We start from the raw sequence: 53,518 nt of genomic DNA, 5'->3' as shown, positions 1-53,518 counted from the left end.
TATATGCGAGCACATGATCAGATCATCCTTTTGTCATATGACTGATATGTCACTGCACCCACGCATTTTTTTTATCGTTTGGCTGATCTCACCTGTTTTTACAGGTGTGTTGTGTGTGAGATAACAGTATGCCGTTATGTAAAGTGTCTCTGTAAGCAGCCATGTTTTAAAACAGATCTAATACTCACTGTTTTATATCAATCTATAATAATCTGTTGCTAGTACTATTTTCTGTTATCTTGGCAAACCCCTTCTACAGTTTCTAATTTACTGTGTAGTTTACTTCTTGTGTGACACCTCAGTCTTTAAATCAATGTATTGAGAGAGAACATAGGTGAATTCCAAATTATATCTGTTTTTGTAATCATAATACAATAAAGAAAGTCTTATTATTGCTCATTATAATAGACTGACTTGGATGACAAAAACATTCAAAAGTACTCAGATTACTGTGAAACTAAAACCTCTGACTCCAAATGTGCTTTTTTTATCTTAGCAATAATGTATTACACCAGTATTAAAGTCACTTCATTGGCTCTGTTAATATTAAAATTCATTGTAAATTTTTCTGCAGGTGTAGGCTACACATGTTGACATCTGTTCCTCAGAAAGTCCCTTCAGCATTTTAACAGTTTTCTCTGCTGTTCACATGATCTCTGATTCTTATAATCAGACAATGAAACCAGGCAATGATGACCAAAGCAAGATTTTTTTTAACAACTTTATGTTGACATTATACATTATACATTAATACATACATACATTATTTGTCATTATAACATTTGACCAAAATCAAGCTCAAATGGAGTTACAAAGTTTTTGACCAGAGAATTTTGGACAATTTCATGCTCCCAACTTTGTGGGAACAGTTTGGGGATGGCCCCTTCCTGTTCTAACATGACTGTGCACCAGTGCACTAAGCAAGGCCCAATAGAACACCTTTGGGATGAATTAGAGCGGAGACTCCGAGCCAGGCCTTCTTCGTCCAACATCAATGACTGATGTTTGTCACAAATGCGCTTCTAGAAGAATGGTAAAAAATTCCCAATTCCCACAAAACCTTTACCCTAAACCTTGTGGAAAGCCTTCCCAGAAGAGTTGAAGCTGTTATAGCTGCAAAGGGTCTGCCAACTCCATAAACCCTACGGATTAAGAATTGGGATGTCATTAAAGTTCATGTGCAAAACTTTTTCCAATATAGTGTATGTTGGCGCTCAGTTTTTTCTGTCATTTGGCCAAAATCTCATGTTATTAAAGACGAAGTGCTACACAGAAGCTATAAGACAGTATTGGCTATGACTGTACGACAATGCTAGGCTAAGACATACACTCTTCTCCGCTCCTCAACATACACATCAGTGTAGGCTGAGCAAATATGGGCAGAACTCTTTACTGCCCTAGTACTTCAAAAAGCCTTTTAAAGAAGGTATACATGTGAATTAAACGTGGCACAATGGCCTTCATCATCACAGTATGCTAATGCCTGTCTAGTGCAGGGATTTCATCAATATGCTGATTGAGGACTGTTGGGACACTCCAGGCACAGGATGGTTCTGTCGGGAGAGACAGAGTCGTTTGCACCTCAATGACACGTCTGTACCATTTGCTTCACAGGACATATGCTTTCAACTACATACTGTTTATTTACAAGTGTGTTCTAATATGTAACTATGCCATGTTTGGTCTCATCTGACAGCCTCTAAACTGAAATGGATGGTGGTGAACTTAATAGAGATATTAAAGTATCCTAATGTACAATCTAGGTACTATTGGTTAAACATGCATTGAGGAGAATATGTTAATGTTCTTCTCCCCCTCTTGATCACTACCCATTTGCTTAACAATGCTTTGCTCAGGGTATAAGAAGGAAAGGTTGATCTAGGAGGTTGAGGTTGAACTGTTGATCTAGGAGAAAGGCTTTAACCCCGCCACTCCCGCACACCGGGACGTAACCTCATACTACAAGAAAGGCTTGTACGGCCTCTTCTGCACGACAGTGCATTATTTGTTACAACTAAGTTTCTATACAGTATGTTGTTCCATTCTACTGTCTGTATATTTAAACATGTAACTTAATAAATAACTTTGCCTGCTTTAAAGGCTTTGAGAATCTTTCCTTTTATCACTGATTATGTTGAAAGCTAAAGTGATTATAACGTTCGTTATCTAAACGTTCAGGTTAAATCCTACGTTTTCCTATTAGTTCTAAGAAAGACCTTTATCTTTAAAAGAATGGCACTGCATGAGGTGGGGTGGAGTCATGAGGTTTTACTTACAGTTTGAGAAGCCAATGGAGTTACGAGATTTAGTCACAAGCACTTTTTAATACTTTTTTTGGCTAAAAATTCGCAATTTCCACAGACAGACATAAAGGGTGACCAATAGTAATGATGTATGAAAAAGTAAAATAAAATGATGCAATATGGAGATATGAGGTTTTGCCCAACAGTGACAATAATGAATTAAAGTTTCATGACTTTCATAATAAATAAACAAAATTATCGAATATCTATTTACTAATGAACTTTTTAAATACCGTTTATACAGCTTCCATATGAACTGTTACGATATCAAATAAAGTAAACATAAATATCAAGAAAACTATGTCAGGACATGTTTATAGTTTATAATATTTTAACAATTATTACGGTCTTATAACACAAAATCAATGTGAAATTACCTTAAAATATAAAAGCAGACTGGTTACGCAGGATTCACACACTGTGACTAACATTTTCCCAAAAGCTCTTTTAGAATTTTTTAAATCTTAAGATATGGGTTTTATTTATTTACTGCTTTTCTTTAACCTAACGCCATTGTACCGATATACAGATTATGCCAGTGATCACAGCCAAAGCAATGCATAACTGCACTTTATTTATATATATAAAAAAACATTACTGATTGGCAAACGTAGCCATATGTGGTCCAGTCACTGGAATCGTCTCATGATGGCTATTTTATTGGCCCGGAAATTTCGTCCTAAGATCACATGAATATGAGTTCATGCCCCAGATACACCATGCACTTCATTCCATCCTTCTCATAAAAGAATATCATCAGTCACTCAGGTACAGGACATATTTATGCATTGTCTTTATTTGTCCTGTAAATGAAAAACAATATAACAAAATGTAAATACAATAATAAATATTCAAAGCCAAATCTTTATACAGACACATTTATATATTCATACATAACTACATGTGGTTAAAAACCACTTCTGTCCTCAAGCTAAAGAAAAAAGTCAAAATGGCAGAAAAGAATGTGTCGATTTCGCATTTCGCATTCCAAAGGCAACGGTAACCATGGCGATTTAAACCGTGGAGGAATAAATAATGTGTGATCTTAGAAAGTAGTGCACAGCTGCAAATCAAAAACAAAAATAAAACAAATAGTGCAAGTTAAAGTTTCTCATAACACCTGTCTCTCAAATGGATCCTCAACAAAATAAATGAGGATAAAAAAATAAGGATGACATAAGAGAGCTCTGTACTGGAAGCACCTGCTTCCGTTTTATCATCATCATCATCATCCTCACCGCAATCTTCTGTCTTTCTTGGCAGCTAGTAAAACAGTCTGTCACATGATTCACTGCATGTCCAGGGCAGCACTGTGCACCTGACTTATTTTGGCAGAAAATACAAAATGAAACTTGATTATAACTGTAATAAAAAAAAAAGCTGCTTTCTCTGCGTGTACATCAAGCTTGGCTTTAGTGTTCCCTGTGAGTTTGCATGTGTTTACAGACAACTGATGAGATGCATAGAAACCAAGAAACAGAATGAGACCGCAGCTGCTCATAAAGGAGAGAAAAAGAGAGAGAAGAGTTTACAGGAGCTGATCTCTCATGCAGCATATCCGAGGAACACAGAGCAAGGCAGCTTTCTGTCCAGATCCGAGCAAGTGTGCTTCTTACAGCGTGTGAGTGTGTACGTTCTCCATTTGCACGATTCCCTGGATTCCTGCGCCCGATCAGCAGCTGGAAGTGAGTGTGGCCTCATTCTTCCTCTGGACTGACATTAGATGAGTGTGTCCTCACACCTCTGCCCCCAGTTCAATCACTCCCGTCTCTATGATGGGAACCAGTTTATCATCCACCTGGAGCAGCAGGATGGTCTTATCAATGTGAGACCGACTAACCGGATCACGACTGCAAGGCACCCAACGATGAACCACCTATGGAGAGAGAGAGAGAGAGTAGCGGGAAATTAGGATAGTAGAAGCCTTTTTTTCTTTTGTCTCAAAATTACAAAAAAACTTTTCTTTTTTTTTGCACAAGATAACTAAGAATTCTAGGGAAAATGTGCTTAATTGTCATCAAAATAATCTATATATAACTCTCTCTTTTAATTAAAGCATATTCGAAGGCATTGTCTGGAGTCTGTCTAGTTAATGCTGCGCACCAGGTTAGTGGAACACTAGAGATCTTAATCCCAAGTGATAGTGTTCATAAGGGACAAGACGTCGTCCGACTCAATAGTAGTAGCTACACTTAGGCGACAACCAATGCGGTCAGAGTGGGTGTCGGAGACACCTAGTTTAACTTTAGTCAGGTGCGTAGGGGAATTTCTACTACTGTACATAACTCCGTTTTGGGGTCACGGTTCGGTACAACAGGAAGAAGCAACAAATCCCCAGAGCTAGGTTTCTTTTCATTTACTTTGAACAGACAGTAGTGCAAATTACAGTTTGATCCACCTAGCAGAATTTAGTCCCCCCTAAATAGTTGGCACAGTACAGCCACCTTTAGTGTATTACCTTTAAGTTGTTTAAAACCTGTATGAATTTTTTCTTTTTCTGCTGAACACAAAAGATGATGTTTTGAAGAATGTCGGTAACCAAATAGTTAATGGACCTCATTGACTTCCATAGTATTTTTTTTCCTACTATTGAAGTCAATGAAGTACATCAAACTATCTGGCTACCGACATTCTTCAAAATATCTTCCTTTGTGTTCAGCAGAAGAAAGAAATTCAAACAGGTTTGAAACAACTTGAGGGTGAGTAAATGATGACAGAATTTTATTTTTGAATAGTTTCATTTTAAAATAAAAACACTGGTGTGTGTGATGTACGCACATGACCCTCCATGCCTTCTAGGGGACTCCACTCTCTCCAGAAGTTACGCCCAGATCTCAGTCTCATGCTCTCATCTGGCCACACCAGCTCCTTCCTCTTGGGATGATTCATCACGTCCAACACCTGACTCACATCAACAATCTACACACAAAATGCATACATTTCATGATAACAAATTTCACAAAGGGCCAAATGCAAGAAAGCCAGACGCTCACCTGCACCCTGTAAGAGATGTCGTCCCTCCTCAGACAGGACAGCGAGGGATTGTGATGATGATGGTGGATGTAGTGAAGATGATGATGGGGGTGAGGATGAATGTCCGTCCCCAGCCCTAAGGCTTCGTTTCCCAGCAGGCCTGCGAGCGTGTGGGCGTGTCGTTTGCAGGGCGGGATGGAGTGGGCGGAGAGAGAGCTGGATGGGCCGGGCGGGTCGGGGTTGGCGGCTGAAGCGTTGCCCAGGCGGAGTTGCAGGGAGGTGGGCAGCGTACGGAGAGATAGCTGGCTGCTGGAGGAACGTCTGCAGGGCTCCAGACCCGTGACAGATGTGCGGAGTGAAGACTGGCGGCTGCTGCTGTGGCGATACGAGGACGACTGACTCACGACAGATGCACGAGCGGGAGACTGACGCACCAAACCAGACTGAACAGACTGAGAACTCTGACTTGTACCTGAAGAGAGAGAGACTGTTACTTTCTTTATTATTTGACAATATTTATCCATCCATCCCTCTGATTCTGTCTGTCTGTCCATCTATCCAACAAGATTGAAATTGCACAATCTTTTAACTTTCACAAAACGTTTTGTCACAACAACATGCAATGTTTGTTTAGATGACCTTTCCTTTTCTAATTTTGTTCGACTGTTGCAAATGCTTCAGCAATAAACATACACTCACTAGCCACTTTATTATGTACACCTTGCTAGTATTGGGTTGGACCCCCTTTTGACTTCAGTACTGCCTTAATTCTTCATGGCATAGATTCAACAAGGTGCTGGAAACATTCCTCAGAGGTTTATGGTCCATATTGACATGATAGCATCACACAGTTTTTGTTTGCCGCACATCCATGGCTCCCGTTCCACCACATCCCAAAGGCGTTCTATTGGATTGAGGTCTAGTAACTGTGAAGGCCATTTTGAGTGAACTCATTGTCATGTCTAAGAAACCAGTTTGAGATGGTTTGAGCATTGTGACATGACGCATTATCTTGCTGGAAGTAGCCATCAGAAGATGGGTGTGTTGTGATCATAAAGGGATGGACATGGTCAGCAACAATAGTCAGGTAGGCTGTGACGTTGCAATGCTCAATTGGTACTAAGGGGCCCAAAGTGTGCTAAGAAAATATCCCTCACACCATTACACCACCAGCAGCAACCTGAACTACAAGGCAGAATGGATCCGTACTTTCATGTAATTTACGCCAAATTCTGACTGTACCATCTGAATGTCGCAGCAGAAATCGAGTCTCATCAGACCAGGCAACGTTTTTCAATCTTCTAGTGCCCAATTTTGGTGAGCCTGTGTGAATTGTAGCCTCAGTTTCCTGTTCTCAGCTGACAGGAGTGGCACCCGGTGTGTTCTTCTGCTGCTGTAGCCCATCTGCTTCATGGTTCAACATGTTGTGCATTCAGAGATGCTCTTCTGCAGACCTTGGTTGTAACGAGTGGTTATTTGAGTTACTGTTGCCTTTCTATCAGCTGTAACCAGTCTGTCCATTCTATTTCGCCCACAGAACTGCCACTCACTGGATATTTTTATCTCTTTTGGACCATTCTCTGTAAACCCTAGAGATGCCATCCCAGTAGATCAGCAGTTTCTGAAATACTCAGACCAGCCCGTCTGGCACCATAACCATGTCACATTCATGCTGTCGGTCCAAATCTGATTATTTGTATATCTGATCTAAATTATTGACTGTACACACAGTGTATCGCAACTGTACGGATCCGATTTGTATGTCCCGTGGCGCTCTTTCGTTTTCCGGAATATCTTCATTGGTTTCTATGGCAATGACTTTGCGTTATGTATACGCCAAAAACAACAGCAGTTGAGGGGTTAGTAATACAGATGTCGTCTTATTTACAACATGACCATGTGTAGCCGCCGCGCTGGACTACTGTGTTTTATGAGACAGAGGCAGAAATGTACCAGACTGGTATGCGCCACTTTATTCAGTGCTGTCATCTCCGCCAGTCTTAAAATTAAATCTTTATACTCTATTGTCTCCATTATATGGTAATTTTGTGCTCGACCAGCACTTTGCAACAACACAACCTTGTTTCTGCAGTGACTTTCAGGAAGTTTCCTATAACAACGTCTGACATGTTTATTTTACGTGCCGTGTGAAAGTGACAAACCACGCGAAATCCGATTGGAGGGGTCAGACTAAAACAGATTTCCAGAAATGTTATTTGAATAGATTTTTTAACCACATTTCTAGGAATAACTATGAACCACTATGAATGTAGCTCGAAACGGATTTGTAAAAAGCGCATTTCATGTGATTTATTGTCGTTTACTCTTGCTAAATATGATCAGATTCCAATCGGACATGCACAAAAATCGGATTTGGACTGACAGTCTGAACGAGGCTTAAAATCACATTTCTTTCACATTCTGATGCTCAGTTTGAACTTCAGCAGATTGTCTTGACCATGTCTACATGCCTAAATACATTGAGTTGCTGTAAAGTGATTGGCTAATTAGATATTTGTGTTAACGAGCAGGTGTACTTAATAAAGTGGCCGGTGAGTGTATATTATACCTATAAAGGTGTCAGATGCATCACGGTAAACCTAAAAACTCAGATAGAGGATTTGCAAATATTAACTGGGTGAGGCCTCATTAGAATACAAATTCATCATAATTATATGTGTTTAACCAGTAAATGATGTCTACGCATCGACTGTGTGTTTACCCAGAGAATGAGGCGTGTAAGCGTGCAGTGCTGTAGGTCCTGAGCTGTGCTGGGAATCACTTGCTCCTGTCCCAGAATTCCCAGAATTCCCACTGCCACACGACAAGCCACCTGCATCACAATCTTCAACATTCCCGCCACTATTACAGCCAGCACCGCAACCCTTACGCAGTCTGCAGTGAGAGAGATAGGCGCCGTTATTGTGACATCACTCAAAACACATTCATTCTTTCTCATTCAACCACACACACACACCTGTGCCATGTGTTGACGATAAAGTTTCGTATATTGGCGATGCTGATTGGTCCTCCCAGTATGTGTCCCAGCTGGGGGTGTGTATTACAGTAAGATGTTGTCAGGGGCGACACATATATTGGGTATCCGATTGGCTGGTCGCACGAAGAGTTGATCATGTTGCGTAGCGCTTGCTTGGCATTCTGGATGCTCCCGCGCTCCGGGTTTCGGTTCCGCAAAAACACCAATTCCTGCTGCTGCCCCGCCCACAGACCACGCACACACTCCTTATTCACCTAAGAACACACATGCAAAAACAGAAAATTACTTATGTCCTAATAAAGTTGTCTTTTCCGCGTCAGTCTATTTTCCTTTATTTTATCCTTTTTGCCCTCACCTTTATGACCCTGAAGCTGAGGTAGCGTCTATTAAGCATGATGATCTTGTATTCGTTGGTCCCTTCGTCCAACACGTGTCTGAGGGCGAGCAGAGAGGGAGAGTTGGACAGGACGGCACTGCGCCAGGCCGGGTCGCCCTCATGAGCGATCACTAGCGTCTGCTCGTGTGAAGAAATCGCCTCAAACAACACAGATGATTCCTCATACTCATCAGGGGAGGTGAAGTGATCCTGCAGAGAGAGATTAACTCTGGTTAAAATGTATCCCAAACGCATAAAATAATACAAATCACATTTGATATGACACAGAGAACAGATGACATAGAAATTCATCTCACAGGCATCTCACCTGGTGCAGTTTGAGTGACATTCGAATTCCAGGCACAACCACCTTCCTCAGCAGTTCCATGTCAGTAAATATCCATTCATCTCTCACAGATGAGATCCGGAAATCTCCCTTAAACAAGGAATGCAGTCCATAGAGGAACGACTCTAGATTACTGTAAGAGCCCAAACACACACCATCAGAATAAACGTGCACAAACTAACCGCAAACAGTGTCTTCATAACAAGCTTTTTGGAAAATCTCCAGCACAGTAAAGGATTTTTGCACCCTTACCTGGACATATGGTGAGATGCAGTTCCCAGAGCTCTCCTTCCCAAAACACACAGACCATAACACAACAAAACCAATGTAGAGTCTTTCTCACTGTCTAGCGGCTGAAAGAAAGAGAGTGAGAGAGACAGTAGCAATTTAAAATTGTGTTTACAAACTTCTATTAAAAAGTTTGGGGTCAGTAAGATTGATATTTTGATTTTTTTAAACAATTTAATACATTTATTCAGCAAGGATGCATTAAATTGATTACAAGCATGTGTTTACCTTCTCTCTCCGTGAGTTGCAGTACTGGATCCAGCTGAGGTAGACGGAGCAGAAACTGTCTCTGGAGATTCCAGCCAGTCTGTGATCATAGTCTTCATCAATATTGGGGTTAAAGGTTGGATCCAGGTCAACATAGTTTCTCTCTCCACAGCTCTTCAAGCCCTCCAATAAGGCTTCATTCGCCAGCCACTCCTCCAGTTTAGGAGACGCGATGACATAGTAAATGATGCCCTACACACATACAATAAATAAATTATTTATCAGAACGTTAAACCTCACCTAGCCAGTTTTCAACAGAGCAGTTAGGTACAGGATGGCAATACTTGTGTGCTGACCTTAACGTAGTAGGTGGTGAGGATTCGCCGCAGATCAAACACCTGCAGCATAGACGCGGCACTGTTATCGGTGATGCTGTAGCCCTCCAGGGCGTATTTAGTGACCAGAACCTCCCAGGCCAACCAGCGCTGTCCAAACGCAGCATTAAAGGACAGCAGATGGGGAAGGTGACCAGGCTCACAGCAACAACAGCTTTCATCTTCTTCAACTCCCTCTGTTATCGCCTCCACCTCCCTCTGCTGGCAATACGTCCCTAGGATAGAAATAGGAAAAGAAATGTGACAGAATATTTTAACTAGAATTATATAATCATTTCAACTCCTTTAAAATGTTATACTTTTTCCACTTGAAGTCAACTTGAAATCCATTCGAACCATGCACCAAAGCCATGGTCAGTTATGTTGATGTGCTCATGGTTGTGACATTACTAATGTAATGATTCCTGAATGACCTGTTTTTGTGGCTTAATTTCTACAAATGGTCAGGGTGGATTGGGGAGAGAGCTTTCATTGCTAAATTTAGAGTACATTGAGCAATTAATAGCAAGCAAAATCCTGTTTTTACATAATATATTACATTTCCAAAAACTATAACTTTTAAAAATGTACTCTACTGTTCAAAGGTTTGGGGTCGATGTGATTTTTTTATGTTTTTGAAAGAAGTCTCATATGCTCACCAAGCTGATTTATTTGAACAAAAATACAGTAAAAACAGCTATACTGTGAAATATCATTACAATTTAAATTGTCATTTCTATTTGAACATATCTTAAAATGTAATTTATTCCCTTTCAGCACCATTATTTCAGTCTTCAGTGTCACATGATCCTTCAGAAATCATTCTTATATGCTGCTTTGATGCTCAAGAAACATTTCTTATAATCTCATAATCTCTCTTTTTGTCTTTCCCTCTCCTCACCCCTGAACTCAAGTCCTCTGAGCTGGAAGGTGATGAGGCCGTTGCCGATCTCGACGAGGTGAACGAGAGCATTGAGGTAATCAGATGCCAGGATGAAGCAGTCTCCAGTGCTGTAGTTTCCCCAGCGGCCCAGTTGCAGATCTCCACACAGAGAATGCTGCAGGGAACGCGTCAAATGCTCATAGAAGATGGAGTTCAGGTTATTATCATCTGAACCTGTCAACATCAGAGATGGGATGAGACGACACAGGTTTAGAGATGTCACACAAATCTAGACCTCAAAGGGCAAGAAACTAAATTAAGAATGAGTATACATTTATATAGATACTCTATGTAGACCAGTACCTGGGTTTCTGTCAAGCTGCGACGCAAGTCTAGTGTTGGAGTGATCGACTCGCTTGGTACTGAAACACAAATTAAAATCAACAAAGCTTTATGAGCTGGGCTAAAATGGCAAAAGAAAACGGAGACACTGATGTACACTGAGTGTCTTACTTGTATTCTCTCTCCCAGAATCGCACAGGTCTTACATAGGAGCTGATAAAGATGGCACTGCCAAGAAAAGGGTTTAATGGAGTGGAGAACACAGCAGACACAATGGCCTGCACTAACAACATGGCAGAGTCTGGAGGGGGGCGGAGTCAAGGAAGAACACAAAGAATCACAAAGACGCCAGGGTTTGACAAAGCCTGTAAAATATGTAAAATCTGAAACACAATGTGTGATAAGGATACGTGGCACTGCAAACGGTTGTGCGAAGGCATGGAAGGCAGAGCCCCAGGTAATCTGCCATGGCGCGATGTAGGTATAAACAAACTTCAGCTTATAAAAGAGCTCCCATAACTACAAAACAAAATAAATCACACAATTATACAATACGGACTTTGCAAAGTATCTAAAAAAACAACAAAAAAACTGGCAATTCGTGAAGGATAATGTAAGAGAAGCAGTGAGTGTTGTATCATCTTAAGGGGTCTGTGGTATTGACTGACTTTACATTATGCTGCTTAATATGGCTTTTTCAAATAAATTAAAATAATAAATTATTGATTTGAGTTATAGGGAATAAAGAGAACTTTACATTATGCTACTTAATATGGCTTTTAAAAATAAAATATTGATTTGAGTTACAGAGAATAAGGAGAACTTTACATTATGCTGCTTAATATGGCTTTTAAAAATAAAATAATAAAGAGAACATAGAGCGATATAAGAGACATGAAATTAACAATTTGGCTGCCTGGGACAAGCTACCTGGTTAAACAGTCATCATTCACAAATATTTGATCAATCAAAATCAAGTATTCCAGAGATCTTTCTTATCTGATATCTGTTGGTTAGTAATCAATCTACCAATTAATCTAAAATGTTAGGATTCAATAACTAACAGAATCTTACAAGTGTTTTTAAATTGTGTCTGGAATGACTTGGACATGTTGGACAACTCTTCAACTCTGTACGTCATCAGAGGGCATATCCTATATCAAACTCCCGAAAGAATAAAAAGTCAAGACAAAAAACGATTCTATAGGAACGAGGACTGACCTTGCTGAAAATGATGGACATAATGAAAAGGTCCAGCAGCAATGTCTCGGAGAACTGCTGGTAATCAAACGTGAAGAACAGAACCGTGAAGAGGACAGTGACATACTGATAAGTTGGACTACTGAAGGATGAACGCAGCAGCTTCAGCCCAGCGACAGTTATCACTAGAGCTCCGACCCTGAGAGAGAGAGAGAGAGAGAGAGAGAGAGAGAGAGAGAGAGAGAGAGAGAGAGAGAGAGAGAGAGAGAGAGAATTAATTGATTTCTTGTAAATGATAGTGCAGAGCAATGTTTGGCTAATACATGACAATCAGATGCAGACAGTCAATAAAAAAAGAACAACAACCTTAACACTGAATACAAAAGGACACAAGGCAGGAGGTTAGACAGAAGAGGGAATACTGACTCTGTGTTGAGTTTCTTGGGGCTGGCGAGCTCCTGTGCGCTGCCACTCAGCTCATTAAGCACAATGAGTGGATAGAGGATGTTTTTCTCCACGAACAGCAGCCACACATGTGCACGCTCAAACCACATGACATGGGCAGCACCTGCACACAGAAAACACGTACTTCAGTACGTCCCATTTAAATAGCAGTAAACAGAATTTTCAACGTCTGTAGTGTGACTCACCCCTGATTTCAAACTGATAGTACTCCCTGGTTTTGAGCAGAGGGTGCGAGAAGCAGTACCAGGGTAACTGCTTCCTCATTTGGGGCAGCAGGTAGTGAGTTAACAGCCCAACTGCCCCAACCAGACCGTACAGAACATAGCTCAAAAATGGCTAGAAGAGAAGACAGAGGGACAAGAACAGTCAAGAACTCTCTATTTATTCTACTTTTAATATTTATTTGTAGTTTGATTATGATGCGATATGTATTCTTGGAGTTTGATTTACCTGCAGCTGAACTATGAAGTGCAGTATGATCATATTTAGGGATACACAACATACTGCTAAAGATTACTAGCCGATATTAGAGGGTTTTTTTTTAAATAATTTATTGGCATATTTTGGAAAGACACTATCGTTCAATCGTTTGGGGTTGGTTTTTTATGCTTTTAAGAGAAGCCTCTTATGTTCACCAAGGCTGCATTTATTTGATAAAAAATACAGTAAAACAGTAATAAGGTGAAATATTATTACAACTTTAAAAAGTGTTTTCTATTTGAATATATTATAAAATTCAATTTATTCCTGTGATGGCAAAGCTGAATTTTCAGCATCTTTACTCCAGTCTTCAGTGTCACATGATCATTCAGAAATCATTCTAATATGCTGATTTGGTACACAAAATACATTTATTATTATTACAAACAGTGTTGATTGAGCATTTGTGCTGCTTAATAGGAAACCATGAAATGATTTTTGAATAGAAAGTAAAAAAACAGCATTTATTTGAAATAGAAATCTTTTGTAACATTATTAATTTCTTTACTGTCACTTTTGATGAATTTAACGCATCCTTGCTGAATAAAAATATTGATTTCTTTAAAAAAAAAGAAAAAAAAGTACTGACCCCAAACTTTTGAATGGTAGTGTATGAGCCAATTTTGGGTATTTTATTGTGCATTCTTATTTCCCTTTTAATTTTGCCTTTGCTGTCATTTAACATTAGTTAAAGTAAATCTTTAAAAACATGAATCATTTAAAAACTCTGTTAAATGTAATATTTAGCTAATCTCAAAATAAATATTATATTTTACTTTTTAGTGGTTTATTTTTAATATGTAAAATATGTTTAATATTTCCATGTATCAGTTTTTGTCCACAACGTGCAAATAATTATTGCCATATCAGTATCGGCCATCATTTTATAAGTACTGTATTTGTATTCATAGTGTTTTACCTGTAAGGCGATGAAAACTGTGCTGACATGAATGGCGAAATACAGGACAGCAATGACGACACACACAATCACATCTGACTGTAGTCTCTCATTCTGTAGCCAGAGAGAAAGAGAGAGAGACACAGACGCATCATTCAAGACAGAAGAGTCCATGTGTGTCTGTCTATGTTTGTGAGATTTATGCATGTATTGCTCACCACAGAGCTGCGGAGTTTCTCTGGTAATGGATCCTGCACTTCAGAAAGGGGATCCTCCGGATTTTTCTCTTTTACATTAGGGAAGACCTTTGACTGCACTAATGAACTACACATACAGAAGACAGAATTAAAATCGACAAAAAACTAACCAACCACCGGACTAAAAGTTCCTAAAACAAATAATAAATACTCAAAGAGCTCAATTCAAAGTACTTATAGCCGGAAAAATCCAAGAATTATTTATCAAAAGCACAAACCCACACACTCGCAGAAAGACTTACATGAGAACTGAGGGGTCACTGCTTTGGCGGCTGAGATGATATGAAACAGCAACCAACAGCCCACAAAACACAGAGAAAAGCACAGGAATGTGCTGAGGATCCCAGGAGTCCTGAAAACAAACATAACATACAGAGGAATATTCAGTGTGCTTCAACACAGGACAATCCAACATCCACACAAATACAACTGAAATCCAGAAAGTGATTCATCACCTTTAGGGCGCCATAGCAGAACCCATAGAGCATCGCTATGGTGACGACGCTGCGCAGAACACTATAGAGAGCTGAGAGCAGACTGGTGCATGCTGGGAGTGAAGACAGACATTACAATGAGTCTCTAAAACACCAATCTCATCACAAACACAACAGTTTTTACAATGGGCACATGTGTTACCGTTTCCTCCGAAGGCGTGAATGTCAAGTTGCTCAAGCAGGTACATGACAAAAGTGTTAATCTGAGGGAGCAGCCCAATGAAGAAGATGATGGGAAAGCACAGGGTAAAAACTAGAGTGAGAGAGACGAAAGAGAGAGATAATGTGAAGCCGGAGTACTTGAGTCCCGTCCCATCAGCAGGATTTTCTCTGTACTCAGCTCTGGAATATTTTTCTACTTTCACAGGAATGCTGAGGAAAAAGCTTATGGCTTGCAGATTTAAATAAAAGAGCAAAACAAAAACCACTACATATTCATCCGCTGGGAATTTACGCTCAGTGCTCACCAATGAGGAGATCCCGCGCTTGAGACAACAGGATGGAGCTGGTGAGAGCGACTCCATATAGAGACACTGCACTGGAGCTGCTGTTTACACTCCCATAGTGCAACAGCCAGATCAGCCCACAGCACAGACAGAAATACACAGGCCTGCTGTAGGCGATGATACGATTATGACCCTAAACACACACAGGAGGGAAAGAAAATCATTGCATCTCTGAATTTAGACCACAAATTTCTGTTTGCAAATGTTAAAAAGGTTAGATGATATTAATTAATTAATATATATATATATACTGTATATATATTCATGAATATACACAACCATTAAAAGGTTTGGAGTCATTTTTTTTTATTCTCTATGCTCATCAAGACTGCATTTATTTGATAAAAAATACAGTAAAAACAGTAATATTGTGAAATATTATTTTTATTTTAAAAGAATTCTTCAGTGTCACATGATCCTTCAGAAATCATAATCTAACATGTTGATTTGGTGAAACATTTTATATATCATCAATGTTGAAGAAAGTTGTGCTACTTTATATTTTTGTGGAAACAATGTTTTTTCAGGATTCTTTGATGAATAGAACTGCATTCCTTTAAAAATACAGTTCTTTTGTAACATTATAAATGTCTTTACTGTCAGATTTGATCAATTTAAGTTGTCCTTGCTAAATAAAAGTATAATTTTTTTTTTTATCACAATTTGAAATTCCAAATTAATGTAGAATCTAGAATATTTTTAATACTTTTTGTTTAATTGCATCTCTCTTAACATAATCTTGAGATTATTCTTATAAATGCACAAGTCCCATTAATCACAGAAATGAACGCATTTATTTTCCCTACACTAATTTATAAGCTTTTGGCTCACAGTAATGGAGTGTGTGTGTTACTGTATTAGAGAGAGTGTGTGTGTGTGTGTGTGTGTGTGTGTGTGTGTGTGTGTTACTCACATGTCTGGGTGATGAAGAGTCAGGTTGTACACTCTGATTAAGGGATCAAAAGACAAATTTTCATTAAAAAAGATTTATTAGATCAGTGTGTATTTAAAAAGTGTGATTCTCTCACCTTCAGCAATGAGTACTGGCAACTGGCGATAACGAGGCAGAACTGAAAAACCCAAATGTCAGTAAAGAACCCATGAACTAGCAGCACAGAACCTAGGAAGGCCACGAGAACCGCAAGAGCCACCGAGAGCATGTTCTCCAGAACTTCCCGGTTCCTGATAAACACACACACACACAGCACCATCAGGATATGAGATAAAACATATCAGTACTACACATTCATGTGTGTGTGTGCGTGTACCTGTCGAAGAGGGCCAGAAGTGTGAGTCTGTCAAAGTGCAGCCCGACCCACAGGTATGGCAGCAACCAGAAGCGGTAGTACTGCTTGGTTTTGAGCGCGTGCGTGTGTGAGTGTGTGTGATTGTGTGTGGAGCCCTGTGTGGAGTGCGGCGCCTCCTGCAGGTCAGGACTGCCGTCCACATCGTGCTGTTCCAACAGCTCTGGGTCCATAGACAGCAACCGATTCAGACGCATCTGAGGAAACGAGAACTAAGCCGGGGTGAGTTTACACACACACACACACACACACACAGACTGAGCTCATCATCTCAACTAGGGGTGGGTGATGTGACCAAAATCACAATGTGAGAAATGTTATTTCACGATAACATTATATATCATAATCTAGTAATTTTTTGTAATTATAAAATAAGAACAAAGAAGCAAATCACAAACAATAGGACAAATACAATAGAACAAAGATAAAAATTGAATAAAGTTTTTTAGGTTCAGTAGGTACAGTATTTAATGTAGTAAAAAAAATACTACAGAAATTGAATAATTAAATAAAAAAAAATAAAACATTGCATAATCTTCCCTGTATTAATTAAATATAAAAACAAAAGTTAATTATGGAAGCTTGATTCCGCCACTAAATAAAAAATAAAAACTTTTTTCTCAGAACTATGAGATATAAACTTGCAATTGCAAGTTATAGTCCGCAATTCTGAAATATAAAGTAGCAATTTATATTTCCAAAACTCGCAACTGTAAAAAAAAAAAAAAAAAAAGGTCAAAATTGTGAGATAAAAAGTTTCGAGAGAGAGAGAGAGAGTTTGTGAAAAGTTTTTTCACAATTTCCTTCTATATTCTTTTAAGCCGTGGTGGAAATAAGCTACCATACCTAATGAACTGATCTAATACACTGACACATGTTCAGTTTTTACCCAACTGTTTACATTCACTTAAGATAATAACCGGCTGTGTTTACGTCCACACAATGGACAACTGTGGTTCGGGTGCAAGTCAATCAGTGCAAGTACCGCATTGAGGTGGTGTTTTTATTTGTATTTTTCACTTAACTCTTTTTAACCTCATGCACATCCTGCTCTTTATTTTCTAATTCATGCATGTTTCTTTATCACACTAAAATGCCAACAACTTAAAGTAGAACTGTGCAATGCAGATATATTTACATACCGTGATTAAATTATATAGCAGAATTTCTAACTAAAGACACCTTACAGAATATTGTTGACATGATGTATATTGTCGTATTGCTCGGCCCTAGTCTCAACTGTGCTGCTCTCTCACACAAGCACTTTTTGTGCACAATGCATAATCTCATACTGTATGTCACTACAGGGCCGTGCACAGACCTTTTGAGGGGCATGTGCTGAAACTGAAAAAGGGCACCCCCCTCCCTTTTTTTATCAAAATTATTTAGTAAGCCTACATAAAAGGAAGAAATGGTCACGTCTTCATGACAAATTCAATAACACAAAATAATAGTCTCAAAAGCTTTAGATTTATTCACGATTAATAACAACCATAATAATAATATAGATAAACAGGGTTTTAAGGGCCTCTTAACCTAAATACAACAGCAACCTTCTGTTGCTCTTGTGTACTCCCTCTTTTTTAAATTGCATTTATAGAAATATATGTCAAAAATACTTGACTCATACATAAACATGTTAACCAAATAATACAAATTAGCTTACAAAACCAAACAGAATAGCTAAAAAATTCTGTTTTTTTTTATTGAACTTTATGCACTTTTTTATGAACTTTGCAGAGAAATATATATATATATATATATATATATATATATATATATATATAGAGAGAGAGAGAGAGAGAGAGAGAGAGAGAGAGAGAGAGAGAGAGAGAGAGAGAGAGAGAGAGAGAGAGAGAGAGAGAGAGAGAGAGAGAGAGAGAGAGAGAGAGAGAGAGAGAGAGAGAGAGAGAGAGAGAGAGTTCAGATGCAAAAGCCTCTAAGTGCCCTCTGAAAATTTCTTCTAGAATGATCATTTTTATCAAGCTCATATATTTAAGTTCAGTAATTTCACTTAAATGACAATTAATAGCTAATTTTCATTGCCATTTAAGTGAAATTACTGAACTTAAATATATGAGCTTGATAAAAATTATCATTCTAGAAGAAATTTTCAGATGGCACTTAGAGGCTTTTGCATCTGAACTCTTCATATTCTCTTTTTTAGCTATTCTGTTTGGTTTTATAAGCTAATTTGTATTATTTGGTTACCATGATTATGTATGACATTGAGAAGAGGGGAAGGTAGAGCAATGAGTCAAGTATTTTTGACAAACTATTTTGAAATATAATTTGAGTAATTATGTCCAAATCAATTCCAGATTATAAGAAACTATAGCCATACCTTTACTATATCCAACATGTATCCGCCTACCTGGCAAAAATTTGATACTGTGCTGTGGAGGACAAGGGATGTTGGTCTCTTGAAGGTCTCTTATTCACTAAAAATATTTCACAATATTACTGTTTTTGCTGTATGTTGGATCAAATAAATGAAGCCTTGGAATGAATTACATCATGAATTACATTCTGCATGATACAATATAATGATTTCACAGTGATCTTCTGTAGGCCTAATGTTTTTTTTTGTTTGTTTTTTTTTTAGTTACTACTACAACATTACTGTAGTAAAACCATGTTTTACTACATTTTATACATGTGAGGATGAGCGGAGAGTATAGAATAATATAGATTAAAAATTAGCTAGATAGCGAATACATGCATATTAACAGCCTTGAATTAACCATAATTGAATATTATTACCATAACATGATTAGCCTAAATGTTAATAAATTAAGTGTATCGCTTTGTGTAAGCTCCAGTACGAAACACGGCGGGGGCGCACCTGTTATGATTTTCCGATGGTAAAAACAAATTATATGTTGTTGTATTACTTATCAATATATAGTTTTTGACCAGCGAATGTGTGCAAATGTGCATTTTTTTGTCCGTCATTAAAACGGCGCAGGCGGTATCACATTACATTTTCATCAACAGGTTACAAACTAGTTTGTTTTTCCTGTTGTAAAATACATTTGGCCAAAATCGCATTTTATAAAAGATGAAATACTACTGTATGCACAGGATATTTAAGTTATTTGCGTTAGGCTATGTATTGGCTATGACTATGGCAAATGCTAGCCTAGACCTCTCTCTCAGGCGACGTCCCACATGTCTCAGTCAGTGAGTCATCAAATAAATAAAATATGAGCCTTTATAGACATAGTGTTTAGTAGTACTTATTCAAACAACAAGATATTTATTTACCCTTCGCAAAACTTCGTTCAGCTGCTGTCTACTGTGCGGCTGCTTGTGGAACTTCAGTTTATTCAGTGAATATAGAGGAGGCGGAGTTATCAGCTTACTGACAGCTTGAGGATCGAATAAGATTTACACAAGCTCGGTTTAAGAACTTTCATTGGCTAAATATTTGTAAAACAGACAGACAGACGTAAAGGGTGACCAATAGCATTGAAAAAAAAAAAAAAAAAAAAAAAAAAAAAAACACCAAAAAAAGGGCATTTCGGAGTGTGAGGGCAAAAAGGGCATGTGCTCTGCACAGGTTGAGCCCTACCTGTGCACGTGCCTGTGTCACTATATTGTCTCACAGTCTTTATATTCTGTGTGTGTGTGTGTGTGTGTGTGTGTGTGTGTGTGTGTGTGTGTGTGTGTGTGTGTGTGTGTGTGTTCAGTAGCACTCACCAGGTCATGAGGGTAAAAACGAACTGAGGTAGAACTGGAGAGGTGAGAGTCTGTTTCCCTGCAGATAGAGAAAGATGTTAATTGTTGGATATTCAACAAGGGATTCTGGGTTCTGGTCGTACGTGCGCTGTAACTCACCAGAGGTTGTTGGAGGCTCGTCTGGTTGCAGGTTCAAAGTTCACCAGGGACATGTCACATCCTCCGACCTCATAGAGAGGCGGGGTCAGCTTCCCTGAGTCACACAAACACACCAGAGGTCAGGGGTCACATAACAGACATCGCAGGGTCTCGAGCCTTTTACCACAGATAGGACACTGCCCCCATAATACCTGCTGGTCTGCACTAAGTTTTCAGAACAATAAAACCTCAATCTAGCAAGACCGATGCCAACAAAATTAAATCACTCCCATTATAATCAGGAAAGCCTTTCCTGATAGAATACTGGAAATGCCTAACTCTTTTTGATTCCTTTCCTGTGTAAAGATTTTAGTTACACAGTGGTTCTAAAAAGCTTTATTTTGCCCATCTATCTACAATAAAACAATTTAATATTATATGATAATTGATTGCTATGAAGTTTATTTGTTATACATTTAAATAACTTACATTACCGTTCACAAGTTCTTACAAAACGGTAAGAATGTTTTGATGAATAGAAAATTCAAAAGAACAGGATTTTTTATAGAAATCTTCTGTAACATTATAAATGTCTTTACTGTCACTTTTGATCAATTGAATGCACCCTTGCTGAGTCGACCTCGGGCACCAGAGGTGCAGTTGCACTGTATGTCGGAGCGCTGCCCACAAGGCTATTGGCTCCAAAGTTGTTTTGTTCAGTGTTAAAATGTTCTTAAAACTAGGAGTATGACATTTCAGTTGAAAAGGGTTAGACGAGAACCACTGAACATGCAACACAATAGCATAAGAAACTCTTAATATAATATGATTGCAAAAATAAAATTCTAGAGAAAATTAACACACACACACACACACACACACACACAAAAAAAAACTCTTGACAGCCTGTAACAACAGTCATTTGGTTATAATTGTTTCATTTCAAGTGATCCAATCACCAGTGGACAGCACTAAATACAGGTATAAACGGGGTCCAGTGTTGGGACCAATAAAACCCATTCAGACAAATCAGAAAATGCAAGCCCCTAAATACATGCGCATGAGTTCATGGAACGTCTTCAGTGAAATTAATACCAATGCTAATACCAGGTGTAAACAAGACAAAGAATCCTTTCTCTATCCTTCCTGACTGTATGAGCTTTTCAAGCTGATAACATTTTATTGTGTTTCTCCATTCAAAAACAAGAGATATTTATAGATATATAGATGCGCTATTGATCCCGAGGGAAATAAGCCAGCATGTTCCCTGACCGGAAGCAAACCTTAACCACAGCAGTGAGAGTGCTGCATCAATACCTCTAGACCCCCAGGGAAGAGTTTGACTGACCAAAGAAAGTCCATTCCACAAAAACATGCATACAAAATGTGAAGTAAAGTCATGATGTTAGCCGTATAATCAGTGTGATCCCAAACATCCTAATGTTAACAAAAATAAAATCCCACATACACATGCAGAAAAATGAGTAAACTGATATAGATAAAGATTAACTCCCACTGCCCCCTGTCAATCTGTCGAAAACCTGCTACAGATGCACACTGACTGAATATTGATTCCAGGAAATGACATGCAAATGGAATTAACAGACATGTTAAGAAACAGCATGCAGATCTGACAAATAGTACTTGGTGTGACAGACAGCATGCATGTGTGAGACACACGGGATGCAAATTTAACAGGCAGGTGTGACGGATGACAAGATGATGTGACAGACAGCAGGCAATTTTACGGTGCATACCAAAGTCATCCTGCAGACTGGTCACGCCCACAGTGGACGCCTTATCCGGACAGCCCTCCAGCTGCGCACTTCCATTCCTGACCAGCAGGGAGGCGCTAGTGCTCAATACCGTCACCTGAGACGGCGTGCGGGATGGCTGACCTCTGACCTGTGACCCTGAAGCTTGAGATACCTGACTCAGAGCCTCCTGCAGACTGGAGGAGTAGAAATATGCATGATTCGTGATGAGTAAGAGACTGCGCATGTGTGACACAGGGATGGACATTTTGGTCACTTTGTGCACTCGACAAAGTCAACCGAGTACTCAGGGAGAACCTGAGTTCATTGCGGTTGACTATGTTGCACACTGTTCTTTCAGTGCATTGTGTCCAGTGTTGTTATTGTTAACTACTAATAGTTAACTAAAACTATTAAAGTGTTTTTTGGTGATTGAAAAAGCTTAAATAAATTAAATATTCAATTAAAAAAAAACTTAAAACTCAATTGTGTCAACTTCCCAAAATGAGTCACTGAATGTTTATGAATGTTTAAAAAAGTGTTAGTCATTTGAATATTCAAGTCCCTAGAGTGAGAGTTAGTGTGTGCGTGTTCGTGTATTTAAAAGATAAGGGAGACAAAAACAGAACAAGATGCTGGAAGAATGTGCAAGGTCACATTTATAGAGAAAAACAGGCAGATGGTAGTGAGAGACGGTAGAATGAGGGCTCTGGAGGTGTTATGGGAGCTGACAGGAAGTGTAAAATGAGAGGAGTGCTGAACGGGAAGAGAAGAGGATGAGTATTCCGATTTCACCACCAGAAAAAGCAAGAGAGATTTTGAGGTTTATGTGTGTGTGTGTGTGTGTGTGTGTGTGTGTGTGTGTGTGTGTGTGTGTGTGTGCGCAAACAGAACATTACTAGGTAAAAACAGAGAGAAAGGGGAAATAGATGCCTCTGTTCACACTGCACAAAAATCCAATTTGTTTTTTTTAATCTAATTAATCGAGATGACTACAGAGAAGTTTATATTTTGAAAGTGACAAAATCATATACGTTTATTTGTTGTTGATTAGTTGACCATTCACTGATGCAACCGTTTAGAAATGTTGTTTTGCACATTCCTAATTTCTACATTAGCTGCCACAAAAGCCCCAGCAAAATAAGTGGCATAAGAGAGTTGCTGACTGTCATTTTGGAAAGAGATGACGGAAAACTGGAAAACTGCTGAACTCATCAGTGCGTCATAAGCATTAAAGGGCATCACTGTGTTTAATAACACATTCATGTGGATGATGTGTCTGTAAAGTACACTTGCTTGATCATTCACTGTTCAATAGTAAACACCACATGTGACTGTAAATGAGGGATTTCAGACAAAGACAGTCTACTGTGCATTGTGTATGACGTTACAGTCATACATCCTGAAATATATATATATATTTGAAATCAGATCTGACCATATATAACACTTCTCAAGCAAATATTCTGAATTGAACATTCAGACTGAAACATTTCTGAAATTCCATTTCAACCAGAATTCAAATTTAGAATTCAAATCACAAACACCACCGTTCAAAAGATTGGGGTCGGCAATATGTTCTTGAAAGAAGTCTCTTTCAAAGATCAAAAATACAATAGAAGGTTATATTAAGTTGTATTACAATTTAAAATAACTGTTTTATATTTTAATTTATTTTAAAATGTAATTTATTCCTGTGATGGTTCAGCATCATTACTCCAGTCTTCAGAGTCACATGATCATTGTAATATGCTGATTTGATGGTCAAGACACATTATGGGCCCTATCTTGCACCCAGCGCAATTGACTTTGTACACACCGACACGTTTCATTCCTATTTTGCACCCGCGCAAAGCGCGCTTTTCCCTCCACAGAAGCATGTCGCTAAACTAGGGAATGAACTTGCGCTCCCTGGGCGGTTCAGCGCAAACATTCCTTCATGCTATTTTGCAGGTTTAGAAAACAATTGCGCCACTAACCAGGAAAAAATTGTTTAAAGTCAGTGGCGCGTTGCGCATGTTATTCATATGCTATTTTAAGGGCGCATGCTTGGCCATAATCAATGTTGCGTGTGCACAACGCGCATAAACTTTGATTCTCTCATCTACACAGAAGCAGCAGTTTTCATTTTTTGCAAATCATACATTATTTCGATAGATAGATAGATAGATAGATAGATAGATAGATAGATAGATAGATAGATAGATAGATAGATAGATAGATAGATAGATAGATAGATAGATAGATAGATAATTTATTATAAAAGCATACATCTAGCTTACACATTTACCCAAATTATCATACGCCTTTTTAACCAAAGTTAATTTGGGTGGGTTTCTCCATCCCCAAAGTCCCTGACGAGAGTGTTGCTCTCCTCGGCTGTGAACCGCTCCTGGCGCGCGCCTGGCAAATCCGCCATTATAATAGGAATCCGCTTTAGAACAAGCGCGCCTGCTCTTAAAGGGAATGTGAGATGACGCTCTGATTGGTTTATTTCACGTTACGCCCAAACCACACCTATGAATAATGAAGCTACTTCAGACCAACCCATTTTAGATTTGCGCCTGGCGCAAGAGTCATTTATCCCGCCGGGAAAATAGCAACAGCGCCAAGACCCGCCCACAAAGTTACTTGCGCTTTGACACTTGCGTTTCAGATCGTTAAAATAGGGCCCTATATCTGAAATCAGTTGTGCTACTTCATATTTTTGTGGAAACCGTGATACAATTTTTCAGGATTCTTTGAAGAGTTAAAAAGATAAAAATAACAGCATTTGAAATATATTGTCACAATGTAAAAGTCTTTACTGTCCCTTTTGATCAATTTAAAGCGATAGTTCACCCAAAAATGATCATTTTCTCAAGTCGTTCCAAATTTATTTCGTCTGCTGAACACAAAAGAAGATATTTGGAAGAATATTGGTAAAAAAAATAATACAAATACTACGCAAGACAATGGGGCTCATCAACTGTCTGGTTACCGACATTCTTTAAAATATCTTTGGGAGAACTATCCTTTTAAAAATCTTACTGACCCAAAACTTTTGATTGTTTGTGAATGGATGTGGTTTGGTTTAAGTTTGTAAAAGTAAAATCCCACATGGTTTTTGCTCTCATCATGATCCTTCAAGAGAGACAGACATGCCCCAGGCCTGACGACGAGACAAAGCACTCAAACACTCTCTCTCCGTCTGAAGCCATGATGGCATCTATAATGGCAAGGATGGCTGTGTCTGGGGGTTATGGACAGATTTAGCATGTGAAAGAAGGGCACAGTGACCGTAACTCTCCAGGATACAGTATTAGAGACTCCAGAAGCAGCATGTGTATGTGTGTGACAGTGGGGGTGAAGTTAGACCATTCCACGTGGTGACGTGGTTTATCAGAACAGGATAACAAACCCCCAAAAGGCCCAAAAAAATAGACACTGGGAAAAAAATAAAAAGAACTCATGCAAGAACAAAATTAAGACATGAAGTGTATGGAAAGGCAACATGCAAAAACGTTGGCTTCCGGTACCAGCACATTGGTACTCTGAGGAAAGGTTAAAAGTCTGTAAAGTGGTAAGAAGAGGGAAGCAAGCAAACTCAGCGTTAAATTTCATGCAGTGCCCCAGAGAAGCGTGGAAATGAGAGTTAAAGTTGTGTAAGTAAACGAGGAAGGAGAATGATGACGTGAACATCAGAACAGGTGAGTCAAAGCTGTTGTTCTGCAATTGGCCGATCAGTCCCCGGCGAGTCGTACCTGAGCGGGGATCCGATGAGAGAGGCGGGGGGTGTGGAGTTACTTCCTGCGTTGTGCCGTCTACGCACTGCTTGCCGACGAAACGTACTACGCTCTCGGCGAAATGTGACTGTGTCGTCGTTCCCTGGGGCTGCCGTAAAAGAGAAAGGCAGGAGGGAGTCCATCAATAGGGGAGCCACCAAAAATAAGCTTTCACTGAACAAGCAGCATGCAATGCAGCATACAAGCACAAGCTGCACTCTTGGAAGACAAGTGTAGACATAAGAATCATCAAACACACCAATGCAAAATATAAAGAGTCTGATGCTTATCCATGTCATATTTAATGCAAAACAAATTGAGTTAGCCCTAAGGAGTATATTTATAAAGTAGTATGTGATATATATGTTTAATATATATATATATATATATATATATATATATATATATTGGAGGTGTTTTAAAATGAAGAGGCAAAGTCCTCACTTTTTTTTTATACAGGCCTATACTGTAGTAGGCCCTATATCAAATGTAAAATTATGTCCGTTACACTTCATTTTCCAGTTTAAATAAACATTACATAAAGCAGAGAGACCAAATACAATTCTATTTTAGCCTATATTTTTGGCAATAACTATGTAAATTTCTATTTATTAAAACCAAGTATTAATTTCATGAAGTTAGTGTTTTTACACATGTTTACATTTATTCCAATAATAACTAAAGGCAGTAACAATTCAAACAATGTATATTATTTGTGAACTAATGTTCAGCTGTTCTTTTTATTTTTATTTTCAGGATTCATCAAGCTTGTACACACTGGTCACAGACACAAAGATGTACCTTTAATTTCACCAAGCTGATTGCTCACTAAAATCCCCCACAGTCATCATGTTTTCAGCCCATTTCAAGTTTGATTTTGACACGACAAAGCGGTGAAATGGCCAAGTTGTTTGTTTACTTTTTTAATTAGCCTAGTCTTCCCATTAACGGCTTCACTATCTTCATTCAGGCAGATGAAAACGCGCACAAAAACAAGAGGTAGGATTTTTCACACAAACCAATCATATCGAATCATAGCATGATGGAGGCATTGCCTCCTCTTCATGTGACTTTCCCACATTCATTCTCGATTACCCCGCACTGAACCCATATACATATACACATATATACACAATGTACACTACCCGGCCAAAAAAATGTATAATGTCGTAATTCATCAGGCTCAAACTGTGAAAAAATGGTTGGGAGGGACTGGGAGCATGAAGAATAATTTTCACACATGAATTGGCACCTTAAATTCATGTGCTGGAGGAGACTTTACAGAGTGCTTGACTCTTGCAGTGTCAATACAAGGTCTTGACCAAAAATGTATGCACCTCTTGATGGAAATAAATGCTGTGATGTTTTTAAAGTTTTGACGAACATGCAGTCAAAAAAGGCAATATTGGAAGAAACATCTGGAACCGGAATACAAATGTGGTTATAAGAAGAAGAAGAAGAAAAATTCAATGTAATGATGAGTTTGCAACCAAACAGCCAGTGAAAAACATAACTAAAACTGCTTCGTCATCTTTCTGCATCCAGATGGTTAATCACATTGCCTTTGTAACATTATAAACCCTCTTTGCAAGCAGTTCTTCTAAACATGGACTTTAACTGCAGCACTCCCACTGCTGATGAACTTTGACCTGATCTGATGATTCATCACTGAAAGAAAAACTTTATTACTACAATAAAACAGTCCAAACAATCTCACGCAGGATCAGAAGGGCTATAAACACAGGCACAATGGTTTTCTCTAGAACAATGCTTTTTCTATGTTCAGACCAGCTAATTTGTGAGTAATAAGCCTACAGAGAAGACAACAGAAGCACGACCAAGAAGAACATTAGACAATGTTCCATCAAACATGATCCAGTTACTGTTACAAATAAACAAAGCGCATCAGAAACACAGCTAAAATTTCAAACCCTCAAAGCACTAGTGCAAACACAGGAGAAACGATATCATAACACAGACATCTAAACATCGCACACACCTCAATATATTATACTTGTACTATCCAAACACAAAAACACAGCATCTGATCACAAGTGGTCAGCAGTAGATAAAGGTGTAAACAGGGGCCATTACGTTTTAGAATCACTGAAACAGCATTGATATCGCAATTCATTCTCACACAAGCAAAAGGTGCACAACGACTGAATGGTCACTGTAGACCAGAGGAGAGACTAAACCCTGCAGATCTCCCAGATATAGATTCAACAGGCTGTCAGAGTAACACATCAGTAATTCTGCAGGGGTTTGTGGGTCACAGCTGCACTGGCAAAACACACTGCATTAGCATCTACTAGCTTCAGGGCAAAGCTTGTTATCTGATTGGCTACATTCTGCTGAAAAACATCCATCTGAGCTCTAACCTGCTGCAGACCTCAGATGTCTAGCACTTCAGACTGACCTCAGAATCCCTACTTAAAGAAACAGTTCCCAAAAATGGAAATTCATCATTTACTCACCCTCATTTCGTTTCAAACTTGTATGATTTCTTTGCATCAAACAACACAAAAGGAAATGTTAGGCAGAATGTTCACGCTGTTCTTTGCCAGACAATGAAAGTGAATGGTGACCAGGAGATTTCAAGACAAATAGCTTTGTGTGAGGAACAAAAAAAATGTATGTTGTTGTTTACCAAAAATTTAATTTGAGTTGAAAACGTGCATTTTCAAATTTCAGTTTTTTCACAATCAGTTAAAAAACTATTGACCATCTACATTATTGATGTCAAATCTGCAATGCCACATCCTTGTCATGGAATATTTTTTTATACCATGGTCTGTCTGAATACTCCGGCTGGAAGTGCAATAAAAGCGTTTAATGCACAGGTAAATCCAAGTCAGTTCAATCACCGTTCAACATTAATGCGCTGTTTTCACTGAAGCACACATACACACACATCACTCACACACCCAGAGTTGAGTCCGTGATGCGCACGCACAGAAACAGGAGCACAGAAACTTATCAATGCTGTCTCGTGACTTTTAGAAATAAAATAGCTTTGCTACTGAATCACTATATTATATTTCTCACCAACAAGGGGGTTACATCACTATTCTGAAGTAATTAAACTCACAGTTTTGTTGTTAATAGAGAGACGCTGAACAGACACAGGTACGCATATCTCATCTCATCTCATCTCTCTCTCTCTCAGAGATAGATCTAACAAGCCTTAACTGACAAAAATAACTGTCAATTTTACCCTTCTGTTCAAATATTGAGCAGCAAACAACAAGTTGTCAATGCTGGCAATTCCACAATGGTAGAAGCGGGATAATCCACGGCTAGCTGTGCATTAAACAATTTTAATGCACTCCGCAGAGGTTCTTCGTCTCCACGTCGTGCATTAAAATTTTTAATGCACAGCTAGCCGAGGATTATCCCTTACATATGCAAACATGAATTAGATTTGAAAGTTAATAACGACTTAAATTTGGCATGAAATGGAAATTCACCCTATTTACTAAATGCACCTTTTTGATCTTACTTTGAATGATTCATCCCTGAATGTTACATTTTTTACCTTGAAATTTTTATTCAAAAAAACTTTAAACCCGACTTTCTCTGGTGATGTATGCCGGACTTCTCCAATCGTTCAGGCCCCTTAAACTCCGCCCCTTTCTTACAATCAACTGCAAGCTCGCATTCAGATCGTCCTCCATCCAATCAACAACCACTAATAGAACAAACAAAGTCCCCACCCAATTTTTTTTTTCTTTTTCAATAATCCGTTTCACTTGGATGTATGTCATAATATGAAAGAAAAGATCTGTCACTACTTCTGTTACATTGCGTTCCAGACACAAAGCTTATGGGTCATATTGTTTGAGTTTACTATATTGCTTTTTATATTCAGCATTCACTTTCATTACATGGAAAAGAGCCGTGTGGACATCCTGGTAAACAACATGACGGTGAGTAAATGATGACAGAACTTTCATTTTTAGTAAGTGCATGTGCAATATCGCATTACTGTGTGCTCACCCCGTGATCCTGTCGTTGCGTCTTGTGTGTGACTGAGGGAGATGGGGCAGGGCAGGCTGTTTCTGGAACGGGTCACTGACTCAAGCTGAGAGGCCCTTCCCAGCAGGGACGCCGCATCCAAAACCTCCCCCTCTTTTGCCTCCAGGTCCGACTTGGAAGTGGTAAGGGGTCTAGAACTTGCTGGTGCCCCCAAATGATGGGGGTCATTAAGGCAAGCAGTAGTGCTGCTGTCCAGGCTCAAGACCCGGGCGTGAGTTTTGGCGCTGCCTGTACTCGGAGTACGTCGCGTAGCTCTGCGTTTGCCCTTCTCCTTGTCCTTTATTCGTTCCTTTTCCTTATCTCTCTGACTGTGAGTTTGCACTCCGTGCATTTTGGCCAGTAGCGAGGGTCCGCGCCGATCCTCGGGAGAGGGGCAGGAGTGGGGTGTGCTGGATGAGGAGTCTGTGCTGAGCTGGTGGGTGGAGTGTAGGCTGGAGGCACAACTAAGTTCGCTCTGATCACTGGAGTCTTCCTCTCCTTTCATGAACACTGCCGACCGAGGCTTTGCCATGCCACGTCCACAAATGTATTCCCGGTGCCTGCTGGCGTCAAAACTACTTGCACGCTGCTTACCGCTCCGTCGCCGACCACTCCGGGTGGCGGCAGACGAGGAGGCAGCCCGGTGAACAAGATTGGCTGTTTTGGATCGCACTTTGTCTGGTTCCGCCTCCTGGTGCTGGTGGGAAAGACCAGCAGACACATCTACGCTAGTCCTTGACGCCATCTCCACAGTCCCCTCCCCCTGTTGACCCTCTGAGTTTGCAGGTTTGGGAGCATCACCAGTGGGCAATTTGGTGGCAAGTTCGTTGGCATGGGGGTTTTTATTAGCCTCCCCCGAGGCCACATTAGAGTTACGCGGGTCGGCGTGTCCCGCATTTACCTTCTCATCCCCAGACAGCGACAGCAGGCTTTCTACGTGCGTGGAGCTGGTCTGCTCACTGTGCAGGCTGCTCAGGGTGCTGTTGGTATCCCGGTCTGTCCCACTGCAGTAGCTCTCAGTGGAGCCGCTGCTGCGTGTGCTTAAACTCCGCAAACTTTCGGCACTGCGTCCACCTGTTCTTTCTCGACCCCCCTGAACACCCTCTGACTGGTAGAGCCCAGATCCCCCTTCCCCAGCACACTCTCCTTCCCCTACCTCTCGGGAGACAGACTGTGATATCCTGCGGCACTCCTTCGGATGATATCTGTGGAATTCGGTTACTGAAGTGCTGGGAGTTCCAGAGTCTGGCTGCTCAGAGCTCTCCGTCGCCCTCTGTGACCTGGAGGCCTCCATTTCACAGACTGGATCGAGTCCTCCCCGGCGGGGTGGAGGGTACAGGCTGAACTCGGGCAGAGAAGGATCTGGAAAAGCAGATCCTGCAGAACTTGAGGTGCGAGGCAATCCGCGAGGTCGAGATGACTCTTTGCGAAATGACTGTGAGTGGGTGGAAAGATGGGCAGTAATTTCTGTGTCACAAGAGGACAGAGACTGACTGAAAGGGTGGGGGGTGGAGCCATAAAGGTCCTGAGCCAATGAGGTTGAAGGCTGCATGGAGGCAAAAGAGTCATTGGAGACAAGGCAGAACATCTTTGGGTCCGACATCAAATCTAGAGGGAAAGAGAAATATAACAGAGTGTGTAAAAATTATACAGACGTGGGGGTCAAAATTTACCCTCTTTTTAATGGACAATCCTGGTCTTACTGCGAATGATTTATGAGTGCATGTTATGTTATCAAAAGCAATGACTTGCTTGCTTTGCAGTTGTTACATTTATATTACATATTGCAGTTTGGACGCTCGCTTTTATTGTGAATAGATGTCTGAGATAACAAAAGTTTATTAAATTGACACGGTATCTGTACACTCGCTACATACACAACCCAATGTGAAGGTGTTGTAGTATTTTGAGCAGCACTGAGCTGATTTTTGCAGCTGCGATGTTTATGCACCGTTAGGCAGTGTGGGCCATATGACAAAGTTAATAAATAGCCAAATAGATCATTTTCAATCATTATTCAATGATGAACCAGAATTGTAGTTTAAAATTTTAAAACAAGCCCTGAGACATATCGACATCCCTAATAAACATACTGTTTCATGAGTGCTGATGCAGTGTTAATAACTGATACAGTCATCTGCTCATTTATCACTCCATTCTGCACACTATCCAAAAACCACACTGTCCATAAGGTCTTTAGCTTATGTGCTTTAGAAAGTCCGAGCCCAGAGTGCAGTGCTGATGTAACCTTTCTGTGTCATCTCATTATTCACAACAAGCTTTTGTACTGATCACAAACTTTTGGTTTTCGAAAGACTCAGACAACCTTTTTCATGTCAGTAATAATTTCAGCTATATAATACAGGTTTTCAACTTTTACGAAACACTTTACAGTTGAATAAAAGTTTTAAAAAACTGCAGCCTAACCAACCAATTCTCACTTCTGCTGAGGACATAAACGCGTTTCATCGCATGTGTGACTAAAATAAAAATAAAATTATCATTGCCATTAGAGTGTAAACAGAACAACTGATTTCTGCTGGTGATTTCGTTGAAGTCTGTCCGTTTATAAGCACAGTTTTGATATACATCAGTATATGTCTGGATGTTCCACAGAAAAAACAACTTCACACAGATTCAGAATGACATGATGAGTAAATAATGACAGAATTCTTGAACTATTTCTTAAAGTGAGATCAATAGTGAACTTTCAGAGTTTCTAAAGACTAATTTGCATTGCATTATACTATAGCTGATGTTAATTAAGATTCACACCTTGGTCATGACTGCAACTCTGAGCCAAACTCAAACTAATGCCATCGGGAGCCTTTCCAACACCTGCCCCTGCAAACAGACAGAGACAGACAGAGAAGGTCAAGTTTTATAACTTATTCATTAACTTAACGTATCCGCCCTCTCTCTCTGTCTCTCTCTCTTTCCTCTCTTCCTCCTTCTCTCTCACCTTTGCAGCTTTATTCAAACACATCCCTGACGTGGCCCGCAGTACTGCAGGTCTTCTGACATATCGCTGCTGTCTGCAGAAAAACTCTTCTCTCTGATCCTGAACACTTCTATTTATAGCTATAGTAAACCTGGTTCACACTACTGTCCTCTGAGTTTTTAACAACTCAATAAAGTCAACTTCTACTGAACACTTGAGAACACCCTGTAATGTTCCAGCTGCTGTCATTCACAAGGTGTGTGATTGATGATAATAATAATAATACTTTGTTACATTTATATAGCGCTTTTCTGGGTACTCAAAGCGCTTTACATAGAGGGGGAAATCTCCTCAACCACCACCAATGTGCAGCATCCACCTGGATGATGCGACGGCAGCCATATTGTGCCAGAACGCCCAACACACCAGCTTACTGGTGGAGAGGAGACAGTGATGAACCAAATCAGTATATGGGGATGATTAGGAGGCCATGATGGACAGAGGCCAAGGGGCAAATTTGGCCAGGATGCCAGGGTTAAACCCCTACTCTTTTTCGAAGGACATCCTGGGATTTTTAATGACCACAGAGAGTCAGGACCTCGGTTTAACATCTCTTCCGGTCTCTAACGTCACAGCAGGTTGCACCAGGTTTTTATGATAAGGTGAATTTCATTTCTATATATATGTTCCACAAAACAAAGAAAGTCATACAGGTTTAAATGAAGGCAAGTAAAAAAAAAAATTTGGGTTCACATTTTTTTAACTAGATACTAATACTGTAAGAGATTTAAAAAAAGGTCTCACGTTTGGTTGTGACTGAGCCTCCATGGGTTATCTGTTGGGAGTGAGAGAGAGATGAAACAAGCTCTGGTGAGTCATTTACATGAGATCATAATGTCTGTAACTTCCCATCACTGTTACTAATTTAGCAGACATGCACAAAAACACATCACAGTCATTTAATCACAACATAACCAATTAGACTTTGTTTCAACTCTATGACTTCACGATTCAACCAACAGATTCTGACCAAACACACACACAGACAGACAGACAGTCTGGGACAAGCAGTGCTATAAGCCAGAACATAACACCCCTGAGCTTTCACCAATTATACAGCAGAAACAGACACAGACTCTAAACCAGGACAACTTCATTTAGCAAAAACTAATAATCGCATATTTTACAACAGAATTAGTGCAGTATATGCAGAAAAGTAAATAATACTAGGAATTTGTAATATTGAATATTGTAAACATTTACAATATTTAAAAAAATATGTTATTTATATTCATGTATATTATAAATATATTGTAAATGAATAAAAATAAATATATATCTAAACATATTTTTATATTTTATTTAAAAATAAAAATATATATTAATTATAGTTTTACTTAATAATATATATGATTTATACTCATTGTTAAAATTATATTAAATGTATTATGTTTCAATATACATAAAAGTATATTATAAATGACCCTAAACAAAGAAAAAATTATGTTCTGGAATATAATATAAAAAAAATGTAAGGTAACTATGGCAGGGGTGTTCAATCTTATTCATAACCACAAAGCAATTATTCATCTTTAACTTATTTTGAAGCAAAGAATGTTCTGTTTACATTACAATTCATGGTAACATCTGTAGTCCTCAGCTGTTAGTGCCCTCCAAAAACTTTCTTGGCTGTGGTGGTACTAACAATGTGCAGTGGTAATAAATCTTTGAATCTTAAAAATACAAACAAAAGAAATCCAGGCAAAAAAAAGCAAAGCCCCCTTCTGGATCCTCCACGGAATAAAAAAGACAGACAGACGCACCTGATGGCTGGAGTCCATTCCTACGTAAGAGTTCCGTGAACTGCAGTCGACCGGTGGCGTCTCCTCCCGTGCAAAATCGGACATCTCTATTCCACCCCCTGGATCCCTGCACACACACACACACACACACACACACACACACACACACACACACACACACACACACACACACACACACACACACACACACACACACACACACACACACACACACACACACACACACACACACACACACACACACACACACACAAAAGGTTAGTTACCTAGCAACACACTAACAGGAACAGCCCGAGGGTTTGAGAGTTAACGATGTCATTTATGATCAAACTTGCACAGCAGCACAGGCGCCAGCAGAGAGGAGATCATTGCAAGCATCTATCTAATGTCTGCCACCCATTAGGCAGAGATCACCCTCCCTCTCTTCATTTTTTGGGAGATTATAATAATATTTTTAGGAGGTTTATTTTGATTGGCCCCACAGAGAATAAAATGTGGTGGTGAATGGTAATCCCCACGGCCAGAGCTCACCTACCAACGTCTGCCTTTATTTTTTGCTCTTTTTTTGTTGCAGCTAGAGGCAGTTTTCAGGAGATACATGAGGGTCTTTGGACAAATTAAAAACACATGAGCTCTTCAGCTCAGGGGGAACTCAAGCAGAAATATCATTTATTTTCTTAATTAGTGAAAGTACAGACCTGGATAAACCAGGAATGTCCCTCCAGATGTGCGTTTATAGTACATCCAGTATCGATTTCTCTTTTTCATATAAATATGTAAAAGAGAAAAGTTGCTGATGCCTGTAAAAAACGTAGTTAAAGCAACACCAAAGCACTTTTCCTCTTCGGTCCCCCTACAGGTTGGAAGCGGAATCGTCCATTACCTTAGCCAACCGTCGCACGCACGCTATTTGTTCATCCAGCACCGGCTTTGGAAATATCAATGTCCACAGACAATTATATGTATTGCGACATCAGAAACGAAAAAAATAAATAAATAATGACATTTTTTGCTATTGTAACGCTTGCCGTAAAGCAAGTCAAATTTGTAGTTTCTTATGTCTCATTCGAACTACAGATCCGCTACCCAATCTGGCACTTGCATAGTGCGGTTATAGCCGATAGATAGAGGGTCGCAAAGCGAATGCAGAAGTGCCGTTCACCCTGTTACGAGTTGATGAACCACTGAAACGATTTTGGAAACATTATTTTAAGGTACAAAAGAATCTTTGGTGTTGCTTCAAAAATGCTCGATTCATGATTTGAGTAACTGTGTTTAATGTGTTCTGACTCTCTGACAGTTTGCAGACTGTTTCTGACTCCTCTGAGCAAACAAACAAGAGCATCAGGTTTGTGTGTGTTGGTTTATAAGGCTCTATATCAGTTCTCCTGATTCACTCACTCCTTCCCCTCCTCCCTTTCTCTCTCTCTCAGTGGGTGATGAATGGATCCAGCATGACAGCAGATTAGCTCTCAGAAACATCCCTACCGCTGAGTAACAGCGCTGTCCCTTAATCAAAACTTTGTTGAGATGAATTAGAACCGTTCAGAGTGGAATCAGAGCCTTGTCGAGATTCGAAATCCTTCTCGTAAAACGTGACATTCAAAAGCTTTTCTTGAGATAAGTCACTTTCCTAAACTGAATCAGAACCTTTCCTGAGAAGATTTAACCCCTAGGATGATTTATATCACAACCTTTATTGAGAGAATTCAGAACCTGAAATGATTCAAAACTGTTCTTGAGCCAAATCAGAAACTTCTTAAACTAAATCAGACTCGTTTGTACAAGCTCAAAATCATTAACTGTGCAGTGGCTTTTGAGTAAACCAATAAATGATTCTTACCCAGGCCCGTTTGAGTGTTCTTGCCGGGTGCCGGTGCCCTCACGTTGGTGCTCTGCCCCCTGTACCCGCCCCTCACTCCCTTTGGCCCGCAGCTCCACCACCTCCCCTTCATCCAGCGCGGTGTGCAGGCGATAATTCACGGCCTTCAGCAGCACAAACATACCTGCTATCACCCCACAGTAGATCCCCACAATCACCATGGTGGGGGGCAAGGCCTACCGAGAGAGACACACAGCAAGAGATTTTACATGAGTAAAAAATAAGTCATTTTTGTGGTTTTGAGTTCATTTTTATAAAGAAATAACTACTTTTATTCGGCAGGGATGGATTAATTTGATTAAAAGTGACAGTAAAGATGTTTATATTTTTACAAAAGATTTCTATTTCTAATAAATGCTGTTCATTTGAAAATTCTATTCATCTTGAAAAATATGCAGCACAACTGTTTTCAACATTGATGATAATAAGAAATGTTTCTTGAGCACCAAATCAGCACATTAAAATAATTTCTGAAGGATTATGAATAATGGCTGATGAAAATGTAGCTTTCCCATCACAGAAATAAAATAGTTACTTAAATTTGTAACAATATTTCAGAACATTCCAGTTTTAACTGTACAAAACGCAGCCTTGGTGAACATTAAAGACTAACATTTTTATTTAAAATGTAAAAACCTTACCGAGCACAACTTCTGAAAGATTGTGTACAATCTTTAGATCTATTATTGATCTATTGTATTTCCCCATCAATGAATTAATAAAAGAGCCACATCGTTTCAAATACTGACATTAAAGCAAACCAAGGCATTAGACGGTGTGATAGGCTCACATATTTCAGCCTATTAACATCCTTCCGTTGTATAAATATCATATACAAAAATAGGACTCGGTTATACAGAGTTACGGGGTTATGAAAAGGGGCAACAATATTTCAGTCGCAACCGCAGGGCAGAGGCTAAAAACAGCCTGGCACTGAATGGACATCTGTGGACTAAACACCTCTCCATATCTGACACACACACATATTTATCCTCAAAAAGCAGAGGAGCACATTCATCTATTGCTTATTGATTCAGTGATTATTTCAGCACTTTTGCAGGACTTTACGTGATGTGGTTTAGCTGTGGTTGAAAGGCAATAAAGTACCCAAGCAGAACCTACATGGACAGACGGATGGATGGATCTGTGCAGGAAGTTAAATATGGACTGAGTGGCACCAGCCGCTCCATCACAGATCTAATACACAGACCTGAGACCTCACCCACAGAACAGGCATGGCTTTAAAAGTTATACACATGACGCCTATTAAAGTCTCTTTTTATAAATAGACTGCAAACAGGAGTATAATGTTTCACAGTGAAGAGGGATTTCGTTGTGACATGAGTCGTTATGATAACGATGGAATTTGACTATGTTTTTTTCAATGCATTTTCTGTGATGACTCTGAAATAAAATCTGGGGAATTCTGCAGAATTGGTTTAAATATGTCAAATGTGGCAAACGGCTGAGAGTACTACACTTTTGTGGCTGAAAGCGTAATAAAAATGAGCTGATATAGCCTATTTAATAACCAAACAGACGATGGGTAGGTGGGAACGGGTTGAACTTTGCAAAGAGTGAAAGAAGTTTAACATTTCTGTGTTCACTGTTCAGCTCATTTTGATGATTATAATTAAAACAGATCAGGACTCACTGTGGCTGTTTTGAGTGTCACAACAATTCACTGATAAATGCTGATTAGATCAAAAGCACAATACTACGAAATATTGGCATCTACTACTGACATCTATGGTTCTGTGAAGAAGAACCTTTAATATCATTCAAACATTTTGGGGTCTGTAATATTTTTCAGAGAGAAAAAAATGCTGCTCTTCAAACTTCTGTTCATCAAAGAATCATGTGGAAAAAAGTGTATAAGGGTTTCCACAAAAAACATCACATCAGCATATTATGATTTCTGAAGGATCATGTGACACTGAAAACTCAGCTTAGCATCACAGGAATACATTTTGGAACCTTTACATTGTACTGAAGGTTATTTACTGGTGGAAGGTTCTTAAGATTACTAAAATGTTCTTCACATTAAGAAACAAGGGTTCTTTTAAGGACTATTCACTGAAAGGTTTTTCTATGGAATCGCTCTGTATGTTGTTTATATAAGAGAAGTTATTTTGATTATCTTTTTCCACTCAGTGAAAGTCAAACAGTTTTGTTACCTATTTCCAATGCCCTTCAAAATATCATCTTCTGTATTCCACAGAAACAAAGTCGAACAGGTTTGAAATGACACGAAGAACTATCCCTTTAAAGCAGAGAAAGACTAAACACGCACCAAATCTCATGACATCAGGTCTAAAATACTCAACTGTCAAAACATGTCGTCAAGACCAAAACAAAGACTCAACAAGCCAGAACTGAACCGATTCAGCTGGAAAAAAATATATTTCTAGGTTTTCCATGACTATGGAAAACAGACGGATACACAGAAACATAGCCTGTGAGTACTGGAAATGGATGTAACGTTACATGGATCATGAGAGAGAGAGAGAGAGAGAGAGAGAGAGAGAGAGAGAGAGAGAGAGAGAGAGAGAGATGGATAAAGAATGAGGAAAAGATAGAGATGACAGAGATGGGCTGATAAGGACTGAGGGATGGAGAGAAGAAGAAACCCGACGGCTGCATCTCTCACCATGTAGAGCGTGAACGGGAGGCAGAGCAGCAGCAGCCACAGGTAAAGGTGAAGCGCGTTCACGAAGGTGTTCTGGTGGGGGTCGTAATACCATCCGCCCGTCACCGACGCCCACACGCCCTGCCGCAGAATCTGCAAGGTCTGCGACCCCATATTTACCCCCTATCCCCTCTCTAGCCGTCTCGGAGCAGGAGGTACGGCGCTGGCCCGTCGAGCCCCGTCGCAGCCATCTTCTTCTCTGTGGTCCTCCAGAGCTGCGCTTCCCGTCCCATCGTGCTCTGCGCGCACCCGGCAGCTCGCGCTCAGCTCGTGTAGAAAGTGGCGCTGCGCGTGCCAGAGATACGGGCTATTCTGCAGCGCCTCCGCGCGGCGAACGCGAGTATCGTCCAACAAAAACATCTGGGGCGATACTGTTAAAAGCTTTGATTTGTTTTGTTTTTTTGCAACCTGTTTACATTTGATAAATAAACAATCACATCCTCTTACTGAGTTTGTTGGATAAAAAAAAAAGATTATATCGTATCGTTATGTATTTATACTAAGAGCGAATGAGTATTCGAAAAAAATATTTTTAACATGATTCTTTTGTACTATTATGCATTTTTACTGTAGGCGCGGTTACTGTGCGCATCCAGGTGCAATAAATTAGGCATACCTGTCAACCCTCCCGTTTTTCCCGGGATTCTCCCGTATTTTACATTGCTATCCCGCTATCATCCCGTTTAAATATTTTCCCGTATTTCTCCCGTATTTTTAATCTTTCTATAATTTTTTTTAAAAAATCCCAAAGGGCGCAAACCAGTTAAGCGGAAATCCCGCCCTGCAGCTAATTTCATTGGTTAAGGTTACAATGACGGGTAGGTTTAGGGGTCAGTGTTTGGTGTAGGCAATCAGTACTGTGATTCACATGACCAATAAAATCTTTAGAATCGGCTGCAGGGCGGGATTTCCACTGAAGTAGTTTGGGGGGAAAAATCGCGCAAAGAACAGCAGCATCCGAGGATGAACATGAGAGAGATGGCATTAACACACGCAATTATGTCAAAATGTCCGTTTTGTCGAGTATCCTCATAAGAACAGTCTGAACAGTCTATTAGTTAAAAAAAAAAAGTCGTAAATGAAAGTAAAGAGTTGTGAGAGAATGAGACGCGTGTGAGATCCGTCAGCGGCTGTTTTTAAAGAGACAGTAGCCAATAAAGCTTTCTGTCAGTAAAGTTAATCAAAGAACAACGGTAACAGAGAAAAGCACTCACTGCTCTTGACTAAAGATATTTTTTTACTTTAATAAGGATTAATCTATGTACAATTTAAATTGTATGCAGTGCAAACTGTTTGATAACTTCAATTTCTGTATATTTTTCCTACCTGTTAGACAAATATTTAAAATATACTGTTTTATGTTTTTCTACATTAATTTGGAGATTAATTGTGAAATTATTACATTATAAAATGTAAGTTTTTTTTAATGGCAATTAATCGTGATTAATTAATGTAGTTAATTGTTGCAATTGATAAAAATAAATAGAGAAACATGAATAAGTCTTATGTTTATTTTAATTGAATAGTATGTATGTATTTATTTATGTTAATATCTGCGCAATTAATGTCTATTTAGCCTGCCTCTGCCACCCCCCCCCCCCCCGCCATTCCCTCCACCCCCCCCCCCCCCCGCGTTCAGATTTCCCGTATTTTGGTATCCAAGTGTTGACAGGTATGAAATTAGGTCATGGCTTGCAGTATTTAGGTCGAGCTAATTGTCACTGTAATATGAATAACACTGAATTCTCATCAGATCAGAACAGATCTGCTGCTGGCTATGAGTCTGTTTCTAGAGCACTACATAGAGAGCGCAGGTCACGTTTATGCAGAAGCGCAAAAGATGCGAGTGCCAATCCGAACACACGGGGGCGCTGCGCAATATATAATCTCTATAGGGAGACATTATAGACAATCAATGAATTATAAATTCATTATTACGTAGTAATTGAATCACTTACAAAGAACATACAAAAACAGAGTTTTAATAGGCAGAAAAAAAGTCTGTACACTATTTGAATTATAAATGACATTGCAAAGAGGTTCTGAAAAACAACTTATTTTCACTGTGAATGATACAACTCAGAAACACTGAAATATAGAAAATGACATACAGAGATGATGACATACACACACATTTCAGTTCCCTTATTTCAAAAACTATTAAATTACAAAGAAAATCATTTATATATATAATAACCGTAACAGTCCAGAGAACTGGTGCAGAGAACTGTCCACAGGTTTGTACAGCAATCAGTCCTGCAACAGTGTTACTGCAGACGTGCACGTTTCTCAGGTGGTGGTTTGTTGGGTGTAGTTTGTGGGGCCGGCCGGGCAGGGCCAGGAGGGGCGGGTGGTTTCGTCTCTCGTTCTTCTTGAGGCTTCACAGGCTCAACTGGCACTTCTGGCTCTTTCTTTACCTCCACTAAGGACAGACAGATATTTATTTGAGAGAGATATTTATATATATTGTATATTAGCAATGAAAATTATATGGACAAAAGTTTATACACACATACTATATGGTTACACCAACAGTGACTGTAATGACATCGCATTCTAAATACATGAGGTGTGTCCCAATACTTTTGTCCATTGACATTAACTTTTTTGACAATTTTAATTGTCGATAGCATGGGGGGAAACTGCCATATAGATATTTTTGATATTATCTCTGTCACTTTAAGACCTGATGCACGGATTCAAGATTACACATGCATTTTCTTTCTTAACCGTTTACGTTCAACTAAAACACAACTGACTGTGTTTATGTGAATACTCGGCAAGATTATTTTGTGTGTTTGACTGTTTAAGTGCAATAAGCAGCGAAAAATTTCTCAATTTAGTACCAAGAGGCAGCTTTGTGTGCGCACACTTTGGGTGAGAGCAGAAAATATGCGGAAATGAGTAAAATTATGCACAATACACGCAATCCCACGCCAAATTTCAAGCCCTGTAACACCAACAATATTCATCCAGAGCAAATTAAACGAGTGAGTGAGGGGAGTCGGGTTTGTGTGAAACCCCGTCGGAGAGATGAGAGAGAGAGAAAGCGCAGCTAGTAACGTGTAGCCTATCTTTTCTGCAAAATATGAGTATTATTGGAAGTGTTTCAGATATTTCAGTAGCCTATCAAAAAAATCAATATTTTTGACAATACTATATAGAATACAATACAATAGAAAAATGTATATATTAAAATATTTATATAAACCAAAGTGGCTAGTAGGTATGGAAGCTTGTTTCCACCACTGAATATTAAATAAATAATAATAATTGCGACTTTTTATCTCACAATTCTGACTTTTTTTCTCACAATTGCGAGATATGAAGTCAGAATTGTGAGAAATAAAGTTGCAATTGCGGGATATAAAGTCACAATTCTGAGAAATAAAGTCGCAATTGGGAGATATAAAGTCAGAATTGCACGATGTAAAGTCGCAATTGCGTGTTATAAAGTCAGAATTGTGAGATAACTATTATGAGTAAACTATTCTGTGGTAAAAAAAAAAAGTCCATCTTTTTTTTTTCCTTAGAATTGGACTTTATATTTCACAATTCTGAGAAAAGATGTCAGAATTGCGAGATATAAACTCACAATTGCATGTTATAAAGTCAGAATTGCGTGATATAAAGTCGCAATTGCGAGAAAAATAGTCAGAATTCTGACTTTATATCTCGCAATTCTGACTTTATATCTCGCAATTCTGAGAAATAAAGTCAGTTGCGAGATGTAAACTCGCAATTGTGAGATAAAAAGTCGCAATTATCTTTTAAAATGTTTTATTTTGTGGCGGAAACAAGCTTCCTTAAGTAGGAGTGATGGCGAGTGATCACCAAAACAAAAATATGCTGCTTTTTCAAATATACTGCAGGACATTCTTTTTTTAAATTGCTTTGAAACTGCACTGGACATTGTCATTCTTGTTCAGCATCATGTCAAACACTACTTGACTGTGATTGCATCTGAATTTTTACATGTTTTTCAAATATGGCTTATATACAGATTAGTTGAAGTATTTATAAAACTGAATTGTGATTTTCATCTGTAGTGTGTGACCTAGTTGAGTATGTATTTATGAGCATTGTATGAGTATGTATTTGCGCACCTGGGACAGGCTTCTCTCCTGGTTTGGGCTGAAACAGAGACACAAAAATCAGTGAGAATTTAAACGAAATTTTCCTTTTTCTATTCAGAAACCAGTTAGAAATGTTTCATGTGTATATAAAGTAATACCTGATAGAAAGTTGGGGGAAATTTATTGCGTAGATCTAGTAGCAGCGTGTCAACTCTCTGCCTCTGGAACAAAGAACTCGGCTCCTCTTTCCGCTTAGATTTAGGTTTTACCCTTTCTATAACAACACATCCAACACACAAATGTAACACTTTTTGATAGGTACAGATGTACTTGCTGAAAGATGCTTCCTGCTTCTGTGTGTGTTCTCACCTTTCTCCTCCTGGTCTTTAAAGTGCCACCAGTACCCTTTGGACGGGTGGTACCTGCAGAACGACATTGCTTCATCAAACGCAGACTGAATCCCATGAACCGCTGAGAGCTGGGACACATCAAAACAAAAGATTGATGTTCATACTGATAAGAGAAAGGAGTTATTAAATTGTTCTAAGGTTTATAAACGCACCACTCTGGAATTGATGACTGATCCCAGGTCAGGCGCCTGATACACCACTCCAGCTATGATATAGTAGTCAGCAAGAGGGATCACTGCAGGGAAGGGAAACAGAACATGCAAAAAGATTTTAATGTTTTGATTTTAGAAATTGAATGTTAGCATATTGAATATAAAGTGAACAAAAGGAAAAATTCCTGGCATTACAATGTACAATTCATCAGTGCACATTATTACAACTTCATTCCATAATTGACTAATTTCGCAACATTGACTCGAGCTTAATAATGACACTATCGTCTCCTGTAGAGATGCTTATAGTTGAAATGAGCTTCATAAATGATTAACTTTACAGTTATTGAACTGAACTGAATCAACACTTAACTGATTTGAACAAAATATTGATACTAATGTCTAATGTAGAGCTGCTTTATAGCAACATTTTTATTTGTTTCATATTTGATGAAGTTTGTATCACTGATCCTTATTTTCCTGTTAATCATGGTAAAGCTGCTTTGAAACAATTTGTATTGTATAAAGCGCTTTATAAATTAAGGTGACTTGACTATTTCAAAATTCAGAAAAGAATTGTAATATTTTATCAAAGTAATAACCTCTGAAACAACTTTTTGTCATCTAAAAATGTTCTTGCAATTTAATCTCTCAATAAGAATTACCACAAACAGAAGAGTGATTGCAGAATAAGGGAAACAAAGTTGTAACAAATAAGACAGCAGAAACTTTATGTATTAGTGATGAAAGCATTTAATCTGGTCAATGTTCATTTAATGGTCAGTCTTCAATCAAACCACATTTATAAAGTAAAAGTACTAAATTATGCTGCTTTTCAAAATATACAGTAACAACATGCTATGTTTCAATTTTGTTTCTCGCAGGATTTTATGACGGGCGGACCTCGGCCCCTCTAGGGAGCTCCAGGGACATGATTAGATAATTGTGTACAAATTTTACTTTAAACTAATCAATCTGGTGCACTTTGAGAGCAAATTTAAGATCTCAAACCTAGAGAATAATAAATATAAAAAAAGTACACTGACTTGTATCTGGACTCAAACCTTATTTGTGAAAGTGTCTCAATCCATATTACATTCACAATGGTGTTTTTAGAAAGCCAAACTATTTTAATATAATAATTATAATAATTATTATTATTGTCATTATCTCAAACACTGGCAACAACATTCCATGTTAAAACTGCTTTAACGTTGTCCTTTTTGTTAACTATGTCAAAGGCAACTTGACCTGGATCAACATTACAGTTTAGAGATGTACCGATATGAAAATATTAGCCGATACCGATCCATTATAAAAACTCAATTCTTACCATTAAAAGCCATGTCACAAGCACACAATTATAATGTTCTCATTAATTTTATTTATTTCATTTTATGTAGCCTATATGACAGACTTGCACTACACTGTATTTTCCTTTTTTGAAGTGATTCCAATCATATTTCAAACAATTCAAAACACTCTAATGGCGAACAGTGCGCATCTGAAGTTTCTCAGCTAAAGGAAATAATCCATTATTTATTTGCGTTAATATATGGGCCAAATTTTCTAACATTAAAAATGAACAAATATTGGCCGATAACGATATGGTGGCTGATGTATCGTGCGTCCCTATTACAGTTGATACAAAAATGTATAATCTAAAAATACAACGCAGACACCAAATGAAAAATATTCATAAATTATGATACATAATGATGATACTAAAAGCAAAAAAAACAGCCTCACAGACAGCAGAAACTGAACAGCAATGCAGAAACTCACCTTGTGTTGGTGATTGTCTCTGCTGCTTTCTGATGATGTACAGAATCGGCTCCTGAGCGTGAAGTAAAATATATTCCACACCCACCATCTGACTACACACACAAAACACGGAGTAAGCACGCAAACAACTACTGCAGCTCAGCCTATTTTTTTTTATATTATATTGTCTTTGTGTTTCCAACTCGTAGACATGCAGAATAGATTCTGACGCATCCACTATATACATTACCCAGATTTTAAAAGCATTGTGCAGTGCTTACTTGAGGTGATCCAGGGTTAATCTCTGCATTTTCACCACCTCGTTGTTGCAGGTGCGATCATAAAAGGGATTGCTCCTCTCAGAGAAATACTCCACCACATTGCTGGGGTTCAGGATGGGCACCCAGCCACTGTCCACCCACGAGATGCCCAGCAGATTATCTGACAAACACAAAAAAACATTGTATAATAATAGATCTGAATAATATATCTGAGAGGTCACCGTTATGAAGCTCTCTTACAAGGAGCAAAAGTCAATAGTGAGGCAACCCAAGCTATTTGGGAGCAAGATTTGGGGCGCTCTCAATTAATGCAGATACTTGGACAGTATGCAAATTTGGCAATATATCATTTTGTACAGTTGAGCTACATTTAAAACTTTTACATTGTCTCCAAATTACCCCGTTACGCAGACCTAAGTTTAACCCAAATAATTCTCTGCATTGTCTGAAGTGCAAAGTAGAAGAGGAGACTTTGTTCACTACACTTGGAAATGTATAAATATTAAAGCCTATTGGGTACAAATTTGTAGGAGACTTATATTTATTCTATGACTTATATACTTTGTCTTATATTTTACACACGATGTGACCTCAATCCACTTTATTTTTTTGTTAGGTGCTGCTGATAATAATATAAAGAGTGCTTCAAACAGGAAATTGTTTAGTCTCCTTACTTATGCTGCCCTTAAGAGCATTTTTCTTAAATGGATCTCTGAAGCGATTTCTGATTTTCTTTTAATGGAATATATTACTTTCTGGTAAAAAGGGAAAATGGATTAGCAGCTATAGGTCTAAGTAGGTCCCAAGATTTCACGTATCTTTTGCAAAACATTGGCAGGTCAACATGAACATATTTGTTGTTGTTTGTTTTTTGACGATGTAGCTATATCTATGGTTTATGTTGGAATGTACTTGTGATCTGTTGCCAATGTTTTATTTTTTATGTTCTGGTAAAGAATGAAATAAATAATTAATTAATCATTAAAAAAAAAAATATATATATATATATCATATTCGAATGAGAATATTTCCGTCACTGAAAAAACAAGCAAACAAAAACAATAAAATACACAGTAGAAAATAATGCGCGCCTCCTTCAACAACAAACTACAGCGACAATGCTAAAGAGTGTGATTATGTTGGCTTGACAAAGCAAACGTTCTGTTAATCTATTTTTTTATTTCTTGTAAAGCATTTTAATGTGATGGTGAAAGGATTTGACGGGAATAAAACTGTCAACGAATAAAACATCGTTGTAAAACAATTCGTGAAATACGTGATAAAGTACCTCTTAAATCCGCCGACGCCATCTTCGCAGTTCCGACACAGGCGCAGGCTGATGATGATGACACAATAATCGTCGACCGTCTATGACGATTGCTCCATGTAGTACATTAACAAAACCCAATAAAAATTCTGAATTAAAAATATGCCATTTTAATTTGTTTATTTATTAAAACTCATTGTTGAAAAAATCTCGCTGCCCCTTATGAAATTCATATTTCATGGAAATGGAAATGTGTACAGTAGATTGCATATAATAAACTTCTAAATAAACTTATAAATAAAAAATCTAAAGTCATTTTTGCTGAATCATCGAAGATCAACAGCAAGTACATTGGCCAATAAAGTGAGATTAAAGGCATACAAATATTTGTTTTAGATTTATTTATTGCAGGTTTGTAGTATTCTGATCTTGCATTTCACTGTTTTTATTCATTCTGAAGAATACTGATTATTTGAGATGTGAGATGAGTAAATTCATGCTCACATTTAGTCTAGAACTATAATAACATCATGTTCACATACAATACCTCAGCACTTACTCCCAAATTTCTCACAACATGGGGACAGGAGAGCTGTCAGTCAATAAATGGGAAAACAAAGTAACTTGCGTAACTTATTTGAAAAAGTAACTCACATATTTTGCTGTAAATTTAAAAGCAATGCGTTACTTTACTAGTTACTTGGAAAAAGTAATCTGATTACGTAACTCGAGTTACTTGTAATGAGTTACCCCCCAACACTGCTGAGGATAGCCTACTTTCGTTTTAAATGACTATACTTTCTCTTTTGGCTCTATAAAATATTTTTTAAATAATTTTAAATACATAGTTTTTCTGGTTAATTGAGTCTTTCTGGTCAATCTTTTTGGCAACATAATGCATCCGTGAATGTTGACATTTGTGCAGGTAAATATCTTGGCTCTCACTTAGATCACTCTTACAAGTGTTCAATCACACACACTCACACACACACAGAGAGAGACACTCATACACAATAATAATAATCAACATTTTAGCATAAAGCATTAAATTAGGACAAAAATAATTATATTCTTTAAAAGGCCTATAGTCAACACAACCATGAAAGGCTTTTTTAGAATTATGTAAAGGGGCTTTCGCACCTGGTAGATGCCTTTGGACCTAATTTAAAGTACATTGGTTGAAACATCATCCCTTAAGAAGAATTCATCAGATGGGACAAATACTCACTCAGAATTCTGCAGGAATATACGAGTTCAGTCCAGCGTAAACATAATGCATGCAGAGCAAAAACAGGATTAAACCAATAAAAAAATCCACAAAAGAGCCATTAAATTCCACATCCAACCCCAATTCCAGTCAAGCTCAAATGCCACAAATCCTCAACCTACCAAGAGGTGACAAATATAGCATTGCCTCAAGTCAAGTGTAACGTTCTCATTACAAACTACATGTAAGATAGTATAGAATAAAGTATAGTTCCTCATTATGGCAGCTAACCTGAAAAACATGTTTCTTTTTTAAAACGAACAAAAGTGTTATCTGTTCCCAAACAGAACTTTCAAATATGTGATAATTCTGACCAACCCTAAAATAAGAAAAGTCCTGACTTGTACAAAGTCAGCGTTGTACAAGCAGCTTTGCCCTAGAGACAGAAAAAGATAGATCTAATGAGGACAGATGGTGCTCTATTCTTTCACAAACATATATTGTTACTATACAAAAGGTATTGTTACTCTAATGATAAATTGATGTATTATTTTAATGTTATTAAGTGCTTTCAGAACATTTCTGGCATTTTAAAATAATAAGAAAAGAAAAGGAGCAATTGTAACATTCTTTTTTCTTTCTTTTTTTTTACATTTTCCCTATAACTTATAAACACATTGAGAAAGACTGCTATTTATTTTAAAAAGCATTTATCATCTAACAATTTTTAACAAGCAACAAGAGATAAATAGTTAAGATATTGTTAGAAATAAAATAGTAGGGCAGGTTGGGGTTAGATATTCATGATTTGTGAAATGTCCTGTTTAATGCCTTACTGTATTCATATGCTTTCATGTGGCACAGTATATAAAGGCAATAAACATTTAACTAGTCTTATTCCTGGATTTTCTTTGTATGTTTGTTTACTTTCCCATATAGGGGAGAGTGGGGTGATTTGTGCCAGGGGGGGAAGTAGTTCCACCCTTGTTTCTGTAAAACCATAGAAGAAATTGGTCATGTGACCACGCCATTTTGAAAAGCAATCACTTTTTACTCGTCCTGCAAAAAAACTGTTTTTTCCCTTTCAAAGTAAAATTTCTATGATTAAGGTTTTTTGATTGTAGTGTCTGAACAATTATAGACAAGTTTGAAAACATTTCACAATTGTTTTGGTGCTTTAGTAGTCTACATAATGAGTCTATACAGTTAGCATGATGTTAGCTCTTAACTGCTGGATCATGCTAGTTTTTCAAACTTGTGGGTCTGGGGTGATTTGTGCCAAAGGGCCTGGGGTAAGTTGTGCCAGATCCAGACCATCTAGACCTACATACTCACAGGGGATAATCTTGAGAAGTGAGGAGATGGGCATGCCTCATCATTGTTTGACTCAGGCCTGCCTGCTTTTTGTTTAATTTAGCTAACACTGATTTCAGTTTTGAGTTTGCACTATGTTATTAAAGAGAAGTTTTATTCCGTTTTTAAGTGGCCTATGTCACAATAGGATGTTTAGAAATTAGCCTAGTCACTTTATTCTTATATGTTACATAATTGACAGACAGCGCTATGTCAACAGGCATCTATTGCCAAAGCCTTTTTGCCTGAAATGATTCACAAATATCATATATTGTGTTGCTATGGTGCTCTAAATGGTTGCTAGGGCTTAGCTTGATAGCTTCACAATGATCCTGAGAGACTGATTGGTCGTCTGAGTAAAATGAGCCTGCCCCCTTGTCTCTATGACACTGTGATCCAGAGTTATGTTCCAGAGTAACGCATGCTATGGTATTCCAGGGTGACAATATCTAAATAAACCTTAAATTAGTAATTTTGTATTGAATTTATCTTGCTTTCATATAGCATTACGGTTCATAACATTAAAATGTTCTGTTTTACTTCAGAAATCACTGGCACAATTTACCCCCAATGTATTCCCCCAAAGGCACAACTTCCCCCGCACCAGGGGCAAGCTGTGCCATGTGTTGTGGAAATAATTCTATTCGAAAAGTGAGGAGGAAGGAGACAAATACAAAAACCTTTGAAAGGTCAAAGTATCAAGATCTTTTATTTCTTGCAAGAAATTGGCAGTTCACATACAGAGAATGTCTGTCATGAGAAGAGCAAAGCTACTTCCAGTTGGCATCATTATATACCCTTAACACATCCTGGGTCCGTTGCATCCAGTCTTGTTTACCTTAAAAGGAAACATCTTGGTTCAAGACCCCCCCTGTCTCACATAAATTTATCTAGACAGCACAATACCTACGTCTGCAAAAGTTCCTGTTTTTAAGCTACTTGGTTTTCACACATTCTGCCTATCGCTATTTTGATCGAAGCTGCTCAAATCTACGCACATGCTTTTCACACTTCAAGTACAATAGGTCACTTGAAGTGCACATTGTCTCTTTGTTACTTAGTCTTCTAACCCAGAACATTTTGTTCCCGCAAGCTTGTCTTCACTTATGCATTTCTAAAAACTTGGTTACATATCTTCAATAATGTATTTTTAGCTTATATGATTATATTTCTTTAACTCCTTCACGAGTACAAATACATGTTCAATGTTAAATGTCTTATGTCAAAACCAGTGATACACATCTAAGAGTAAAAGAACACATCTATAAGTGTTAAATGTTAATACAAGTGATACACACGAGTAAAAGGTTCACATCTATAAGTAAAGAACACATCTAAGTAAAATGAACACTTCTAATAGTAAAAACACATCTAAGAGTCAAACACATGTCTAAATGTAAAATTTCCCTTACAATCCACCCCATGTTCATTTTCAAAGAACATACACACAAAATTTGACATTTACTTCTCCATAATCATAGTAATTTACATCAAGTAAATTTTTCCCATGGCTACTTCATTTCTTAGTCAAACGCATGTTCGCTCTCATTCTCATATTCTTCAGTCTCGGGCACTGTGGCATCCGCCTCAGGTTCCCTACGTATCATTGTGACGTACTCTCCTGTAGTTATTCTAACCATCGTGGTAGACACTGTTCTAGCAGTGATTGTAGAGATACAATTTATCAAACATGGGATCATCAAAATCAAAATCAAAATCAAACATGCTATCGGCATAACAGTACTTATTACCCATTTAGTCCACCCCTGGAGGCCAGAAAACCAAGCATCCAGAGAAGATGACATTTCTGGTGGAGTGGCCACAGCCAGTTTCATGTGCTCTATTATGTCTGTTACCTTTTGATAGACGTCAGGCAGATTGAAGCAACAGGAAGTCCCTAACATTTTGCACACGCCCCCTCGCTCTGACGTGAGGATGTCGAGCACGATACGATGTTGTACGACTGCCTGTCTGACGCCTCTAAGTTCATAATTCAGTTGTCCTAAAGCATCTTCAGTTTCGTTAGCTAAGCGTAATACCTGCCAGGCTAAGCCATTTATTTTTAACAAGCTAGCAGCAGTACCTGCCCCACCAAGGAAAGACCATCCGGTCATCGATATTCTACTTGTCCAAGGATTCCAAAGTTTGGTACCTTGAAACATTATCGGTATCTTTTCATCAGCTAAGCTTCTCTTTGATCTCATAGAAGTTTGCTTATAGTCGTCATTTTCTTTATTTACATAAACGTCCGTTCCTATATCTAAAAGTCCTGGATAACAGCACCCCATCCAGTTCTTAGGAAGGGAATGGAAAGCAGTTTGACCGCAGACCCATACTGTTCCAGCTGTAGTTTCTCTTAGATCATCGTCGTTACCTGGACACGCAATAAACACACCATCTGATGTTATACATTTGTTATTATGCATTGTTATCGTAGTTTTGCAATGGGATGTACCTGTCATTACTGCCCCTCTTTGGAACTCTAATTTGCATAAACATACGTCGCCTAATTGCGGTTTTACTGCCCATACATTGTCAAAGTCTTTGGTACTGTGTTCTGATGGATTCTGACACGCAACCCCCTTTCGAGACATTGATTTGTTTTCGTCAGTGTTTACTCCATTCAGTAATTTCCACATAGCACACGGAATTAATCCTTTTAATTCTCCTAGATTAGTTGATCTTAACGGATGAACCCTCCAGGTCCTATCCATTCTCAGACACCACCAACATGATTGATTAATTTCCAAAGCTTGTCGTTGAAGTAAACTTAACATACATGCTCTATTGCCCCCACATTGTATTCTGCTATGTGCAATAGTCGTGTCTTCATGATGCAAATTAAACTGTCTTTCTAATTCAGCATCTTCTTCTTCAGGTATGCTAGAATGAGTTATCAATTCAGACAAGCTATGGGTTTCCGTTGGTGGATCTACCATTGTAATGTCTATTGGAACATAAGTGTCAGTACCTGCTGTCCACCATGCACAGAAAAATTTTCCTTCCCACTGAGCTGCACCATCATTTCCTGTTGACAGAGTGACTTTCAATTTAATTTTACGGTTTTCAGTGATTTCTTCGAATTCAATAAGACCTGAAATCATCTTTCTGATTTGACTATTAGGTGATTTATAGTCTGCTCTCGTCATTAAACCATCAAGCATAGCATCTTTATTACCCCCGTATACATCTAGCCATTCACATGGTTCTTTACAAAAATACATGGCTTTGCCCCATTTGCTCAAGCTGGTGGGATTATACCCAGGTCCTGCTGCTGAAATAGGATCACATATTATAATCAGTTTACTTTCTTTCCCCTTTGTCATTTGTACCTGTATACTACCATCCTGTGCTAGACCCATGGTCAGACTAGTTAAGAGGATAAGATTTAGTAGCATATTCCCACAATTTACAACCTTGCCAGGCAAGAAAATGTTGTTGTGAAAAAGATATGAGTCCCTTTTCTCTATCTATTGTTGGTCTCAGGGCAGGTCTGGTGGCTATTAATAGACAAGTCACTCCAATGCCCTCACCATCAAAACTCCACAAAGTTCTTGACTCAGTTCTAATGATTCCTAGAATGGCTGAATCGTCTTCAATTAAAGATTCGTCCTCCCTCCAGAGA

The 53,518-nt window shown here is 38.6% G+C and overlaps 2 protein-coding genes across 2 annotated transcripts; both read right to left on the bottom strand.

The window, feature by feature from the left end:
- Window positions 1–2,254: 2,254 nt before the first annotated feature.
- On the bottom strand, window positions 2,255–39,657 carry pcnx1 (pecanex 1). Its single transcript, XM_081351661.1, has 36 exons — window positions 39,345–39,657; window positions 36,656–36,870; window positions 34,813–34,918; window positions 33,794–33,824; window positions 32,824–32,892; window positions 30,031–31,656; window positions 26,011–26,140; window positions 22,271–22,464; window positions 20,535–20,628; window positions 20,397–20,454; window positions 16,659–16,891; window positions 16,419–16,572; window positions 16,304–16,336; window positions 15,352–15,523; window positions 15,027–15,137; window positions 14,846–14,937; window positions 14,633–14,742; window positions 14,352–14,457; window positions 14,155–14,247; window positions 12,941–13,091; window positions 12,717–12,858; window positions 12,312–12,489; window positions 11,501–11,609; window positions 11,262–11,391; window positions 11,112–11,170; window positions 10,767–10,982; window positions 9,848–10,101; window positions 9,513–9,743; window positions 9,249–9,349; window positions 8,979–9,129; window positions 8,630–8,860; window positions 8,254–8,528; window positions 7,999–8,171; window positions 5,297–5,748; window positions 5,082–5,222; window positions 2,255–4,179 (listed from the first exon to the last, which is right to left on the bottom strand). Exons 1-36 carry the CDS (start codon window positions 39,495–39,497, stop codon window positions 4,039–4,041), a joined length of 6,915 nt encoding a protein of 2,304 aa, XP_081207787.1. The 5' UTR covers window positions 39,498–39,657; the 3' UTR covers window positions 2,255–4,038.
- A 1,674-nt stretch (window positions 39,658–41,331) lies between these two features.
- Window positions 41,332–47,432, bottom strand: med6 (mediator complex subunit 6). Its single transcript, XM_081350708.1, has 8 exons — window positions 47,355–47,432; window positions 46,067–46,226; window positions 45,807–45,898; window positions 44,022–44,104; window positions 43,829–43,937; window positions 43,618–43,733; window positions 43,490–43,517; window positions 41,332–41,805 (listed from the first exon to the last, which is right to left on the bottom strand). The coding sequence occupies exons 1-8, from the start codon at window positions 47,374–47,376 to the stop codon at window positions 41,651–41,653; spliced, it is 765 nt and encodes a 254-aa protein (XP_081206834.1). The 5' UTR covers window positions 47,377–47,432; the 3' UTR covers window positions 41,332–41,650.
- Window positions 47,433–53,518: the final 6,086 nt, after the last annotated feature.

This window comes from Scardinius erythrophthalmus, assembly GCF_964197995.2.
Source record: "Scardinius erythrophthalmus genome assembly, chromosome: 21".
Classification (NCBI taxonomy): domain Eukaryota; kingdom Metazoa; phylum Chordata; class Actinopteri; order Cypriniformes; family Leuciscidae; genus Scardinius; species Scardinius erythrophthalmus.
The sequence above is the reverse complement of the archived record's forward strand: the minus strand, read 5'-3'. Positions and strand labels throughout refer to the sequence as shown.

What these genes read in the sequence shown, in the direction of transcription:
- pcnx1 (XM_081351661.1), bottom strand. Translation starts at nt 39,497, where the DNA reads ATGGGGTCGCAGACCTTGCAGATTCTGCGGCAGGGCGTGTGGGCGTCG. An exon ending in AGCGCGGGATCTCCTCATTG is followed by an intron (nt 15,138 to 15,351) that starts GTGAGCACTGAG and finishes CTCTCACTCTAG; the next exon opens with TTTTTACCCTGTGCTTTCCC. An exon ending in ACATCTCTTACAGGGTGCAG is followed by an intron (nt 5,223 to 5,296) that starts GTGAGCGTCTGG and finishes TTTTGTGTGTAG; the next exon opens with ATTGTTGATGTGAGTCAGGT.
- med6 (XM_081350708.1), bottom strand. Translation starts at nt 47,376, where the DNA reads ATGGCGTCGGCGGATTTAAGAG. An exon ending in TTAACCCTGGATCACCTCAA is followed by an intron (nt 45,899 to 46,066) that starts GTAAGCACTGCA and finishes TTGTGTGTGTAG; the next exon opens with TCAGATGGTGGGTGTGGAAT. An exon ending in TAAAGACCAGGAGGAGAAAG is followed by an intron (nt 43,734 to 43,828) that starts GTGAGAACACAC and finishes GTGTTGTTATAG; the next exon opens with AAAGGGTAAAACCTAAATCT.